The 60,948-nt window shown below is 38.7% G+C and overlaps 2 protein-coding genes across 3 annotated transcripts in view; both read right to left on the reverse strand.

The window, feature by feature from the left end:
* Positions 1 to 4,450, reverse strand: part of CCSER1 (coiled-coil serine rich protein 1) — a 735,828-nt gene extending 731,378 nt beyond the window's left edge. Inside the window, exon 1 of the mRNA XM_083833058.1 lies at positions 3,300 to 4,450. The gene's annotated coding sequence lies outside the window, so the exon portion shown is untranslated. The remainder of the gene's footprint in view (positions 1 to 3,299) is intronic.
* Positions 4,451 to 17,859: 13,409 nt separating this feature from the next.
* MMRN1 (multimerin 1) lies at positions 17,860 to 59,889 on the reverse strand. Of its 2 annotated transcripts, none has more exons than XM_083833057.1 (8): positions 59,185 to 59,889; positions 45,647 to 45,766; positions 43,124 to 43,230; positions 37,814 to 37,912; positions 34,901 to 35,074; positions 27,996 to 29,975; positions 20,630 to 20,780; positions 17,860 to 19,460 (listed from the first exon to the last, which is right to left on the reverse strand). In XM_083833057.1, the coding sequence occupies exons 1-8, from the start codon at positions 59,736 to 59,738 to the stop codon at positions 19,367 to 19,369; spliced, it is 3,279 nt and encodes a 1,092-aa protein (XP_083689183.1). In that variant the 5' UTR covers positions 59,739 to 59,889; the 3' UTR covers positions 17,860 to 19,366. The 2 variants fall into 2 exon arrangements, with proteins under 2 accessions (XP_083689183.1, XP_083689182.1); XM_083833056.1 differs by having other exon boundaries at positions 20,634 to 20,780; positions 59,185 to 59,888.
* Positions 59,890 to 60,948: the final 1,059 nt, after the last annotated feature.

A 60,948-nucleotide genomic window follows, 5' to 3' on the forward strand; every position in this document is an offset into this window, starting at 1 on the left:
TGAACGTCTAGAATGACACAAAATTAGGTGTTACAATAGCACATGCTAAGTGTTCAGATATTGCTCTACAGTTTTCATAAATGTGAAATTAACTACCTCAACTTTCACAAGGAAAGCTATAGCTATCATATAATCAAGTGGCAAAAGATTTTAGTATTAAGTAGCGAACAAATAGTAAAAGGCCACACACTTCAGTCCTTTTTTCCCCCCCCCCCCCAGCGTGTCATGCTCTGTGGCTTCTAATTGTAACAAAGTCCAATACACAATAAAGCTTTCCACTAATGATTTAAGATGCAACACAACTGGGGAACAGTTTGACTTTTGGCCTGGCTTCTTGTTTGCGTACAAAGTGATTCTACACCATACCATTGACCTAATACAGGGTGTCCAGCACAGTAAACATCAGCCTCCATTTACAGAAGTCCGTTCAAATGAGAACTTCAGAGGTTCATCCAGCAATCCATTACATCACTCAGTTTAAAATGTCTACCACCTGCAGCACCACAGTAGGCAGATATAAAACCTTGACCTGAACAGGTTTTCTCATTCTGACATTGAAGATCTGGAGCTTAAAAGCTAGCTTAGCAAGCTTTTTTAGTGCTATAATTTATTTTAGCTTTGTTACAAATTTGATTTCCATGATACTTCTCTTCTACTGTTCGAAATGCTGAGGAGTCTGTTCAGATTTACAGTTCACTGATCTGTGCTGAAAGTATCTATCATGATAAGCACAGGAATGAATGGAAGGGAAAATTGTCTATCAGCACTTTCAGAGGGGTGAAGTTCTCAAGAACATCAATCTTGAAAGTTATAAAACAGCTACATTTTGCAAGGGCAGGTCTGAGAACATTTCCCAATCAGCTCTCGTAAATTACACCATACTTGGGTGTATGTCACTATATTGTCATAGACAGAAACAAGGCATCTGCAGAATTTGAGAGTGAGAGAAATGAATGCCAGCGATAAGACAGCAATTCAATGGTAAATGCATTCACTTCCCTTTGGAAGCAACTACACAAAACAATCTGAACTGCAATTCAGAGATGTTGGGATCATCCAGAGGGCTTTAGCCTGAAGAAGCACCAAACAGTGCTACGGTTACTTAAATAGCAGTTCAAACAGAAAAGAGGTTATTTAAAGGCTTAAGGTAATTTAAGGATTTTCTTGATGCTTACACGGATATTGCCATGGCACCTGCTTTATTGTTCACTACTGCTTTTCACATCATTTTTATAAAGATGATTCAAAGCTCTAACCTTAACCTAAACAGAAAAAGGTAAAAACAAACAAAACAACAACAACAAAAAAGCATACTTTATATTAATTGATGCAAACTTTTGCACAAGCTTCAGTCCTATAGTTCTGTTTTGCATGTACTGGTATGGCTAATTGGGTAATTGATACGACCTGGAGTACTAAGACAAAAAGTCACCCTGTTGGCTAGCTTGTCTGTCTCCTTAAATGCATTCTCAGAGTTAGGACTCACAGGACATACTTTTTACAATTCCATTTTATTCTTGTAAGTTCTGCAGAGTTATCTTAGCAAGAGAAGCACAAGGGACTGTCCTGGCTCTGACACTGTGCCAAGCACTGTCTGCAGGATCTTCATCAAGCCCAGCTCTGTACTTCAGCTGCACCTTAGCACCTGGGATCACAATTACTGGCAACAACTGCTGATTTATTTCATTGTTATTATGCTTGGGCATGGTCTCCTCCCATGTCTGTCAGCACTTAACGCACTATAATGGTTAATTGTAATTAGTAAACATCACTATACCTGTGCCAAAAAAAAAAAAAAAGACTTCAGATTCCTGACTGAAACACTAGCAGCATGTACAATTTGGTTTTACTCAGGTGGGTGGGCAGCCGAGTTCCACCACGGCCGCTCTCTCACTCCCCCTCCTCAAAGAGGAGCAGGGAGAAAATACGATGAAAAGGGCTCAAGGGTTGAGATAAGGACAGGGAGATAGCTCAACAATTATCATGACGGGCAAAACAGACTCAGAGTAGGGAGACAGTAAGATGTATTGCCTATTACTAACAAGCTAGAGAAATGAGAAACAAAGGAAAGAAACCAAAAATGCCTTCCCCCCATCCACCCTCTTCCACCTCCTCCCCACAAGCAGCACAGGAAAATGGGGAAATAAGGGCTGTGGTCAGTCTATAGCACTTTTTCTCCACCGCTCCTTCACAGTCACTCTCTTTCCCTGCTCCACACTGGGTCCCTCCCCACAGGATGCCGTCCTTCCCAAACTAATCCTGCAGGGGCTGCCCACAGGCAGCAGCTCTTCAAGAACTGCTCCCACACGGCTCCGTACCACGGGGTCCATCCCCCAGGAGCAAACTGCTCCAGCACGGGTCCCCCACGGGCGGCAGCTCCCCCCAGACCCCTGCTCCTGCGTGGGCTCCTCTCCACGGGCTGCAGCTCCGGCCCGGGGCCTGCTCCTGCGGGGGCTCTCCATGGGCCGCAGCCTCCTCCAGGCCACCTCCACCTGCTCCACCGGGGGCTCCTCCACGGGCTGCAGCGTGGAGATCTGCTCCGTGTGGGACCCATGGGCTGCAGGGGGACAGCCTGCTCCACCAGGGGCCTCTCCACAGGCCGCAGGGGAACTTCTGCTCCAGCACCTGGAGCACCTCTCCCCAACCTTCTTCACTGACCTTGGTGTCTGCAAGGCTGTGTCTCACTCCTCTCACTCTCCCGGCTGCTGTGTGGCAGTGTTTTTTTCCCCCCCTTTCTTAAATCTGCTCTCACAGAAGTACAAACAACACCCCTTATTGGCTCAGCTCTGGTCAGCAGCAGGAACCTTACCTAACATGGGGCAGCTTCTAGATTCTTCGCACAGAAGCCACCCCTATGGCCCCCTGCTACCAAAACCTTGTCAAGTAAACCCACTGCAACATTGAAACATCTCAGGGAGTTAGCTGGGAGAGCTGACACGATGTAATTGTGCTGCCGAAAAGCAGGGCTAATTACCATGGAAAAAACAGGGTCATACTCCAACCACCACATATCTGCTGCTGAAGGCCAGGCAGCCTGTGGCTGACACAGTCAACAGTCAGTCAGTTTTGTGATCAAAACACTCATAAATTAAAGGAGTAGTTGCTATTGTGTAATTAAATTCCCTTATCTTTTTTCTGCTTAGGAAGTAGCTTGGGAAATAGGTGAGGTAAACAAGGACATTACCAGTATCAAGGAACAGCGCCGGGGGGGGGGGGGGGGATGGATGGGAGGGAGGAAGCAAGGTGGCAAGAGCAAAAATGTTGTTTACAACTTGAACATTGTAACTTTCAGTACTTACCATATTTACAGCTGAATCAGAGATGACTGTTCTTTCCCTGCATGATACCCTTGTCTCTAAGTTGGAGAAATGTGGATTTGATGGGTGAACCTCCTGGTGGAGAAGGTGTTGGCTGGATGGTTGCATTCAAAGAATTGTGATCAAAGTCCAGGTGGAGATCAGTAACGAGGGGTCAGTATTGGGACCAGCGCTATTTAACTTCTTTGTCAGTGACTTCGACAATGAAATTGAGTGCACCTGTAGCAAGTATGCTGATGACACCAAGCTGTGTAGTGTGGTCGCCCCACTGTAGGGAAGGGTTGCTATCCAGAGGGACCTGAACAGGCTTGAGAGGTGGGCCTGGGTTCAACCAGGCCAAGTGCAAGGTCCTGCACTGGGGACAGGGCAATCCCAAGTACAAATACAGACCAAATACATAGAGAAATCCAACCACATCCTGGGCTGGATCAACCAACACCTCCAGGTCCTTCCCATCAGGGCTGTTCTCAAACCATTCTCCACCCAGCCTGTATTTGTGTTTGGAATTGCCCTGAGCCAGGTGCAGGACCTTGCACTTGGCCTTGTTGAACTTGATGAGGATTTCACAGGCCCACCACCCAAGCCTGTCCAGGTCACAGTGGTGGAGAACAGCCTCCCCTTTCTGCTACTGCTTCTGGCAAGCTGCAACACTTCTCTATCTGGAGTTCCAGTAGCTACTGGAGGAACCTCTCACAGCCTTGAAAGCCAAGCACTATGTGATAATTGCCTTATGCCTGCTCAAATGTCTAGAGCCGATTGCCCAACATAGTGCCACTCCCCCTCTCTTTAGCCTTATTGATAGGGTAAAAAGAGTGAACCCCTATCTACCGCCTCCTTGTTAAGGCCCACAGTGTGGTGCCCTCAAATAACACCTTTTTTTGTGTAGGTCTAATTGGCCAATATATAGTAGCTTCTATTGGCTCCTTTTGAGTGCTTACACTGCACACTGGGTGTGCATGCATGTAATTTATCATGTCAAACTCATTTTCTTTTACACAGTGTTGCTGCTGCCTTTCTTCTTCCAGAGACTTATTATTCTGCGTGAATTTCCTTTGTAATTAAGTGACATGGTTGCAGTTCTGAGCTTTGTAAACTGACAAAAGGAAAACTGGAATCACTGCTGCCTCAAATTGTTTTGCATTCAGCAGGGTTGCCTACCATTTGCGTAGACCAGCAGATGTCAGCCTAAATTGAAAAATGGAAAAGAAATACTGTATCATAATGTTAGTGTCTCACATGCCAGATGGGAGTCTCACACAAGATGACAGGAGCATTTAGCCAGCAGTGGTTAAAATTCAGTGTTGGAACAAGTATGGTTACACTGCATGCACTGATAGCGTATTTTGATTATAGAACTTAATTGTATCATAGATCAATGATAGTTTAATTTATGAGGATTGATTTGGTTAATTCAAGCAGTTCAAAAGGTACTGTTAAAGCTTCAGTTCATTTAACTGTGTCAGACTTAAGCTTTGCTCGTGCTATCAGAAGATAAATGACTATATATAAATGAATACCTTAACGCTCCCCCCCCCCCCCCCAAACACACAGACACACTTGTATATTTATTTCAGGATCTGTCACTAATGTGAGTTACATTTAAATGCAAAGTGTTGGTGGGACTGGATACAGTGTTGGGCTTTGAATAAGTAAGATCCAGTAAGAAAAAGCATCGCATGATTATTTGCACATGCACACGTACTGATCCTTCTGTCATTTTATTAGTGCCACAGCCCTGAATTTTGTAATAGATAATTGTTGCAGTCTGATTGAACGATAACAGGATAGTCATGAATGTTGTATCAGAATAAAAAAAAGGATGGAGAAACCTATTGAAGACTGGTTTATATAAACCACAGCTTCGCAAGCTGCGGCTGTGGTATGCAAGCCTGACATTCAGTACAAACAAATGTAATCGTAAGTTTCCTTGACTCTCCCAGTACTCCTCTTTGAATGTCCAGATCATAAAGCCAGGGTTTACATGAGAACCTAAACGTTTACTCAAAATTGATACCTCCACCTTCAGCCCTCCTTTCTACCCCTTAATTTTCAGCTAATAGATCTCAGTGTTGGAAACGTAGGCAAATAAAATCCCTCCCCCCCCCCCCCAAAAAAAAAAAAGATTGCTTTTGTTCCTGGTTTTTATGACAGTACAGCGAATTTTTGAGCCCTGAGTATTCCTAGCCAAATATGAAAGCAGTTTCCAGAAACAAGTCAAATCACAAGGAAGGACTGCTTTGTCAGCTTTAATAGACTGTTTTCAAAGAAAAGCATACAAAGACTCACCTTAACTTCACATTGATTCTTGCTTCTTCCTGTTTCTTGCTTCATCTCATATAATCAGTCAACCTTCACTCCTCTCTCATGCTGCCTGTGGCAAGCCAAATCTACTTAGGACACTCCTTGTGGCAACCTCTGTGCTTCCGAATGTCTGAGTAGACTTTTGTCACCACAACCAAGCAACCAATGAGCACAAAATTTTGGATCTTTGTTTTAATTTTTAATCCCATGTTTGTCGTGTATCACTTGCAATACAGTTGGGCAAGAAAGTATTTATCTTATGAAAAAGGAAGAAAAAGAGATGCATTTTTTTTACAGAAACCCAGTGAATCAGGAAGACTTCACCATGTGACAAGCATGAATTCTGCAGAGATGGTGGAAAAGCAAATAAATCATCTTTCTGTCAACAGAGCGTCATATCAGATGAGAGTAGAAAATGGAAAGCTTTACTAATATCTATTCAGATTCAACAGTATTGGTCAAAAATTAAGAACAGTATCATTTCTATCACTATTAATTTTGTGTTGAAATATTAGGGTAAAGTTCCTCCTCTCCCCACCCTCCCACCATACCACATTCACCTGTTTGGAAATCAATTGAACAGTGCCAACTCAGACCATATCATGCTTTAGATGTTTTTTTGAGCTTTAGAAAGAACAGCAGAAAAAAAATTATATAGTTCACAAAAACCATTATATAGTTCACAGCATTGCCAAAAACACATTACAAAATTAAGAGCATGAGGACAGAAAGGCACACAAGGAAATAACCTGCAAATTGCAAGTTGCATTAAAAACAGCTATAACTAGTAAGAGCAAAAAAAACCAAGAATAATATTAATAAAAAAATAATCCAAACCTCAATCTTTGAGTTCATGTCTGTCCCCTATTTCTATAGCATATCTTTCATAATTAAAACTAATACATCTATAGGATACCAGCTTGTTCTGTTCTACCTCCCCCAGTATTCACCTTGTCTCTCCCTCTCCTGCTTTGTGCAGCACAAGCTATTATAGCATACCTCTGTGAGGAAACAAAAACAAAACAAAAACAAGTAGCGGCGAGTTGTACTAGGTTTACATAGCATGAGGACAAATTGATCTAGCTTGAAAAAATCAGGACTATAGGAAAGCATACTCTGCTCACCACTAAATAATAATAATAATAATAATAATAAATTAAACAGTTCTTCTTATTATAGCATTAATCTGGTAAATATGTTTCCTTCCTTCCTTCCTTCCTTCCTTCCTTCCTTCCTTCCTTCCTTCCTTCCTTCCTTCCTTCCTTCCTTCCTTCCTTCCTTCCTTCCTTCCTTCCTTCCTTCCTTCCTTCCTTCCTTCCTTCCTTCCTTCCTTCCTTCCTTCCTTCCTTCCTTCCTTCCTTCCTTCCTTCCTTCCCGAACTTTGTTTTTTCTTTCCCACTTCCACTTTCATTTCCTGGTGACATTCCTTGGCTCGGATCCTGCTGTACAGCCACCTGTTACAATGCAGAGGACAGGAGCCTCTGGGGAATGGGTCTGTCATAGTTATCTGTTTGGCACTAAGTTAGGGTGGTGGGCAGGTGGTGTGCAACTCATCAGTGCATGAACACAAATGTTTTAGACAGGTAGCAATGTTACAACCATTTAAGGGCTGCGGATCCCATAAGAGATGGAAATTGAAAAGCTGAAACAGAACAACATGGCTACCAGAGGAACATAAATGAACACTTGACAGTGTAATTGTACTCTGACAGTGTAATTATACTCAGCAGAGTGAGAGCAGAGCGGAGTGGAGCGGAGCGGAGCGAAGAGGAGCGAAGAGAACAGGAGCGAAGAGGAGCGAAGAGAAGAGGAGCGAAGAGAAGAGAAGAGGAGCGAAGAGAAGAGGAGCGAAGAGAAGAGAAGAGAAGAGAAGAGAAGAGAAGAGAAGAGAAGAGAAGAGAAGAGAAGAGAATTGCTATCCTTAAGAATCAGGCTGTTTGTTTCAATCTTAATTGGAAAAACTGTTTTAGTTAGTATAAAGGAATGAAACAAAGAACAAAGCAAGATGATTTCCTTTTGTTTTCATTGGGTTTTTCTATAAGTCTTGAATTGTTACCATTCTGTATTATTGCACAATGTAATAATTATCAAATTAGCAGTTATAAATCCCAAACTCATCCCATATGGTGGGATGAAAGGATCGTGAAGGCACATGCATGCTAAAGACATTTTATCTGGAGGATTTTAAATTTGCAAGAGTATCTGGCAATTCATGTAAAACTGGCAACCTATGAGTAAATGAGAGTGAGTTTCTAAAGTAGAAAATTCACTATTTTCTGAAAGATTATGACACTTCAACAATCTGCATATTTTCACATAGGAATTGTGTTCACAGCTCCTAGTAGAATACAAGAAAGCTTTGTGACTTCAAAATGTGCAGTTAAGATCTGCAAGCTGCAACACAAATTCAGGGTGGAAAATGAGGGGATGTTTTAAAAGGACTTCAACTGCTCCTATGAAAGCATTTTTTATCTGTGTATTTGAGCAAAGCCCCTTTGATTTGTAAAGTGTTTAGCTTCAAATGTTTTGGGGACTCCAGAGGAATATATAGTTTCAAGTGAACTTTTTGAAATGCTGTGGCAAATAGTTCCTCTCCAACAAGAAAAATACCAGACATCAAAGTGATCCCAGGAGGAGAGAAAAATGGAAGTATTCAGTGTATTTTAAATTGCTTTTCACAAACAAAATGTATTAAACTAGACATGATACCAGATTAGGAACTACTTCTCTACAGCTTCCAATGTGTAGCTCTACTGAAGTTAGTTTTTATCCTCAGAGACTTAGAAGTCTTTGCCTCTGGGTATTGGCAGCAGGATCCTGACAACATTTTCAGTTCCACGTGAAACCCATTGTATAGAAATTACTCTTATTCATACAGCTTCCAAGCCTGGTGTCTCTGGACAGGGTAGGCAAGCCCAGACTGGTCAGATGAAAATTAAGTACAAACACTATGTTACATAAAGAGGCACATCTGTGAAAGAAGTGGGGAAAGGAAAACTATTCAAGTGCAGCCTTGAAGGGAATTTACCTTGAAGAGATAGTTAATTGCTTAAGGCACGTGTGAATCAACTTACTGGGGCTGACTGAAGCAGCATTCTCAGAGACCACACCTTAAGCAGGTGCACAGGAACACAATGATGTTTTTAAATTTTGTAAACCATCGTGGTTCGGAGATCACACAACACATGCGTAAAAACAAATGCAGACTTATAGTGAGGTAGTACAAAAAGAAGCTATTCACAAGGTAATTCCTTTTATGCTTCCTAGATTATAGAAGTAATAGGATTTGAAGTCACACCCCTGGGCAGTTGATTAATAAACCAATGAATCATCAGCATAACAATGACAGTGAAAATTACATTGTAGACTGCTTGTTCTTGAAAGAAATACAGAAGCTCAGAGAAGCATGGATGTAAAAATTGAGTCCTCATGAGATTTCACAGTGTATATGGAGTGAAGCGGCAAGAAATAAAAGCAAGTTAAAAATACAAAATTGTATGGGATTCACTACAGAAAGGCTGAAATACTACAGAAGTATTGAACACTGCAGATGTGAACTCCTGTGATCAATTCTGTCAGGTTCAGGAGACAGGTCCAACAACATCAGCACTTGCAGCAAGCTGTTATCAGCATACATAAGCACATAACTGGCACTGTAACTTTGCAATGGATAGTCATCATGCTGGGCAAAGATCAAAACCCAAAAAAGAATTTCTCATTAAAGGTGTTATCTGGGAAGCAGCTTCATAACCAATTTGTCTTTGTCAGCATTTTTGAAAATCATGGTTGGAAGAAAAGTAGCAAATTGGATGTTGATGAAAGATTACTCCAAAACAGTCCTTTTACCACTAAACATCAGAGTTGAGAAGCAAGAGCTTTCCAATTTACAAAGACAGAAGCATAACTGGTTATAGGCAACACTCCGACATGAAGGCAGTGGTCAACACTAGCACTAGGTGGTTTTGGAGCAAGTTACCAGAATTCACTGGTTCTGGTCATGCTCTTCATAGACAGAAAACAGATATTGCTGTTTATAATGAACACACTGGTTGCAGACTGTGAGGCTCATGATCATATCTTACAGTAGCATGAAGGTGGAAAGGTACAAACAGATGATAAGCAAGAAAACTTTACTTGAGCAGGAGCCTGGCTTTCAATCTATCAGTACTATCAGGCACTTGCCCTACTTCTACTTCTCTAGTACTTCAGCATTTTCATGCCTGCTATAAATGTTATTTTTATTCTGTCAGACATATCACTCTTTTATACATCATTGCACTGGAGTACCTACTATGTACGTTACTCTACATAGCTCTAATCCATTAGACAAGAACAACTACACATATATAGTCCAGTATTTATTCATACATACCTGTCCTCACCCATTACTGTAACCATCTAAGCTCAAAATTTTAACTTTTTTCTCACACTAATACTGCCACTAATACTGCTCCATGTGCAGGAAGAATATCTTTCCTCCCTCCAACAAGTTCAATGTGGCTAGCAGAACTGAAGGCTACGAAACCAAGTCCCCCTTTTAACTTCCCTCAGTATGCAGGGATAAACTGTCCAACCTTTTTTGCTACAATTTTTAAAGCCTGTCTTGGGAGTTTAACTGCAAAACGTAATGTCATTACCTTCTTAAATAAATATTTATGCAATAGTTATTACTTGGCTTAAATTTGACTGAGCAGTCCTCATTTAGATAAGGATTCATTTTTTTTTTTCCCAAGGTAAGTTAGGTCAAAACTCTATTCAGAATCGTATGAACCAGGTAATTTGAAATGAGATAGACACTTCATTTAATGTGTTTATTTTTATCAGTGTTCATAAGCCAGGGGAAGCTCTGCATGTATGCAAGAGTGTACAAGGTGGAATTAGGCTTGTTACACACCTGTTGTAAGTTTTACTCTACTTTTGATCTAATACTTATAGATGGCACAATAAGAGCTGCTCCCAGTTTAATCATGTTATTCCCAGTAACAAAACAAAATCTGAAAGGATCTCCTTGAATTTTTATAACATACCCATTATTTTTCTCTGCCATTGAAGAGCCTTTCACATACACACATTATCTCACTATCAGTTACAGGGAAAATAACCACAGAGAGTATTATCTACAGACAGAGATATGAAACAAGCCAACAAATGAGTAGTCAAAATGTACATGTATCTGTAAAAGAGAAAAGAATGGCATGAAGTTTTGAACAGGAAACTACTAGACAGTTTCTCAAACATGCACTTTCTCCTCTAACAAAAGTGTACATCACCTGACTGAAAAGCAATTTTTTCCCCACCAGCTTTTTTTCTGTTACTACCTGAAAAAAAAATCCAGACACAAACAACAACAATGAAATATTGTGTCTGTGTATAAATAGGTTGAAAAAAAATACTCTACCCATTATTCTACACAAACTTCTGGGATTTTTGTAGTGTACTGGAGCAGAACTAAAATAACAGTAATACGGTTGACTATAGGAATTAGCAAATTTAAAAAAAAAAAAAAAGATTTGGGTTTATGGCTCAGAAGAAATCTGACACAAAGATAGTGCATCATAAAAAAATTCCAAATTCGCTGAAGTCCAGTTGTTCTCAAAACTAGCAGGGAAGTAGAAAGAAATGCATGGTAGAAGACAGGAACGCCTGAGAAAAGTCATGACTGATTCAGTTTAAAATCATAGCAAATGTACACTCATGCTGCAAGAAAATGAATAGCGTGGAACACACCAGGTCAAGCTACTCTAACAAAGTGTCCTTCAAAAGAAAAACCACATTCTCAAAAGAAGAAGTTTTTATTATGTGTGTTTTATTGGTATCTGGTATATGAGGAAAGTCTAAAAGACATATCTGGGAAATGTGTGTACTGAGTACACCTGGCATATGGCTTCAAAGGAGCAGTAGTTCAAGCCGTCCACCCTCTACGAAATTTTTAGTGAAGTTTTTTACTTGTGTAGTAACATTGTGCACTCAGCAAATAAGCTTTCTTTCATACCACAGAGGTGAAGTCCCACAAGAAAATCTGCTTCATACAGTGAAACATGGAAATGAGTTTCCTAGACAACAATCATGTGGAAAGATAGTTTTGAAATAATTCAGAATTAAGCCTTTCTACAGGTTAGGTGATGAGCACTCTCAACTATTGGTCAAGTATATTAAAATATATTAATTTCATCTTATTTTTCTCTTCATCATTATTTAGATAGGTTTATGTATTGTTGTTCATATATTTTCTTTAAAGCCATCATTTGTTTAATTTTCCAGATGTTTGCTAGATAAAAATCAACTTGTAGACTGTTTACTACCTGGTAGGTTGTACAGGATATCAAACAAGAAAAAGGGTAAAAGTTTATTTTATTCTTTACTTAGTACAAACAGGGCCTGTGTTATTTCCCTAAATTACAAATCTGTGTCTTTACTTCATGATTATTTAAGCATTTGAACTTTCTTTGGGGAAAATGGCCATACGTACAAGTCCAAACCTACGCAAACAAGACAAACCCATAGACATATTGAAGAATTTACCTAGTATCTTCTGCTCTAGAAGCTAACAGTTCCTCATTGCTACCTTCATATTTCTGTTTAGCTCACACAAATAATTCAACTTCTAAAGAGATAGCCATTAACAACTTTTGGTTAAGTCTGGTGGTTTCACCTTGCTATGCAGCTGTTCTCCACCATGAACTCTCTCTCACTCCCACTCCTCATAGAGAAAAGAAGAGAAAATATGATTGAAAGGACTCAAGGGTTGAGATTAGGACAGGGAGATAATTCAACAATTATCGTCACGGGTAAAACAGACTCAGCATAGGGAGATTAACACAATTTATTGCCTATTAGAATCATAGAATCATCGAATCATAAAGGTTGGAAAAGACCTCCAAGACCATCTGGTCCAGCCGTCCCCCTATCACCACTGTCACCCACTAAACCATGTCCCTAAGCACCACGTCCAACCTTTCCTTGAACACCCCCCGGGACGGTGACTCCACCACCTCCCTGGGAAACCCATTCCAATGCCTCAATACTTTTTCTGAGAAGAAATTTCTCCTAATTTCCAACCTAAACCTCCCAGACTAGAACAGTAAGACAACCTAAAAACACCCATCCACCCTCTCCTACCTCCTCTCCTACTTCCTCTCCCCCAAGTGGCACAGGAGAACAGAGAATGGGGGTTGTGGTCAGTCTATAGCACTTCGTCTCTGCCACTCCTTGTCGGTCACTCTCTTTCCCTGCTCCACACTGGGTCCCTCCCATGGGATGCCATCCTTCCCAAACTGAGCCTGCGGGGGCTGCCCACAGGCAGCAGCTCTTCAAGAACTGCTCCCACACGGCTCCGTACCACGGGGTCCATCCCCCAGGAGCAAATTGCTCCAGCACGGGTCCCCCACGGGCGGCAGCTCCCCCCAGACCCCTGCTCCTGCGTGGGCTCCTCTCCACGGGCTGCAGCTCCGGCCCGGGGCCTGCTCCTGCGGGGGCTCTCCATGGGCCGCAGCCTCCTCCAGGCCACATCCACCTGCTCCACCGGGGGCTCCTCCACGGGCTGCAGCGTGGAGATCTGCTCCGTGTGGGACCCGTGGGCTGCAGGGGGACAGCCTGCTCCACCAGGGGCCTCTCCACAGGCCGCAGGGGAACTTTTGCTCCGGTGCTTGGAGCACCTCCTGCCCTCCTTCTTCAATGACCTTGGTGTCTGCTGTTTCTTACTTCTCTCTCACACATCTGCTGTTGAACAGCACTTTTTTTCTTTTCTTAAATTTGCTCTCACAGAGAGCTTATTGGCTTGGCCCTGGACAGCAGCAGGTCACTTTGAAGCTGACTGAAACTGGCTCTTATCCAACATGGGGCAGCTTCTGGACTCCTCAGAGATGCCGCCCCTATAGGCCCCTGCTACCAAAATTTTGCCACATAAACCCAATACACCAATATTATCTGTATTTAATGCATTCCATGGTTTTCTTTGTTTCCCTTTAGCTTTTAGTGGGATCTCTCTCCATTTCATGTAAGCATAGTTCCTTTTTTATTTTTCCAGGATAAAATATATTATGGTAGCGTGTATCTGTTAACAACCTATAGCAATGCCCAGGTGTTGGGACCAAGTCAACAGGATGATGAGCTTAGGCACTAAAAATTATTGTGGAAAAACATACTTGAGGCCTACTATGTTCCTCTTGACTGTGTCTAAACACTGTCTGAAAATTGTGTCCTGCTTGTATATGTTGGTAATGGCACTTCCTTTGTCAGGAAGTGACCTTATTGTACTTCCTCCCATGTGTTTTTTCATTTCATAAGTGCATTTTTTCACTTCACAAAAACCTATAAGAAGCCTAAGGGAGCCTAAGTTTTTTTTCTTTTTTGTTCCCTTCCAAGGTAATTTCTGGAAGATTCGGAGTAGTCAAACACAGCTGAGGATAATTCTCTGTCTAAACAGATCCATCATTTTAGTCAGTTTTGTTTGCTTGTTTTTGTTTTTTTTTTTTTTAAATCACGATCATTCTTGACTATGCCACTAGATAAGATGGAAGTAGACATTTAGTTTCAAATGTATGATTTCATCTGAGACAACCAAGCCTTCATGATTCTAAATCTACATGGATGAGATATACTGGTTTTCAATAATGGCTTCACAGACCATTCAAAAGGTTTTTGGTATTTGTATAGAACTTCTGGGCACTTCATATCATTTGTATGGTATATCCCAACTCCTGCAGATCCACACAGCAAGCTTCCTGGAAGCATTTGTCCACTGTTTGTAAACAGCCACGATCTATTCTGTTTGCAAATTGCTTTCTGTAAAATAAGAATCTTCAACAGCAACCTCCACAATAAATATTTTCAGAAACACTTCAGTGTGTTTACGTGGAATATGTGAATGCAGAAGACTGTTTTCATTTAGCAGCCACCACCACAGATTTAAGCAGGGCAATGAAGTTCATTACAAGTCAGTGTGTTCACTGTTAACATGTCTATAGCAACTTCAGCTAGGAAGCAGCTTGATAATAAAGTTTTATTTCTAAGCTCCCTTGACTGGAATTCCATTTAAAGATTGTGTTTTATTATATCTAATTCTTGTCAACTCTCCTGCCATTCCTGCTCTCATACAAAAAGGAGAATGACAGCTTTGCAAATAACAAATGACTAGACCTAGACTTTTACTGAATATTTTAAATACAAAGTGGTAATAAATACTTGTATTTCTTACAGAACTCTGCTGAAAACATAATTACATTGGGAAGGCTTAGTCAATACAAAGACTTCCTCTACTGTAAATCAAGAAACCTTCTCCTTTTGATAACACTGTAGCATGGGGACAGTAGTATGGGGCTCTTGCTTTCTAGAAGTCAGCTGAGTGTACAAAGAAGAATTTGGCAAATTAAAACAGGATGAAAAAATGTAGACCTTGTTAACTCTGTGACACATCTGATGGCCTAAAAGGGTTAATGAAATCCATGAAGCTGCTAGGCTTCCTGCAGTCAGGTAGTAGCAGTCTGTTAATATTTTATTAACTGATCTTTGCAATGTGTGTGCAGAGTTTTGTGTCATATAAAATGTTGAGCCAGTCATTACCACTTGATAAGGAAAATGTGTAAATCTGTGGTCTTTCTGGGGACATTTTTGTATGCAGTTTCTTTGTAAATGCCACAAGTATATTTTTGTTTCTTTTTAATAGTTTTGAGCTTTTCTTCTCATGTGTCCAGATATAGCTGCTAGGAAGATTCACTTTCACAACTGTCTCAAAACACTTGCAATCCCACTGCAAAGGTACTTAACCATGAGGCACCCAATGATTTTGGTGGGGTTTAGCTGCATTGTTCCTTCTAATAGGTACATTCACATCAATGCATAAATTCAGAAATAACACCTCTCTTTACACTTCCTGTAAATGTAGTGTGTTTTTTTTCGCAGAAAAAAAAATAATAATTGAACAAAAATATCCCAGATGCATGGACAGAAGGCAATACTCATAAGTCAGCATCAGAGAGGCATATGTTAACAGAGGGATTTGGCATGAGCTGGAAGGAAGCAGAGTTGTGCTGCTTATTCAACTAGAAAAGGTATGTGAGGAAAATAAACTGCTAATCTCAACATGAATGCAAAGTATATGAAGGGCTGGGGAATGCATTTAGTGATAACTTGGTTGGTGTAGGTGAGGAAATGATAATGCAAACTTCAAAGTAAATTGGATGGGCTTGTCAAAGCCAAACCAGACCAAATGTTGCCATGGTTATTGAATCACCCAAATAAAGAGAACATCGCTCACTCTAAAGTACAAAGGCTCAGGATGTCTTTGTGGTCCCTCACAGAAGCTGTGGGTAGAGATGAACATTCAGATTTGCTGCCTGCTATTATTAGGGAATGCAAATCAGACAACGAAAATGAAAGTCTAGGGGTGACAAAGTACCTTAGGAATGACCTTTCCTGGTTGTTTCCAAAAAAGTTCTGGGAGTTCAGACTGATTTATTTATCATTGCCTATTCTGCATAATGGCTTCAGATTTTATTGATCTTCAGTTATTTTTCAATATTATGTGCTTCATTAGTCCAGGCAGCCAATGTACAGAGCCACAGGCCTATAAATAAGCCTCAAGTGCCAATGCAAACCTATATGCATGGTAAAGAATCTGTACTTTGTTTTTTAACAACAGACAAAGTCCAGTGTACTCAGTTTTAATACATCTGTGGGAAGATTTTGATGGATTATTGCACAGAATAAAATTGTATAGGGTACATTTATTATGTTTTTTAAAGTTTTTTCTTCCTTATTTTAAATAATATAATGAGAATAAGCTTCAGTGCTATTTTGAATTAAGGAAATGATTTTTCTGTGTGTTACATCTACAGACGTGGCTTTAATCAGAATCCTTACACTACTACTAATGAATCTGGAGTTGAGAGAGAGAGAAAAAAAAAAGGGGGGGGGGAGAGGGAGAGGGAGAGAGGGAGGAAGGGAGGGAGGATGGGAGGCAGAGAGGGAGAGAAGGAGAGAAGGAGAGAAGGAGAGAGGAAAGAAAACCAATACCATGACCTAGAAAGTTTCTGGCTCTTGGGGGAAAAATAGTGCCTATGAAGATGAGGAACCAGCTTGAATGATTTAGTGGCAAGAGAAGCAAGGGCAAAGAAAGTTACATTAAAACAGAGATGCAATCTCTGGTGGGTCATTTGAATTTCATCTGCAGAGTAATTTTCATGCCATTTAGCCATTGCCATAGCAGGAATAAAGAAGACTAAACACATTAAAATGACAAAATCATACAAGGGGGATTGCGGCACGTGGTCATTATGTTTGATAAAATTCAATGATATGGAAGGCTGAGTTAGTGCCATACCAAGGACTTTGAGTATTTACAGAAAAATATGGTATGCAACAGGAGAAAGGTCTGTAGCATACTCATTCAGGGTTCATGGTATATTGAGAATCTGTCGGGCATGAAAGTGAAAGGGTTTCTGGCCTCAGAAAAAAATCTAAAAGAAAAATACAAGCAACAGCAAAACATTCCAACCTGTTAATGAGATTTGCAGTTGACCTTTATTACAGTGGCTGTATTTATTTCAAATGCTTTAAGGAAACATAGGATATTTTGTATGATTAATTATGTGCTGCAGGATCCATTAACAATTAATTAGTGGATTTAAGGCTTCAGAAAATAGGATTTTATCTAAAGTTTCCATCTCACATGAAATTTTGATAAGTCTTTCAGAGCAGAAAATGAGCCTCTGACATGTAACCAACTAGCTAATGTAGGCAAAGAAATGATAAGAGGCTTTCTTTCAGATAACAGTGTTCAGAGAAAAAAGGAAAACTTGGCCTGCAGTAGGCTGTATCCGTTTCCCTAGGTCAAATAGACTTCATATTCCACAGCAGGATTAAACCAAGATTAGAGCAGACGGTAAAATCACTGTTTGCCCTCCCTTGGGTTTTCCAGCATTTAAGAACAGTGTTAAATTTGAGGTCACGTTATGCATGATACGCTGCTGGTGTTTGCTGTTACAGGACACTTTGAATAACTTCCCTTCCCAACAAGATAAGCAACTCCACAGCTCAGCGTAAGTTGAATCCTGGACACTGGCCTGGGCTCAAGCAGCCGGGCAGGAGGAGTCCTGGGCTAGGGCTGCTGGTCAAGGTGGCTGCTCTTAATATACCTTAAGAATGAAGAATTAGCCTACCATCTAGCAGTGAAAATATTTAATAAACTCAACTGGGAGGGAAGTGGGGGGGGGGGAACACAAAGAGAGAGCACTACAGTACGTGTTCTTTTGTTTGACTTTACTGTAAAATTTTACTAGGACATAATTCCCAATTCATATACATTAGTAGTAGCATTTTTCTAGAATAAGTATGTAAAATTCAGTCATTTTATTTTTATCCACATGTATGTTCAAGCTGTTACTTTATGAGGCAATGTGATCCACTATTGCATACAGGCAGTCATATGTGAAAATATGTTGTTTTTTTATTGTATTGAGTCTTGGAAATTTGGATTATGCAGACCAAAGTTCATTTTATCTTGCCTTAACAGTTAGTGAATATGATGTAGAAACAAATAAAATCATAGATTTATAGAGTTCAAACTTGGAAAGGACTATTATGATTATCTCATTTAATATTTTGTACCTTATAGGCCAAAGTTTGTACAGCAAAATGAGCGTGAAGCCCATATAATCATGCTTACTTAAAAGAATGTCACCTAAGGAAGATATCTCTGTGGTTTAAATGCTTCAAGCAATAGAAAGAGTCCACCAAATCCATTGTAATGTTTTTCCATAACTAATTATATTCACTGGCAAAAATGACCACCTTATTTCTGATTTGAGTATATAAATATGCAACTTCTAAGTATTCCCTGTTTTATTTTTGCTAGACAAAAAAAAAAATACAGTTTGTTATCATACTAATTACATACAGAATTTTGCAATTGGATTCTCAAGGTATGTGGTCAATAATGTCAGGCAAAATGAAAAAAAAAATATATTTTTTTCCAAACAATATATACATGACTATCACTTGATACAATGAGCTACACAGTAACCCAACATCTGAATCATCAAATCTATCCATCACTTAGGCGTGCACTCAGGTTGTAAAGTGATCATCAAAACCAGCTTTGATTTTCTTGAGAACTGATTCTCAGCTTCCTTGTGTAAGTATATTTATGCAATGTAAATGTAGAAAATAATTATATTTGTGTTTCCCATTCATAGAAGGAGGATGCTTACTTCTCCCCTGTCCCCAGCCTGTGGACTCTTTATAGATGTGTACATGCTACACACAAGCAACTTGGAGGATCAGACACTTCAAAAGCCAATGCCAATGCTTTGATTACTTTCAGAAACTTATCGATGTGAAAGAAATGAAGTTTTTAAATTCAAAAATAAATGTATATGCCAGTTGTTTCATTTGATGATTACTTTATACATTTATGAGTGGCTTAGGTACGATACAACAAATAACCACTAAAGGTAGTGACTGGTGGATACTTGGCTGGTATAGAGCCAGATGCCAGTCTGAGCCAGACTTCTTGACCATAATTTAATTCTAATAAAGCATTTCCAGTAATTACTCTGTCAGTGTACTTGTTGCTATTAATATTTTCAGCCTGAAAACTAAGTTTGTCTATTCCATCGATGACCAGATAGCCAGAGGCACGGGGACTAAATGATTCAATGGTATATTCAAAAACATACACCCCAAGATATGGAACATGGAACTTCCCACTTGCTGGGGCAAATGAAGCTCCGTAGTTGACATCCAGATTGTTAAATCTGATGGGTCCTGGAGTTGTCATCCCATATGTATGAGAGGCAAAAAAAGCTACCATAGGTGCATATCTGTATGATCCTTTTGAAAAATCTGGAAAGGAATAAAGAACAATTTCAAGCAATGTCCCTGGCATTTCCCTCTCATTCTTCCTGTTATATTGTAGACAGACAACTTGGATTAGTGAGAAGATCAGAAAAAGTTTTTCTGAAGTCACATAACTGAGTAATTTGAGCAACTAAAACACTATTTCTACATAAGCACGCAGTTTTTCTATATTGTATAGAAAAGCATTTTTCTTCACAATTAGTGCTACATATATCCACAAAAGAAGAAATTTAGAAAAAGCAAGGTAACTCTGTGATGGACTATACTAAGTTAACATGAAAAGAGGTGCTATTTTTCTTTTCTTTCTTCTTTTCCCCTCTCTTCCTCCAACTTATTCCCCACCCCAGGATATCTTTCATTGTTCATCTGTGTGTGCTGAAGCCAAGAATTTTCTCCACAAATCTTAGACAAATAGTGGAGAGGTTTAGTACTCCTGACATTAAATGAGGGAGTAAAAGTATATGTGTTTCTCTTCCAGCTGAGCATGCACACTGTGATTCCCTGCCACTGTAAAAATGATTTTATTCACTATTCATATGCTGTCATGAATGAGAATCAGCCAAATGGCTGCTGAAAGCTGCATTAAATTCTCATTCCATGCAGCCTGGATGTAAATTATTTATTTGTTTTCTGGGCTGAATAAGCACAGTTTGCACTTTTCTTCTTTGAAATATCTTTCAAGGGATGTATGGTTTGCTACTGAAAATCAGGGGTATGCCTAAAATGACTCCTCCAGGCTATAGTCCCATATATTATGGTAGCTAGTGGTATTTATAGGGTGTTTTGTGCAGTGTTGAAGCTAGTATTCCCAAGTGATGAGATTTCACCTCCCCCCTTGAATTCCATGATGTCATGTTCAACTACATCTATTGCATACCCTCCTTCAGCAGCCTTCTGCACAAGTCAGCAGGGAGCTTTCCAGCTATTATGGCTGGTCCCAGCCCAATTTAATCCTATTGTCTGGTCATATTAAAGAAAGAGATCAAGAGTCACCCACAGGAATTGATGTCTTCAGCACCAAAACACAGGACATTACTTCTTGAGTTGGTACTCATTAAAGTGAAATGTGAGACCTTTGACCAGCAAATGCTCTCTAACTAGACCTTGGGGCAAATGCCCGTGCTGCTAGCATATTGCACTACTAAATTCTTTACTTGCCAACACTCAGAGAATTGTCGTTCACCAGCTTCGTACTGCAGTTGACTCCTCCAAAGGGGTGGCGACAAGCACAAATAAAATTCTCTCTGTCATTGATACAGGTTCCTCCATTCTGGCATGGGGAGCTGACACAAGCTGAATACTGCCCTATAATAGAGAGGGAGGGAAACCAACAACCTTAAGTTTCAATGGCATGTACATACCCAAACAGTCGTTACAGTGATATTGCCCAAATTTTCAATATTTTGGATTTTGGATGGTCTCTTCATCAATTCATAAAGCTGGTGGCATTTCTACTGAGGTTCTGTGGGAAGGCTAGCTTCAGATCCTGTCCAGGTTGTTCAGCATCTCTGCTAATTCAGCCTGCCTCTTTGCCTGAACATAGCATATCCTGAGCTAGTCCCCAAATTATTCAGAAATATCTATAAAAGCTTAGTTCTGCTTGTCTCTGGGGGTCAGATACATGTAATAAGATGAAATATTACAAATCTACCTTCTTTGGAGCATCTTGCATGCCACACATGAGAAGCATTAAAAGACTGAGATATCTGAACAGCTGTGATTGTATAGTCCAAGAGAGTCCTGTCAAGAAATAGCAACCTTTCCTTGCTCATTTCTCCCCATTCCTTCCTCCTTAAATTTAATGACCTCCCTCCTTGTAATAAAAGTTTAAAGCCAGCAAAGTCTGGTTACAGCCGAGCATTAGGAAATGTTCCTTCTGCTGTTTCTGACACAAGTCTTTCTATAACAATTTAAGGCAGGGTGGACCTACAGATGGTCCTCGGGACAGGTTCAGTTTGGAAGATATTCATTTCCATAAGGAGGTGGAGGTGCTGAGAATCCACCCCTCCTGACACAGAGACTTGCAGTCTATCCAGCATCAACTGTCAGTTGACTTTCTCTGCTGACTATCACACAGCTGGTTCAGTCCTCATCCTCTCTTACTGTATTGTAGCTCTTAGACACTGCAGCAAAACAAGACACAGTGAAAATCAGGCGGTCTGTGATCGTGTGATTAAAGAAGTAGGCTGGGTAAGATTATTAATGGGAATGTGCTGAGAGGTTTGGAGCTGACTGCAGGAGCCCCTCAGAAACAAAGAGCAAAACTTGGAGAGGCAATGCTGACGTATCCAATTTTATTTCCTTCTTTTGGTAAGACAAAGGAAATGAATATTTTTTTCTGTTGCTTCAAGCAAATCTGTGTCTTGATTTGGTTTCACTAGTGCAAGCACAGAAGGTTGTTCTCAAAGGGCAGATTCAATTCATCGTTGGGCATAGCAAAACACAGATTTTGTACTTCTGGTAGTGAGGATAGGCTGTCCTGTCTATGACATTATTCATCCAAATGTGTCACAACCACTGGGGGTGAGCCAGCTACTGGAGATGAAAGATCTTAAAAGTTATCTAAACCACTTCCAGTACTGGTTCTTTGTCCATAAATAAACTCAGTTCCAGAATATCCACCAAAATTGCTGTAAAAAATGTATATTGCAAGCAATAAAAATTATACCAACCAGGTGATTTTGCAGAGCATCTTCACTGGGGATGTCCTTACCTCTCTTTCTATGTATGTGCTGGCCAAATCATGCGCAACTGATATGGAGAAATCTGTAATTCCAGTGCTTCTGAGCTCTGAGGCAGTAATTACTGTGTGCAATTATATAATGTTTTGTCATAGCAGTTTGGAGGAACAATATTCAGGCTATGTTAAAAATTAAACATCACTATGAAAAATTTGGAACACAAAGTATTCCCAAACCATACATTTTTCTTTTCCTTTGCTTTGGTCAAATAAAAGTCAGATGTTTTAGAAAATGAAACTTTTCTTTGCCAGCAACTACCAGTAGAGCTGTGGAAAGAGAACTCCATATAGTCATGTGATAAATCTAGATTGTTAGGTGGGAACTGAAAAATCCTTTCATGAAAGGGTTTACTTATTGCCAAGGAAGTATTAAACTGGATCTTCACATAGGTATCCCAGTAATGTCCACAGTTAGCTAATATTCCTAACGAACTGTTTCACAGAATGCTGCATTAAGGCAACTAAATTCCATGGGAAATTTTAGTTCAGAGCGTAGAATGCTAAAGCACACTGTACTGTGCCACTTGAACTTGCACTAATGAACCATATAGGCCTAAAAACACAACAGTAATTTTTTTTTCACAGAAAATGATGTTCACCCTATAATGCCTAAAATAAAGTAATTCAGGTCTGTCATGATGGAGGTCACAGCACAGGCAACTGGACATGAGGAAAATATGTTTTTCTTCCTAGATTATAGTTTTGCTGCAAATTTAATTAAAGTTATTTTTCATTCATATTTGCCAAGTGTCCACAATGGTTTAGAAGTTGTGTGAAAGGAAAGCAGGAAAGGAAGGAAAACAGCTGATTGTGTCGACTGTATCGTATTCCCAAAATACCATAGAATGCTTTGTGTAGGAACACAGCAGATTCTCTGCTAATTGTCCTCTGCTTATCATAAACAAGTATATCCAGGAAACAGGAAAAAGATCACACAAAAGGAAATGATAATGAGATTGAGACCAATGTTTTAACAGTCTGCAGAGGGATGATTTTGCCTGAATTTAACCTTGGAGTTAAACCAAATTCAGACATAGCTTTACTTTTGTAAATTAACCCTCATGGAGCAGCATTGCTGGGGCTTATGCTTTACTTTCTGCAAGCTAGGAGAATCTGTGAAGACTCGAGTCAAATAAGGAGTTTTAGAGTAAGAGGCCAATGCCCTAGACCACCAAGGAATAAGCAATCTATATGTAACATCTGTGTGTTTTATAACAGCATATTTTTGCTGTCACTTCCGGCTGATGCTGCTCATCTCCCCTGCATTTTGTTTTTGTTCCTTGCTGAAGGGCACCCTGGAACACTGTGTCCATGTGACATATATTCTACTTGGGGTAAAGATGCCAAAAGTTTCAGATTAGGAAAAGATTTCTTACTATTGTACACATCCTACTTTTAATTAATCTTTCACAACTTAGTGGTGTAGATGAGGAAGAAGAAATACTTTAGAAATTAAATGAAAAACTTTAATTGCAGCTATGAATAGTGGAGAACAAATGAAATGCAGTTGTTATTTACACTTAGAACAGTATGAGTGGAGATAGCCTATTAATGCCAAGTTTTTCTGCTCTTTGGGAGGGCAAGCAGCCAGAAACTCTTTTGGGAAATAGGCTGCCAATGCTGTACAAACAACTCTTCAAACAAATAATGAAGATTTGTCAGTATCTACTGCAGCATTGTTTAGAAGTAAATCAAATATTTAGCAATCTAATAGTCTCCCTATGGAAAGAAGTGACTCCAGTGGTTTAGTTTGGAAGTGTCTGAACAAGAAGTGACTTTCCAGTGTTTTCTCAATATTTAGTTATCTGTATCTGTCTCTGTGGAAGCCTTAAGAGACTGGAAATCTGAGAGTGATAAAAGCAGTGAATATCCTCAGTAGCCTGGATGCAAGGAGTGACACGGGGCTGCAGTTGAGGGGCTGCCCACCAGGGCAGGCAGGCACGAGCAGAGGGTGACAGCAGAGCTAGAGCGTTACCTGGAGAGTTGACGAGCAGAGTGAGGCAGGTCGATCACATCAACCAGGATCAGCCACAGCTCAGCATGACTCACAAAAGGTCAGATCATGAATCCTGGCCTGAGCTGGAATGGGGCTCCCAGGCACATGGACAGGGGGTGCAGTGTGAGGGATAGGTCAGACTGCCTGGGGCAATCAAGGCTATTGGTGCCCTCGGGGCCTTGGTAGGGAATTCGGTTGCAAGTGCTCTATGAAGTGTCCATGTTACAAAAAGGCACACTCACCACACAATGATCTTGGACAAAAAGTGAGGATGACAGGAGGCCTTTTCTTCACTGCAGCTGTTCTCCCCAGCTTTAGGTGGAGGCAGTTTGTCAAACTTGACCTGAACTACTTAGACTCTGGCAACTCTGTTGAGGTGCTTCTTTGTTAAACAGAGATATCTAAGACTTCAACCATTATGTTTTTCAGGTTTACTAAATTAAAAACAACAAAGCAGTTTCATCCACCTGTTAGTCTGAAGTGTAGTTATGCAAAATGGAGGTGTGTGTCATCAAACTGAGCTAGAATAATCATCAAACTAGTGGAATTAAAACACAGGATCAGAATATTTAAATTGTTTAAATTCACGGCAGGATTTAATGAGAGAGTGGCAATGGAGGCTTGCATTTATGTCAGGAGTCAGAAATCGTGAGAAACTAAAATCTGACAGAAAAAAAAAATCCAAAATGATTTCCACATATACAACTGCAAACACTCTGACTTAGCCCTCAGTTTCAGTGTGTAGTCCCTGCTGAAACAAATGGGAGCTTGGATTAAAACTAAAAGGTAGAATGTAACCTATTGAAGTTAGGAGCACTGACCACAGCTTCAGTACAGTGAGTTGTCTTGCTTTGGTGAGTTTTTGACAGAAGCACGAAGATAGGAGATAAAACATAACTATTATTGAAATCTTAAATACACTTTAACGCCTTTGGTACTTCATTCTCCAGTGTACTGAGAATACTGATTTTGGTCATTCCCGTGTGAGTATACTAAGATATGTAAAATGAGTGTACTAAGATGAGTGTATTAAGGTGTACTAAGAGTGTACTAAGATCAGGAACAAGATAAAAAGAAGATGAATGAAAAGAAATGACCTTTATCTTACAATGATGCACTGTTTTAAATACATAAATATAACACAGTTGCACTCTCAGTTATTCATGTTGATGGGAGGGCAGAATAATCTGAATAAGGCATAACCACAACTAACACAAGACATGCCACAAGAGTGCATTCAACTTTGAAAACTGTGACAGCCTCTAGGTTCTCTAGAGAACAAAACCAACTAAATGGCAATGGGCAAATTGGAATTTAGCTAAGCCCTTGCTCTGCATCGTGCATTTTTGCAGTAGAACAGTGTACTGGAGGGTAGGACCAGACACAATCCGTAACCAAGGCTAATGAAGAGTTTACTACTTTTTTTTTCTTTAAAGGATGTCTTTTCCCCTATGTTAGATACTTGAAGGTGTCTTAAGATCCTAATTGCTTTTTTATCCATTCCATATAGCTATTAAGTTATTATCAGGTGAGAGAGATATTCTGTATTCCTCACACGTATTCTACCCTCTACCTGACAAAAAGCTTTTCTTTTGTTCAATCCACAACTTGAGAAGTCCTCAAACTTGCATGTACCTGCATACATAGTGGAAACTCACATTGTTTCTCCTTGACGTCAAATGGTTGTTGTGGAAAGAGTTACCTCAGGGCCAAATCCTGAACACATTAAAGCCAATGAAAAATTTCAGTCTGTTAGAGTAGAATAGAATATTGAACATATTAGAATCAATGAGAATTGACATTCACCTTTGTACTGTTTATAGAATATGATTCTAATCTTTGTGGATTAAAATGATGGTCTAAGAGCTAATGCATTTTATAATTAGCTGATTGTACCTTAGGATATCTTCTAGAAACTTTAGTAGGGTGAGCACATATCTCTGGATGGTCTCCTGGAACTTAGAGAGAAAAACCTTTCCTGGAGAAGTAAAATCTACTGATGTAGAAGATGGATATTTTTTAATTAAGACAATGGTCTTACTTCTTTAACTTATGGAAATGTAATGTATGACTTTGCTAGGCAACAAACTCCACTGAGTGCAAAAGTTCATTACTGCTGGAAAACTGCATAAACACTGCTATGTAAAGACCTTGCTTAAAAATACGGCTTTGCTATGTCTGCAAAGATCTGCACTTTTTGTAAGTGCGAGCACATAGTTAATGTTATCAAGTAAGCTATTTGATAAATTTGGCATGAGATAAATAATAAATAGGAAAGACATTAATTCACTAATGCAGGTGGCAGCTTCCTGTGCTCCAGGCAGGTGGCACTGGTGGCAGTTTCCAAAACAGTAGAAGACTCAGGAGGGATCAAAGACATCAGATCCCATTTTCCCCTAGTTTTAATTGTGATCAAAGGTTTTGAATTTCCATCCTGTGCAGTGGTAAGAACAGGCAGAAAACAAAAATGACCGAGAAAGAATTGCTATTTCAATATGTTAAAATAATCAAATTACTTTCTTGGTAGCAAGTGCATTTTTAAGTGTGACTGCCTGTTGGAATAGCTGTGTGTTCCCTCTAATTGAAGTGTGTTAAGTCCTTCAGTGGGGATGGATTTCATCATAAGTCAGATACTTGTGGGATTAGGGCTTTAATGAGCATCCTTTCCATTGATTACTGAAAAGTGCTGTATATAGGACAGGAGGAAAAAAGGAGGGATGGAGGGCAAGACTGTACCATAACAAGAGCCGTAGCGCTTTCTACCACTACATCTTCTTACAATAGGGATGAAATATGCTTTCAGAAATGTTCATACATTTAAGAATGCTGTATAGAAAAGATTTAAGTCTGGACGTTCAAAAGTATCTGGACATTCACTTGTTATTTAGGAGTCTGTCTCACTTGTTTTAATGTGAATTAGTCTCCTCTAGGATTTCTAGTCATTTAGTCACTTTTTTTTTTTTCCAGAAACTATATTTCCATAAAACATCAGCTTGTGCTATGGATTTTCACTCAGATATGATGCCAAAAGGCATAACTTTTGTATTTCTATGAATTCATCCATATAAATTAATTTCATGTGATGATGTTTGAATTTAAGTAAGGAAGCCAATCACACTCAAAATGTCCTTTTTAAGAATGGCAGCTTCTACTCAGCTGAGCCATTCTCTAGATGAATTCAAGAGTCAAACACACTTTATTAGCTGGACTACTGATTCTGCAAGAACAGTTATTATTGTAACTAATCTCAGTGAATTCATGTAGGAGCTGGCAAAAGCTTCTTTGCAATCATTTGGTGTATTCACTTGCTTAGGTTTTTAATACCTTTCATCCCCACTGATGCTGCAAAGCACTGATGCAACTCCAGATATCTCTCCCAAGTTGCACATTTCTACTGAAATTGCTAATTGAGATGCAAGCACAAAATTATTGTAGTTTAGATTTTCTCTAAATTGACGGTTAGGTTTGAAAGGTCAGGTCCTCAGCTGAGTGTGTGCATACACATGTATCTTAAACCGATTAGATGTGAATTTATTAAGGAAAATTACATGGAGCTTCTGGGATGCCTTAATGCAAAGTCTCCTCACAAGAAAAATAAACCTTCTTGGAACAGTAACCTGAAGTTCCTCCAAAACACTGTGGCATTCTTTGAGTTTTTATTCTCCTTCTCCTTAAGTTCTTATGCCACCTGTTAAGACTACTCTCTGACTCAGTTCATCACACTGATTATATAACACCCTTTATTACAAAAGAGCCTAATTTTTCTTAGGCTAAAACACGTTACCTGAATCTATAGTATTATCTGCGTTTCTCTGACTTCGGCTTGCCAGGCTCATGGTGATGTTTGTTGTCCCTTTTTTCACTGGAGCTGGTTTCTTTATAGTTGGTTTCACTTGCTTCTGAAGTTTGGTGATGTTGTTCATTGCACTTGCCACCAATACGTCAACATGCTCAGTTAAATTTGTCAGGATAGTCCCTGCTTTTATTTCAAGCACAGATTCAATGAGCTCTTTGAGGCCTCTTTGCAGTAGGGGAATATCTGGCTGAGCAAGTTTAATCAGCACAGGTATACTTGCATTCACTTTTTGGATGCTGCTGTTGGCATCCTGACACAGCCCCCAGACTTCATGAGCAGTCCTGTTCAGAAGTGGAATGCTGTTTGAGAAGCGGATTGACTTGGCTTCCAGGGCCTTAATCCTGGAATTCAGTGCCTGGAGCTGAAGTGAGATCATTTGTTCTTTCTCTGTTGAGGCAGCCTTGTTTTTCTTCAGTGAGACACAGTTATTTGCCAAAAACTTAGAAATTTTTGACTCCACACCCAGGAGGCGAACCTCATGGTCCCTAGATTCCTCCACAGAGTCATATAGTTTTTCTTCCAGTCGGGTGATATCTTTTTGTTGACTGTTCACTTTTGATGATGTTTCATTTAAAATATAGTAAATTCTTCTGAAATTGTGGAGCATAATTTTGTCAGACTCTACATACGGAAGATCAGAAATGGATGTAACTACTTGTGAAGTGAATTCCTGTTTCTTGCCAGTAAGCAGTGTCCAGAGGGTTTCATTCAACTGTTGCAACTGGGAAATGAAAGCCAGCAGGCTGTCCAGCTTCTCTGCTCTGCCACAGCAGACTTCAGTCTCATTTTTCAGGGCATGTAGCATATGTTTCGGCACATAGTTATCTTGAATAGAATCAATAGCACTGTTTATTACTGTCATGGTCTTGTTTAATCCATCCTCTATTTCCATAGAGCATTCATTAATACGACTCTCAAAGAGTTCCTGATAAGCCTGAGATTCATTTTTAAGTCCTTCCTGAGTTTTAGAAAGTCCCTTAATTGTAGAACTCATTCTGTTAATGGAAGTTGTGAGGTTTTCAAGCTTTTCATTGATTGCTTCAGCTTGAATTTGGTGTTCATACTCTGAAGTCAGACTAAAAGGTGCCCCTTGTTCAATCAAGGGTTGCAGGATCTCCATGTCATAGCACAAATCATTAATTTGCTCATTCATTTTATCAATCTTACTGTCCAATGGAAGGACCATGTCAGAGAGACTTCTGTTTAGGATAAGCACATTCTCTTGGGTTGCTGCCAGCTGCATTTGGAAATCCTTTCTGCTCTCTGACAACATGCCATCACAGACTCTCAGAATAGAATCTCTCTGAATTTCCAGTTCAACACTGAGATTGCTGATTTTGCTGTCCTGGATTCTTAAGTCATCGTAAATCTGCAGCACCATCAGGCCCTGTTTCTTTACTTTCTCATTCAGTGTGAACACGTACTCTGTAATGTTGTACTCTGTGACTTGATCCGTTGAAGGGATGTTTTGATTTGAAGACTGTTCAACTGATAACAGTTGTTCATGAGCATCTTTCATTTCAGTAAGGGTCCTATTTAAAGATTCATAATAAATGACACTTCTTGACTGTTGATGTTCCAAGTTGTCTTCCAAGGATTTCTGTTTTTTCTGTAAAGCTTTCACAGGTTTGTCACAAATTAGGGTCATTTCCTCTTTCATCTGCACCATATGACTTTTTAGCTCCAGAATGTCAAGCTTTGTTGGCCCGCTGTCTTTCTCTTGAGCAATTTTTTGTTGGGTTTCATTCAGATGTTTGACTAATTCTTTTGTATTTTCAAGATCTTCTGATAAACTAGACACAGTCTTGAAAATTTGAGCAATGCTCTCTTGCATTTCTCTTCGAAATCCTTCTAACTGTTCTCTGACAATGTCTTTGACTAACATATTAATACTCTTGGATTTGAGACCTTTGAGAGAAAGGATAAATATGGAAACAATCAAAACAATAGTCAGCAATATCTTTTTTTTTTTTTTCCCCACAATGTGAGCACAGTGCTATAAGGAAGTAAAATGCCCACTTTGGTTACCCACCCACAGAGGAAAATGTGCAGCTGAGGACCACAGAAGATGGCTACTTGTATGAAGTCTCATCCCTGCTTCTAGTGAAATCAGAGAGAATTTTGCTATTATTTTGAAAATGCAAACTCATCTGCTGCATATATAGTTTCAGTTTTGATTGCCTAGATAAACTGTCTCTGAGCACTGAAATTAGGAGAGTTATGTGTGCTTTTGTGGCTTGCTCAAAAGAAAACAAGGTGTCCTTTTTCCATTTGGAATGTAAGAAAAAAAAACGGCTTTAACAACATTATGGTCAAGAAGAAGTAATAGCAGAGATTATTATTACTTTCCTATTCTATCATGTATGATAAGTGATCATATGACACACTATAGTGAGGAAGAAGAAAATAAAAATAATAGCCTTATTACATATCTAAAATTAAGGTATGATAAAAATGCTGCAAAAGACAGACTTTTAAGGTACACATTTTAAGTTAGTCTTGCATACTATAACTTTTTAAATAGCTCCTACGAATACTGATCCTGAAAAGCAATGGTTAAAGGTAATTATGTGGGAATTCTGCTCCTGTGTAAAACATCAAAATATGACTCCTGTATAGTCTTAAGTGGGTAAAAGCAGTCATAAAATACTATCCATCAAGACTGCTGCATAAAAATATTGAATTAGAGCAATAATTCTGCTCCATTATGAGATTAGAAGGACTTTTTTTTCTTTCTTTTTTTTTTTTTTTTCTCCAAAGGTAGCCCCTGTGTCCAGTTAAAGCACTGAAACATTCTTTGCACAAACACCATGGACCCTTGTAGGCAGCTTGCCATATAATGATTATACTCTTCAAGCTCTACAATACTTTGATGACTATCAGTTCTCAGATTAAATATTATTGATAAAGATAGAAACTCTTCCTTCGCCTTTTTCTGTTTTCCTCTAAATTACTTCTATAGCCTGGAATGTATTGCTTCATCTCTAAAACAGCAAGGCAAACTCTGAAACCTTATTTGAAAATACATTCTCTGCAAGAGCAATATAAGTGGCAGGAAATCAGACCCATAAAACCTAAGGACAATAAATGCCAATACAGCTCTGGGCCCCAAGGGTGCAAAAGAAAGTCCCAATAAAAATGGTTTTGTTCAGAAAGCTAGAAACATAGTACTTTTTCTGTTCAGGAAATCCATGTGAATTACGTGTGTCCTTCCAGCTGTAAACAGGCTAATGTAACTGATAATAGCTGCTTTCTATGAACTATAAATGAGTCTTAGTCTTCATTATGTCTGGTAAAATGGACAGTAAACATCTCTGATGCTTAGGGGAGAAATCTGTCACTTGTTCAAGTGTTTTTTTCAAGGAAGGATATAATAGGCAGGTACAGTAAATTTGATAGCATAGAAAAAAGCTACTTCAGAAATACAAAATGAAGTTTCCCAAGCAATACATTCAGTTACTGTCAACTGTGGTCACAGATGTTACAGTATTTTTTTTACATACAATATGCAGAACAACAAAGTGATAATATTGAGATTGCCTCTATTTTTTTTCAGGGTACAATGTGCACTCACATATGCAGAGTTTTGTCAATGAACTTCAGTAAAAGAAAAACAGCAAGATATTCGAAAATGAGGATATACTGGCAGCTGAGGGGAGGATCCAAGATATAAATGAAGAGTAAAATAATTGACATGTAGAGGAAACCATTATCACTGATCATTTGGTCAGGATACTTGAAGATGCGAGAAAATAGTTTGTGGTTTTAAGAGTCACAAGGAGCTGTGAAGAGAAGTTTAATGGCTGTGGAAAAAAACCAAGTTACTCTATGCCTTCTATGAGGAATTCATCAAATTTCTTCATGTCAGCAACATATTTGGATGAAAATCCATCATGCTGCAAGAATGCTTCTGTGGGATCTACACTGGCCTTTTGTTCCTGTGACAGTCAAGAAACTGCCAGCCCCTCCTCTCCCATTCCTACTCTATTTAGCTGGATCGTCGGTGTTTGGTGGAGCTCAGCTCTGGTTTTCAGGTGTTCTTGTTATTATCAAGATGATGAAACCTGACAAAACAGACAACTTGGGGTTTCTCTCCCTTGTTTCCTGGCTAGGACAACTAGGTACTTGGTAAGCAAGTACTGTTATGAATTTATTGCTCCCTGGGGCTGTGGGAGCACACTTCTTCACAGGAAAACCTGAACCAAACTCCTGCTGTAGGTGACAATCTTAAGCTTGAGCTAAGAATACATGTGAGTACATTCATGGATGCAACTCGATCTTTCTGTTGCTCATTTTGAAATGGAAAGGTCCAAACTACCTGTGATCACTAAAGATCTCTTGAACTTTTTATGAGATTATGAATTTTAATTTTAACTCCCTGGCTGAAATCCACAGTGTGTAATTACTCTGTGTCAACATATACTCCCTCTGCAGTTTCAATTACTATTTGAAGAATAGTGTGCAAAATAAATGTATGTACACAGGAGACTGAGCTGAGGTTATACATCCAGCTGTAAATGACATTTCTGACTTGGAAGTGATTAACTCTCCATTGCTGAGTTCATTTTTAAAGGAGTGTGCATTTTAATAATGAAGAGGAAAGGAGTATATAAAAGGGCTTGATGTGGATGAAAGAAGGAAATGAAAGGGAGAACGCCAAATTATTTTCTCAAAACAAGTAAAAAATAGGAAGAGTCTCCTGAGCATTGAAAGCAGTCTTTTTAAATGCATGGAAGACTTCAATAATCAAATTAGAGGAGCATATCAGTTACTACAGTGTCACCTTGTATCAACAGATGACAGATTTGTGGGACCAAAGTCTATTTATAGATGAAAACAAGAAATAAAGACTTTTTAAACTGTATTGAATTGTTTGTTCAAAGAAAAAGACTTCACTCCAAACAAACCTTGATACAAATCTGGGCAGCCATTAGAATTTCTGTGATATGAACAAAGGTGAATAATGTATGTGAGAAAGGAGGTGGGCATCATGCGAAGAAAATGGAAAGGCAGGAGGAAGAAGGAAGAAATCTGAATAACATGAAGGAAGTACAGTCTTAGCTATTCTTTGAAAGCATATTTCTTCAGCAAGCAGTGATAGTGGGGAAAGTTGTTAAGTGTTTTGCTTCAGGTGAGATTCTAACAGCAATTTTTAGCAACTCTGATGTTTGTATGCTCTGCGTCTGTACTGAACTAGAGGACAGCATGGAACTCTTGACAGTTTCAGTTTCTTTAGAATATTCTTTGCCCACTTGGGATATGACAGAGTGATACTCCCTGGGCAGAAACTGCAGTTGCCCTTTAACGTTATTACATGAGCCAACAGAAACACAAAGCTTGTCCTCTCTCCCCTGTTCCATTCATTCCTGCTGTTTACCTATGTACAAGCCAAGAATAACCATTATTGGAGTGCCCATAATGAGAGTTAAGGAAAGTAGCTGATGGCAGCATTTTCATTAGAGCTACCTGATTAGGAGGTAGATCAAGAACATAAATCAAAAAAAGGCCAGCAAGAGGGGATTTCATTGAAGCAGGTATAAAATAGAGCATGATAGATAAAAACAATAAAGACTTGAAACACTTTTACAGACAAGTAGGAAATAATGTTTTTTTTTCTTTGTTTGTTTTTACTGTGCGTTTTAATTAGGACTTAGGCCCCTAAATATAGATAGGGAATGGAGAAGCAAGAGCACAGAAAATGACCTCTTGGAATAGCATCAAAATGACAGCTAGAATGAGTGGAATATAAAAAAGAGTGAAGAGAAAGCAGAAGGGAAATGGGAAATATTCAAAGACAAATTAAATGTATGCCCAAGGGTCAAGAATGCCGTCTAGCAATATGTGGAGAGGTGAAAGCAGGTCACAAAGTGAGAGATGGGATAAATGTGATCCAGGGTACAAGAGAGCCATCTAGCATTTGGCATGAGCAACTTGGGAAACAGAAGAGAACTGAAAATACATGAAATGGGATAACACCAGGTAATTGTAAGGGAAATAAGAAAGCACTTATTGCTTCTTTTAGTTTTATCTCTGTGCAAAATTTCCAATTCCCCCATGTTATTTTTAACCAATAGAAAGTTCTCTGGATTCTGAAACATATTATACAATCAGTTTGGGAAAAAATCCTGAAAAATTAGGAAAATATTGCATATCAAGGAAATGAAAGCTGCTGTCCCAGTCTGTTTCTTAAGCACTGTTTCTAGATAAGTATCAAACAGATCTTGCTGTGGGATTTACAATTCTGCTGATAAAAATCTGCCCAACCTTCTGATCCCTGTCCATGTCTTCCTCATTCACCCAATAGAAGAAGGATAATTGCTTACTTGATTTTTAACTCATGAGCACAGATCTTTATCAAAGTTAGCCTAATGTTATCCCAGAGGCAAATTATTCAGGGGGATGTTTGACATGTTATAAATGCAACTACAGAAATCCTTATATGTTTCCTCTGCATATGTGAATTATGTGTTAAAGAATATTGCTTGAACTTAGTATAAAAGCAAATACTACCTCCTTTAGCAGCTGTCAGGTAAATTAAAAACAGAGATAAGAAAATTTGCAGAAGCTCTAAGTAAATGAAAATGCTTTGATAGTAGCTTAAGTTACCATATAGATGATGTAGTACATAAGAATGTAAGTTCTTTTTGTTACTGTAAAAGACACCATAACAAATGCTTAAATAAAAAAAATCCTTCTGTTATGAAACAAGAGTTCTCCCTCCAAATGTTAAACAATAGAATAAGACAGCCTATAAATGTTTTTAGATTTTCTTTCTTTCTTTCTTTCTGGCACCTTTAACTGGGTGAGTGATTACATTAATTTATTTTTCTTACCTTTTAGAAAAGACTGGAAGTCTCTGCCCTTATCTTCATTGATTTTGCCTTCTAGAGAAGAAAGAGTCTTGCTTGCATCATTCATGGCAGCAGTAATGTTGTCAACCTTCTTCTGTAGAAAAGTCAGTTTCATCTCCTGGCTGCTAATCTTCTCGTTCATTTTTTGCGTAAGTGCTTGTTCACAAAACAAAATGAGAAAAAAAAAAAGAAAAAAAAAAGTAGCATTGCAAAATTGTGAGGGAAAAATAAAATGTAATTGACTTGAGAGACATTAGCTGAGAGTGCAGTGAAAAGTTTCTGAATTATTAGCCTGGAGTGAATCATCTTGATTTTTGTCATGTATCATGTATTAGTGACATTCAGCAGCACAGCAGTAAATAATTACTGAAGCATCTGTATTCATTATAAAGCATTTGTAATTCTAGAAGAGTACTTTGAATGGTTAGCATATTTTAATCAGCATAATGCCATTCTCCACCTAGCACCCTAAGGGTATTCAGTTAACTCTCATTTAGTCTACCTCCTTTAACGCAATCACAAAAGCATTGATTTTTACTTTCCATTTATAACATAACTTCATGAATTTGCAAGGCTTGTGTCTGAAGAAACACATCATATTTTCAGTGTTGGGGTCAAAATAAAGACTTGTTCAACAGAGCAGCAAGGGAAAAAAACTATCAGAAAAACAGCTAATAGATAAATGACTTCAGAATAATTAGTCTGTCACTAAGAAAAGATGTCCAACCTGTTCAGTCAATTTTTTTCCAAACCTGCCCAAAAACCTGGCATTTGTAGTCTCTTCAGGTGCAAAAAGGCCTATCTGGATGCTTTTAAGATAGTGGTAAAGAAGGCCTTGATCTTGCAAACTGAGACTTCATGGAACATCAGCTATCCACTGGCGTTTCACAGCTGACAGGAATGAGACTTAGTCTGAGATTTTCAGAAGATGTTGAGAAAATTAAATGATTTAATTCCTGTAAGCAAAGCTATAAAATCTCTTCAGGTCCTTTGACAGTCAAGTTTAAATGGCCTATACACATACATTATACACATAATATACTACACCACATTATCCAGACCATACCATGACTTAACAAATTGCCATGCAGAAGATTCTTAAGCAATACAGATAAATATTTATTAGCACAAATTTACAGTATTGCTATTGATCTTTAGTCACTTTTCATTATGGGATCAGTATCTTTTCTCATGGCAGTACACTTATAATCAGAAATCATATAGGCACAGGCCTAGTGTAAAATACAGGCTGTAGGCACAGGGTCCTAAAGACTACAACAAGAAAAAGCAAGTTAAAAAAACGAATGTTCTGACTAGAATTTGATTCTTCAATATTCTAATATGTAAAAAATAAATGTATCATATCTAACTCAATAGCATGTGGGAAAATACAGAGAATTCACCAAATGCATCAAGTCAGTGCAGATGAATTGTGCCAAAACCCACAAGAATACTTTCCTGTAGAGATGCATTGTCTGTAAAACTCTTAATAGGTATAGCTTGATGAATAAACCTGTTTTAGGTTAGAGTGTTAGCATCTTCAGCTGTTTTCTTTCCCACTTGGTGTCCATTTAGACAGAAAACTGTGATTATATCTCAACTAAGTAGTTTAGAGTCTGGCAATTCTCCTCAGCTTTCCTCAGCATCATCGTGGAGACAAGCCATTGGTGGTTCTTTTTTGAATGCTCCTTGGCATAATACTACACTCTGACAAAGACAGACAGACAAGTCTGGATACTTCTGCTCTTTGAAGAAGTATCTCTCTTACTTGAATTGCCACTGTAATAAACTGAGTTGATTTCAGTACTGGCTCATGTATAGTCATCAGATCTATTAACTGAATGATAATTAATTTGCAGAGTGCAACACTTTCTTCACCTACATTTCTGTCAGTCCTACTAAAGGGAGTAGACAAGCTTCAAAAATTAACTTGAAACTGTGGTTTATAAATGCTATGGCAGATGGAAATAGAAGCTGGCTTGTAGAGTTCTGACAGCAGCTGATGGAGTGGCAGACCGGGGCAGTCAAATACTCCTGGCCTTAGGCTGTGTTTGCAGAGTTGGCAACCAGAACAGGTATCTCTTTATACTCTAAACTGATCTTATCAATTAACATGGAGCGCTGAGATTTCAGTTTTAGAGTTATTTTTTATGCCAGAATTGCTACTAAGAGAAGTGGCTCTATTTAACGCTATTGATCAGGCTCACTTTTTCATACGGGCCCTCTCTGTACATACCCACAGAAGAAAACACTGATCAATATGTTCCAAAACGTTATGGCTTAATGTGAACAAATGTGGGCAAAATGTGAACATAGTGAGCAAATGAGTAGTGCAATAAGACATGGTCTCAAACATCTGTGGTATACAGTGGTATATTGTCCCTGTGTTGCTTAGTTATTTGATCATCATAGATGGAGTAGTTTAAATAACATGTAAGCTGCCCTTGCCAAAGTTTGAAGAGTCACTGTACTGATTTTGAATAGAGCAACAATTTTTATAAGCAAGTACATAACAGAATTGTGTATTCAGGTAATACAATGAACATCACTACATTTTCTTTCAAAGTGCAATGCTAGTCTACGCTACTAGATTTTTTTTTTTATTCTTCTGATAATTCATCTAACTAACTCAGTAATGCAGTAGTTTAAATATTTTTTATTCAATATTTTTTCTGGTTTTAGCTTTGTCATGGACATTCTATAGTGCTGTCCTGATTTCAGCTGGGATAGAGTTAATTTTCTTCCTAGAAGGTGGTATGGTGCTGTGTTTTGGACTTAAGATGAGAATAACGTTAATAACACACTGATGTTTTAGTTGTTGCAGTGCTTACACTAAGTCAAAGACTTTTCAGCTTCTCACACTGCCCCACCATGAAATTAGTTATAAGAACTGACCTGGACCACTGGGGTCCTGTGAAACTCCTGGTGTCCTCTCAATGAGAGTTCTGCTGCTTTCAGCCTGATTGCTGTGTAGAAACAATTGTTGTTCTTGAGCTAAAAGACAGACAAAAAGGAAAGGATGCAAGTGAAATACTGAATGTGACTAAATAAGGATTCTGAATCAATTGCTTTCAAAAAAAAAAAAAAAACCGCTGCAATTTACTCTTCTGCAGAACCACATATTTATTAACATAGTGAACAGCTTTATAAATGGCTTCCTAACATCGGTGAGGGTTGCTGTTAATACTATAAGGTCAGAACTTGTCCTAGAATGAACAGAACATGGAAATATACAGGGCTAAAAATTCTAGGTGAGGATTTTAGATCAATATAAAACAGCAATACAAAGACAATACAAAGACTGCCAGCTATAAAATTATTTACTTGCCACCTATAAAATTATTTTTCCTAGCTGAAATGGATAAAAGTAAAGTTTGTTGAAATTATTTTTTTTAATTATTTTTTATTTTTGGCAGATTACATAAATCTTCAAATTATAAAAAGCTTCTCATTAATGTGATGGTTGCAGCACCTAAAAAAATGAAAACAATTACAAAATGTAATCAGATTCCAAAAAATATTATCTGAGATTTTCAACTGGTACCTACATTAATAATGAAATTTGGTAAGTTTGTAAATACTTTCTCTAGTCATGGCAGATGAGGTTTTTCTGTGCTTGTTTTACCTCTCAATCCAAAGATACAAAAGCACTTTGTAAAAAGCTGGACTAACATTATTATTTCAGTACTACAGTTGGGGAAACAGATGTCCAGAAAAGTAGACCTTCACCCACAAAACATAGGAAACAGCTGATAATTTTGAGAAATGAAATGAGATTTCTACCTTCAGGACTTAATTCTCTTTCCATTCACTTTCATTTCATTGCAGTGGGGAAAAAATGAAATATGTACAAAGTAGGTTGTAAACTTGTTAGTGTAAATTCAGACCAATTTTTACATGTTTGTTAAGTTCATGAAGCATTTTGTATTGGCTGTTGTTCCATCTTGAGCACATCTGAGGAATGACACTTTAGCTGATGTGATTTCCAGCCTTTTAGTACAGTACAAGAAGAACTTGGATACACCAACATTATTCCCCAGTTCAAATATTAAAACAGAGTCCGACCATAACGTGAGTTTCCAGGGAAACAGAACAAAATGCTGAATCAAGAAATTCTCTATTATCCATCAGCCTTTTTGCAGTGTATATGAGGATCAATAGATTTCATTTAAGTATAAAGTGTTTGAGGTTGTAAATTAATGGGCGAAGTAACAATTAGAATGTGAAAACATCAAAGGAAATTATTAAATGGACTGAATTTTTCATAGAATCTGCTGAAATGATCTGATAAAAATACAAAATCCTTAGTAACAATTTCAGTAGCTTCTGTTATTTTTCTGTGGCATGATTATTGACAGGAGTTAAATACTTGCATTCATCCCAATTCATTACACAGCATTTATCAGTTGCTGATGTGATAATATAATCTATGACAAGGGAGTCACTTACTTGCCCGTGATAAAGACCAGCTGATCGATGTCCTTTTATTCTTTCATTTACTGATCCTTCTGTTGCTCTAAATGTATTCAGAACCACTGTTACTGCTACAGATATAAGATTTTTTATACTATCCATCTTTCATTCTCCCTGTTAAATCAAGTGCCTTACATTGAAGCATACCCAAATGCTTACAGTCAGTTTTATTTGCTTTTACAGTTTCAAGGACATATATTTATCGCTGCCTGATTGTTTTACTAATGCTTTGAGCTGTTCAGACAGCTTAATCCCTGTAAAACCCAGGACATAGATATCACCCTGTTGTAGTAAACCAGTAATGGAGCAAACCACTAATGCATTGTACTGCTTCTAACAGCAGCAAGGACTGTAGCCAGCAATTCACACACATACACACACAGAAAACCTACCCAGCTACCAATCGGGAAAAAAAAAAAAAAAAAAAAAAGAGAGAGAGAGAGAGAGAGAGAAAGAATTCCCTGTATTTCCCTGTGTTGTACATTTATGGAATTTCATCACTGTATAGGAAAGGCACTTCTCATGCAGCCCTAGAAATTCAGGAATTTTATTGGTGAAACAAATTCAGAAGAGTCAGTGGCAATATAACTTCTCCTACATGATTCCTCTGGTCTAGCTCAGCCCTTTTCCAAAGGAACCACTCTGACAGATCACACAGTAATTAGGTCTTAGGTGTTGATTGGTCTGACAGCTGAGATCCCCATCCTAGATGCCAAACAGCAGCAGATGGGACAGGAGCACCAAACTGAAATACCAACACACATTCTGTAGGTTAGAAATAGCCATCAAATGACTTGAAATGGGATACGCTATGCTCAGTTTAAGCTAAAAGAGAAAATGTAAATTCAAAATTAGACTTCCAGTCCACCCTATAGATGCCATTTACAATAAGAAGCTCAAGGAGCTTGAAGGTTCCTAGCACTTCCAAATATCAGGTAACGCACATAGAAATCCAACACTAGGTTCCTGTTGAATATATTGGCCTAGATGTATAATTTTTAAATACATGGGACAAAATTATGTGCAAAATGATTTCAGGGAATATTAAAAATATGAAAATTGTATCTTTTTCTCTCAATATACTTTTGATGGGGCAGGAGTGTTTCAAGGGAAATCCCTGTGGGGAATTAGGTAGTTTCCTCCCACTCCTTCTCAGGGCACTCCTGTGTTTAAAGGTGAATTGCCACCTTTTGTGTCTGAATCTCACCCCACCGTGAGGACAGAGCTCACTCCTGTGCAGAACATTTTACAGCCATCTGCTGGAGAAATGACATCGCTACCAGGCAAGAGAATTCAGTGCTAACAATGGCTACTGCAATTTCAGCAATTTCGAGAACAAGCCCTTTGCTCTAAACCACAGTCATGGTAGATGGAAACAAATTACCACACATTAAGTTACCCCACTCCAAAGCAAAGCTGAATGCAGCATGACCTATATTTGAAGATGCATTTTCCAGTTCTTGAAATTATTTGTGACACATCATGTAGTATCCACTAACCATATGTCCAAGAATGAAATGAGATTTCCCTCCCGCCCCAAAACATTACCACAGACAAGTTGTTTTCTCGAACTTAAGGATAAATAGTTAAAATAAAGCTGTGCTTAGTAATAATGATATGTCACAATCTGTGTAACTCAGAACTGACAAGCTCTTTAATTTCGGCAGTTTTGCCCACAGTTAAACATTTGGTATCTCTGAATTAAAATACTGATATTTTGTTTGTTGAATTGTCCATATTCTGCTGTTCCATTAGATTTATAATAAAGAATTCATGTCTATATTTTTTCTTTATTAAACAACAACAAAAACCTTTCTTGTAAAGTTGTGCTGTCTATGCTGCACTAGGATACATGTATTACCCAATTTAGGAATGTGTAGCCACATGGGAAGTAGAGCTGGAAATAGTGATATGAACACCAGTTTCTTTCCAGAGGCTCTTCTGTGTCACTCAATACTGTTACCTGCAGAAGTATCTGTAGCCAGTTATAATGAGGATACCAAGTACAGTTTACAGATGTCTAGAAATAGCTATCAGATGGAAACAAGTTTTTCTGCTTCCTAGAATGTTGTACTGAAATCATTATGTATGGTTTAATTTAGTTTGAGAGGGAAGCTAAAGCAGGAATTTTGAATTAGTGTTCGCTACAACCAATCCACATCACACTAATGGTGCCTTCCCAAGATCTAAAACAAATCATCAGAATACCCCGATTCCCTTGGCACAGAAATCCTTCAATAAATGGTTCTGTTGTTAAGCAGATCAAGTGCAGACAGGCTGCGTGGAGGCCTCAGGGACTCTGGAGAGCCACTGTCAGAGCTTACAACATCTCTCTCCCTACCATTGTAGAGATAGTGCCTGAAGACAGGGCTCTTGGACTCCCAGTTGTTCAAGTTCATTAGCTGATGTCCCTTCATGGGAATTGAATAATACAGGCAGGGCTTGTGCTGGTGGTCTACCCCTCATGGGAGGGAGGATTCCAGTAGCAGGGAAGAGGAGCATTTCTGACATAACACCTTTCATCCCAGTTTCTTTAAACACTTCTACAAGTATTAATTAATTAAATATCACAGTGCCCCTGTGAGGTAAGTGTCATCTCAATTTTCTAGATGGGTAAACTTGGGTATGCAGATTATAAGTGGCTTCCCCAAGTTATTCAGCAAGTCAGAAGAGGCTTGAAAACTGTACCCGGGAGATATAATTTCAAACCCAGTCCTGTAACACTTGACAATGCATTCCTTTATTCTTGTTTTTACATAGATACCACTACAAATTGAATTAATAGCTTTTTTTTCCTGGTCAGTGCTTCCATGTTGTTTTGATGTCTTTTCCATTTTATCAACTGTATTCTGACCCCTTTATAAGCATTTTTAAAATTTATTCTTGCTAATGTTCGAGGTTTTTAAATGCAAATCTTTAAAACATCTGATTCATGCTCATTGGACAGCCTTGCTGACTGATTGTGTCCCCTGTTAATATCTGACTCCATGCTCAGCTACACAGAAGAGAGTTTTTTGCCTGCTGAGGTTCTGGCTCTTCAGCATTAAAATTTCCCTCCTGGATGTGAATAACAGTGATTTCTCTTCATTCCTGTACATTAATTTTTAATCACAGACCCTACTTTACCACTACTGATTGAATTCCCTACCACATCTAATGGCCTTTCTTGTAATATTCATTCATTTAAAATATGTATGCTGATGCCAGATCTTATTTTTCAAGGGCAGCTTGTTTAAGGCCAGCAGCAAAGAAATAGCTATTACACAGATGTTAAACTACAGTATATTGCCATATGTTTGATCACCGGGGCAGAGGTAAAATGTTCTATTTTGTTGAAAAAGGGCACAGTTATACATGGATCACACGTAATACTGAGTAAAATTCAGTCACCATTGAACAGAACAAAATTCCTGCTCGATTCAGGGAGAAACAAAGTTGGTACATTATTTTATCATATGTGTGAAACATATTCTTAGATACTGAAACTGAAAGCCAAAGGGTCACAGTGCTGCAGATGAATTTTACAGTAAGCATTCAATACAGGACCTGGGTTTAATATCCTAGCACTGTAATACTCAATAATTGAAAGGTTGAAAGCAGAGAAGCACTGAATGCAAACTCCGTATTTCAGCAAAATGGAATCAGGCTGAAGATTTTGTGAGTTTTAGAGGGGAAGAAAGGAAGCGATGTTCTGCTTAAGCTGATCTGGAAATTAGTACAGCTCTCACCTACCCGTGGATTGGCAGTTTTGCCCACTGTACCCAGGACAGCACTTCCACTCCAGCGATGTTACTATTTTATGCTTGATTCTGTAGGCCACGTGTGTTGTTGTCTGGGACCTGCAAAACAAAAAACTTTTTAAACCTGTTTTAGGTGACCAAGCAGGAGTTGTAGGATACCTGTACATCAACAATATGTTTTCTTATGTATTATTTCATTAACCCATTGAAACTGAAAGTGAATCCTAACTAGGATTTGGTGTTTCAATAGCAATCAGTGTTAGAATTGCACCCTTCAGATCATCTGCATAGGTTTTAAAGGAAACTGATGTCTAATTGGGGCTGTCAGGTTTCTTCCCTGAATATCTTATTCAGGAGTCAAATATTAATAACTGTTATGTTATTATAATTAATACATACTACACTGGACAGAGTGGGTCAAAAATAAAATTGTGAAATCCTGTTTACTTTGAAATCAGTGACAAAAAGCACTTATGATGAATCTATGCCATGCCAGTTCATATTAAGTACATACCAGAAGCCTTCCATTCTGATTATTTTTTGTAGGTTTATAGACGCATTATTCTGATAAAATATGAAAATTTCCACTCTGTAAGTTGATGAAAGGAGGGTATAGCTATGTAGTTGTGATGCCTCTGTTTTTACTGTAGGTAACTGCAGAGTCAGTAGCAATTTTGTTTCTGTGTTCCACCACATTCTGTAAGTCCTGGCTACACCATCACTTCTTTTAGCTTTCTGAAGTTCAGAGAAGTTAGTTTAGAAGGAGCATACTGCAACAAAAAGAAACTACAGCAACTCCACTTGTCTATTTTAAATACAAAGTTTGAGTAAAAAGAGTACCAAATGGTTCTGCTAGTTGCTAAACACTACCATGAAGAATACTTCAAATCTCAGAAAATACAAAAATATAATGTCTACAGAACTCTTGGACATACAATCCCTGTCTAAATCATGCCGGAAAGGGGGCATATTTGAAGACTGTCAGACCAAAAAATGCCTTCCCATTGAATTAAAAAAACATACCATCTTGTTTTATACAGTAGTTAATCTTGTCAACCTTTCACAAGGAATGCAATATTGTATATTAAAACTTGTATCAACTGTCAGGAGCTTTGCATGTGTCCCCAAACACCTTTGCCTCTTAGAAAAGGCTTTTCAGCTGCAAGAACTCAATAAAGATTAAGGTGAACTGAAATCAAGGGATTTCTTCTCAATTCTTTCACCATATGGATGCTCTTATTTTATGGTAAGACTGCTTTATTCTGCATTAGCATAACTGATTCCTGAAAGCAACCTTAAAAACAAATGTCCCTAAAAGAAGTTAATCGGGAATAGATACTGCAAAAATAACTTTCCATGTAGACAAGACCCAGAAGTGTATATAGCAGAGACATTTACAGGAACAGCCCAATGAGCTCATTTTCCTTAAAATAATAATAATAATAATAATCAGAGTTATTGTGAATCTTCCAGATTGAATTAGAAAAAAGCTGGCAACATTGCAACCACAGGGCTTGTCCCAGAGTTTTGTGATGCAATTCATTATATTTCAGAGTTCACAAATCCTAAGGACACTTCTGTTCCAGGTTTCACCTCAAAGCTTTAAGCATGTTCAATCATACCACCTAGAGGGCAATTCTCAGAACAAGATGGTTTGTAAGAAGCTTCTGAAGTTTTTCAAGGGAAAAAATATATTACAACCTCACTTTTGCTGGTGCTATTTCAGGATGCCATTTTCCAGTCTCATGCACTAAAATCAAACTTCATTTACTATTGAAAGCTAATGCGTGAGAATCCAATGAGGCATTCAAATCACAAAGGACAATCTGAATATGTTTAGCAGTTGTTATTTACACATTGCATCCAGGCCAGTTACTTTTCTAGGTTCACTGCCTGAGCAACAAAGCTGTGCCACAAATAAGCACCCAGCAAAGATAGTAACAAAAATATTTATGCCATTCAGAGAAAGCCTTTTGCTCCAACAACGCACAAGCCTAGAAAACTGCACAGAAAAGATTTTCTTTCCCACACATGCTTTAAAGCCTCGTACCTTCTCTTGTAGTACTTCAGAAGAGAGAAGAAGGCAGTGGGCTTACTTGAAGGCTTTGAACAGATCAGAGGATTCCAGAGTGAGGGTGTACCAAGCCCATATGGCAGAGCTCAAGGATACTTCCAGTCGTGAGCTTTTTTACTTGCTATGTTGTTTACTTGCTATGTTTACTTGCTTTACTAGCAACACGTTAAGATGAAAACTCAGAACACACTATCTGCTCCTGCCTGTGTTTGGTGTTTGTTTTTTTTTTTTTGGTTTTTCGTTTGGTTGGTTGGTTGTTTTTTGTTGTTGTTTTTTTTTATTTATTTTTTTGGTGTGTGTTTTGTGAGTGCATGGGTGTTTCTTTATTGCTGTTGTTGTGTTGTTTTGTTTTGTTTTTAAATTTCTGAAGTTGTGGTTGTATTCATTAGGCATATGTGTCACTCTCAATCTCAAGTACTCTTTCTTCCGTTGTCTACAAACCTCTGAGCACAGGATCCAATAAGCCAAGTGCAAGGCTTCGCTCTGCCTGATGAGAAGGTTTCCAGGTTGTCCACTACCACTGTAGGTAATAGTCTGGTATGGACATAAGCGCACCAGTTTCTGTAGGAGAGAAAATGTAAATATAATTAAAGTACAAATAACATTTCACACAATATGATGAGATATGATACTTAAAGGGGAAGTCAAACTCATAATTTAGGGATAGGATTAAGTTATGAAAATAAAATTTGTTTTCCCTCAGACTGACAGTGTAGTCTTAGGCAAATTACTTAGTTTTTGTGCTTCAGCTACTCATTAGCAAAGAAAGCAATCATTTTTACACCTCTACATCTATTTATATGGTATAACAGATATTTTCTTTGTAAATCTTTTTGGAACACCAAGGCAAATAAGCCTTTCTGGACTGCAATAATAACAGATCTTATAACACACCTACATTTCCGACCATAGAAACTGTCTCTCCAGTAGTCAGAGGATTGTTTAACAAGGTTCCTAATCACCTATAGGTTCCATTTTGTGGATAGATATTTCAACTCTTCCTCCCTTTCCCTGGAAATATTGTCAGTACAATTATACTGTGTTTTTGAGTGCACTTTGAGGTCAAAGACACACACAACTATATTGTGCCATAGCTCTGCCTTTGCTTGTGCCTTTTTTTCCACACCCTTTCCTAGAGGGAAATAACATATGAAACAACCAAACTGCTAACTGCAGTACAGAATTATGGGAGCTGAAAAGTGTAAGGCCACTTTCTTTTAAAAGTAATTTCAGGTAATATCAGTAATTTCTCTGCCAGACTTCAGGAAGCATTTGGAGAACACTCTCAGACATATGGTTTGATTTTTGGGTGGTTCTGTGTTGACCACAAACAGGTTGGATATGATGATCCTTGTAGTTCACTCAGGATGTTCTATGATTCTGTACAGGTATGAAACCTCCTCCATTTCATAGCTGTGGTAAGGGTTCTGCATATTCATACCTGAGATTAAAAAACATAATTTTCTCTGAATTGCAGCACTGAGATTTAAATTAAAAAAAAACAAACAAGCAAACAACACAGAAATCTATCAACACATGAATGTCATAGTAGACAATTCTTAACAGATGGATAAAGTGATGCTGGTCCAGACTGCCAGTGTTCTATTCAGGGGGACCTCTGACTAAAGGTGGTGATTTGCTTACGATTTGCTTATGATTTAAATTCAATATACAAAATATAAACATCTAAGTTTCTGAATAACTTTCAGCAATTAACTGATAGCATAGAAAGTCTGATCAGAAGACATCTGAAGTGATAAATACACCTCAGTTCAGTACCACACCTCTTTTACTGTAGCAAGTTATCTGTCTAGAAAGTGAGGGACTAAGAGTAAACAGCAGGAAGGTGTCTTACCACGTCTGCAAATCAAGACTCAAAAATAGGAATCAGGTTTTAAAATCTGGGCAGAAGAGGATCATCTCAACCTACAGTGAGCCAGTGTTATGGTTAGGACTTGAGCTCCTGGCTCCCTCACCTGTGCTTTACCCTCACATGCAGACCTGACAGCTCACCAGAGCTGGACTAATAAGAGGAAATACAGCAATGTTGTCAGTGTTGGTCTTTTATACAGTGTATGTGGAGGTACAGGTTTTAGCAACTGGATTCCTTTTCACATCAAAGTAAATGTGGTCAATGAAAAGATAAAACAATAAAAACAGGCATAAAAAGCAGCTGCAAAATATATGAAAGTCCTGGAATACAGAGAGGTCAGTTTAAAACAAAATCTACTTTTTAAAATTCATAATGTAAATCCAACAATTATCATTACTATTGAAAGCAGCCAACTTCAAGGTAACAGCTACTGGAACATGCCCATTTGGAGATGCCCTCAAGGAAAGATCAGTACAATACATTTCAAACTTAACTGTTAAGGATTGCTGTTTGTTTTTAAAAATAGCCTAAACTCAGTCTCTGATTTCCACCAAAAATTTAACTCAACTTGAACAGATTGTTTCTGTTTAAAATATTTAACTCATTCTTAAGCTCTGTGAGTACAATGTGTGTAGCTGTTCTCACATGACCCAGCAATCTTTGATCAGGCTAAATTGCAGGAAATATCCACAGAGCCCCTGGTGTGACTTATAATTAGGTTTATGCTACCAATGAAATAAGCTCATTAAGAGATGTTAAGAACACAAATATAATTTTGAAGTTAAACTGTCTGAAAAAATGTAGATTTGAAAATAGAAGATGAAGCATGGCGGAAGAACTATGACAAGCTGTGTTAATGCAAAGGCAGAATAGAAAACAACTCTTTTGCATAACAGGAACTTAAACCTGAAAATCTTTACCCTCCATGGAATAATATATTTCAGATCATCAACACAAGCTTCTGACATGTAGATTTTATTGAAAGCTGCAGGAGCCTTTTGTTTGTTTTGTGTTCGGTCTAATTTCAATCAGAAAAACTGTACTTAAAGCCAAAACAACATCTTCACGGTGTACAACAGAAATCCAACCTGGAGAACTTAGTGCAAGTCTTGACTGGCATAAAGACAATCTGACAGATTTCATCCTTTTCTGCCATATGCTGACCAGCAAAACTCGCTCATAGCAAGGTGTCAAAGAATACCTTTCAGTCCTCAGACTTTTGAAATAGCCTCTTTGTTTGTGATATTTGCAGCAGTATTTCCAGCCCAAATATAAATATTGCTACACCAAATCTACATCAAGTGCTGTTTGACCCTATCTGAGAAGTTGGGCATAATATGAAGAGCAACATTTTTTTCTTGTGCAAGCAATAAGCATGCAAGCTCTACAACTCCAGCTGGCCTGAATCTTGGGGATTTTATGGACATTGCAAATTCAAGGTCTGTGTAGCTTACAACCTCTGGAGCCTGCACATATGGCTGGAATAAAATACCTACAACTGACAGTGCTAATGTGACCTAGATGGTGCCTATAAGCCTCTCTTTGCCTTTAGGGATCTTGCATGTCCTGTAAGGCTCATTTGGATCTTGTATTAATACCCTATTGGACAAGTTCTCTTCTCTTTTGCTTACACCAGTCCTATTTCTTTTTCAACAGAGAAAACATTCCTGTGAGGCATTCCTTCCTTTCCACAACTGGTCAGAAAATAGGATGTAGGTTGGAGATAACTGTGAAATAGAAGATTTTTCAGAGCAATCGTAAGGAGGGGCTGCCCACACTGTGGTTCCTCCACGTCAAGAAGCCCCATGTCCAGTCTACATGAGTATGTATTAGTACATATCTTTCTGTCAGCTGGGAAAAAAAAAAAAAAAAAAAAAAAAGGAATTTCTGAAATACAGGACAAATTACTGGAGTGTTTCCCTGTGTTTAGCTGACTCATCCTTGGTGATTTACATCAGTCTCCTGTTATGAAGATATACAGCCTGAAATACTGGACAACATTTTGCAACTTAATGGGACTTGATTCTCAGCAAAGAGCAGACTTCCTTGTCTGTGTAATAAAACTGTGGAGCCTGTGGAGGTCTGCCCTTTGGTGCACAGCTAAGAGACAAATTATAAGTAATGTCTCACTAGTTAATTTACTTATTTTTGTTTAAGTTTTCATAACTGGCAAATACTGTTTCTTAATTTACTACACAGATTTCCAAAGCTTGACTTGATGGTATATGAAGAAAAATACCCCAGCTGGTCTGAAGCAACTGTATAGCCATGTTCTCTTACATGTACTTCTGGGCCCTGAATCAGGGGACTGGTAGTCACGCCTGACTGCAAACAAGGGCCCCTAAACTCATTACTGCTTCGCTGGCGTATTGCCAGCGCTCTTAAAACCCTCTCAAATTTAAATGTTTAATTAGCAAAGCCTATACTCCGCTTCGACAGCAGCAGGGGAGCCCTGCCCGAGCGGCCCGCTCCCGCCAGGAGGAGCTGCGTGAGGCGAGGCGAGGCGAGGCGAGGCGAGGCGGGCAGCGCTGCCGGGCGGGGCCGGCAGGTGGCGGCCGTTGCCCGCAGAGGCGGGGAAGTTGTGACCGTTAACGCCTCCGTGCGAGCCCCCGAGGCTGACGAGGGAGAGCAGAGAGCCTGCTGACAGGAAAGTGGCCAAAGAAGGAAATAAATTTATGTTCGCTTCCAAATCCTGAAGAATGAGAGTGCTATGACTTTTATCCCTTTCTCTTTTTTTGTCCCTGAGGATGTGCTCTTCATTCACTTTTTAGTTGAAAATAAATTCTCTGGTTTTGAGAAATTAGATGATGAGGATATGCTAGCTTGCTGGTAGAGTTATCCAGTCTATAAAGGGATTGTTGTTAATACATTTGCAGTCAGTGGAAATATTTCCACAGCAGCAGGCTTGATGTTGGTAAAAGGGGAAGTACAACTTACACTATCATCGAAAAATGATAATTTCCTGAAGGTGACAGGGTGAATGGAAGTTATGAGACTTCAGTGACCCCTTCCACCACACACTGATGGTTTAAGCTGTTCTTTAGGTAATCGAAAAACAACAAACTGCTGGCTAGAGATCATCAAGTGTAGCTGTACACAGTTTCTTCCCTTTGGTTCTAAGCACAGATCATACTTTCAAACAATCCTTGTAAATGGTCCTAAAGCCATATAGAAGGAACACCAGTGGTAGTCGGGACACGAAGGGTAGAGATTTCATTCTGTACCTTTCATATTATATCTGAAAATGAGTTATTTTTATCCATAAATAAATTAGATTACCTGACTTTTAATAGAAATGCTATTGAATCAGCACAGCTGAACGTCACTGAATCATGAAAATGAGATTATTATGTTGCTGAATGAAGACAGCAGGATGCAGAGCTGTAGACATCGTTAAAGCCAGAGCATGTCTTGGTGGCCATGCCTCGTTCAGATTATATGCAGCTGATGGGTATTTCATAGAACAGTTAATGAAATACAAATCCCAATTCTACACCTGTTTTCATTTACTGTCTTCCTTTACACCTAGGCAAGGAGAATGTAGAAAGATGCTATGAACATCTGGAGGCGGTGCCTTGGAAAGAAAGGCTGAGGAACTGTGGCATGTTCAGTTGGAGGAAGGAAGGCCTTCAGGGGCACCCAACAGCAGCTCTGCCCCAACTCCACCCCAAGGACCTCAGGGACCTTATTGAGAGGTTGGACCTAGAGGAATGTGTGGCAGGAAAACGAGAGGCAACTTGCACAAATTCAAACAAGAGACGGTCAGATTGAGTATAAGAAGCTTGCTCCCCACAAGGACAACCAGGCATTGGAGCAGGGCCTAAAGGCTGTGCAGTCACCAACCTTGAACAGGTGAGCCTTGGAACAGAAGACCTGACTCGATCAGGGTCTGAGTAACCTGGTCTAATCTCATACCTCACCCATGTGTGAGCAGGAGGTTGGACTAGAGACCTCCCAAGGTCCTTTCCATCCTGACTGATCCTATGATTCTGTGAACCTATGCTCTTTGCTTATATACAAATATAGTTTAGGTGGTATGATTGTTCTTCTGAATATAGTACTGTACAAACATTCATATGGAAGAACACGTACTGACATTGTGTGGAAGAAGCCAGTCTTTTTCTAGTTTTTCTTAAGATAGGACATTTACCACTATGAAAGAGTGTTACACAGAGGCCCTGGATTTAGGTTGTATAAAAGTACATTGCTGTCATATATTTTCAGCTTCCTTTAACTATCCTGCCAAGTTTTGGTGAGGAGAGATAATGTTAATTGAGAAAATGTAAACACTTGGATTAAAAGGATAGAAAGCACCCTTGCAGGCTTTGTGTTTATTTGTTTGGTTTGTTGCTATTGCATGGGAGACCAGATTTTGGCTTCAGCAACTTCTTTTGAACTCTATTAGGTGACAAAGGAGACCTCTCACCTTTCAGATACTAGCCAATCATACCCTTTTGGCTACATCAAAAGAAGTGCAGCTAACAAGTTGAAGGAGGTGATTCAGCCTAGGGCTTATGCTGTGAGCCTAGGGCTCACAGCATAAGTGAGACATGGACCTGTTGGAGCGAGTCCAGAGGAGGGCCACAAAGATGTTCAGAGGGCTGGAGTATCTCTCCTACCTATGAAGAGAGGCTGAGACAGTTGGGCTTGTTTAGCTTAGAGAAGAGAAGGCTGTGGGAGACCTTATAGTGGACTTCCAGTCCATACAAGGGGCTTACAGGAAAGATGGGGACAGACTCCACCACGGAGTGTACAGACAGGACAAGGAGTAATGGTTTTAAAATGAAAGAGGATAGATATAGACTAGGTATTAGGAAAAAATTATTTACTGTGAGGCTGGTGAGGCACTGGAACCGGTTGCCCAGATAAGCTGTGGATGCCCCAACAAGTGTTCAAGGCCAGGTTGGATGAGGCCCTGAGCAACCTGATCTAGTGGGAGGTGTCCCTGCCCACTGCAGGGGCTGGAATTAGATGATCCCTTCCAACCCAAGCCATTCTGTGATTCTGATTCTATAGCAAATTCTGTATCTTTAAATGAATGTCAGATGTCTTTCTGAAATACAAGCTCTACTTCCAACAGAAGTTATAAACCTGAGTCAAAATTGGTTAATTTTCTCTGTTTTCTGCTCAGCTTCCTTAGTTTTGAAATGTATGAGTTTACTAATTTCAGCTGAAATGAAAATTCATTACTCACTAGGAACTGAGCATAAACAAAAATCAGGTTGGGAAATCTGTTTTATGTCCTGATTGGAATGACAAGCCTGGATGGCCTCTGAAAAGTGCATATTTGATAGACAATACAGTATAGTAAGTGATGGTAAAATATTTTATAGAATATGGTTTTTGGCCCTGAGAAACAGTTGACTTGTTGACACTGAAGTATCAGCTGGGGTGTTGTACCATTTATTCCATGTTTTTTGCAGGATTTGGGGTCTTGACATTTTGTCCTGCCTGTTACAAAATACAAATTCTACTGTCATCATTCATTTCCTTTTTTTGTATGTACTGTGCTGAAACCTTGGACTGTGAATAGCCTCTTTGTCTCACTCAAATTTTATTTACTGTTGTGACCAATTGCATTTTTTGTCTTGTGCTGCAAAAAATTAATTCACAATTTCCACTTAGCTAGCATTTTACCCATTAGTTTTAGCATTAAAAAGATGTCTTGCTGCATACCACGTTAGGTCTTTTAGAACTTATTTCACTGTGTTTGAAGCCCCTCAAAATAATCAAACTTTTCTAAAGACGGAATTTAAAATTTTAAGAAGATATCCATTAGTCTAGATTGAGAATCATCTAGTAAAACACATTTGAAAATCCAGTCAAATAATTTTATTTTGTTTTTGTTTGTTCATTTAAGTATCTTAATTCCTTTTCTTTTTTTTCCTTTTTTTTTTTTTTTTCTTCCCCCCTCTGGATTTATTTTCCATCATCTACCTGGCCCAGACTACAGAATTCATTAAGCTAATTCTGGTCTAATTCACTGACACTGCTTCTCAGATGACCTTCAGTGGTACTGTTTTTTTCTGTTTTGTTAGTCCTTTTCTAACCTACAGAAAAGGAGATTGCAGTAAGTCAGTAATGACTTCACTCTGAGAAATGCTGACAAATAAAAAGTGACACAAAATGAAAATGTTAAAATCGAAGATCCCATCCCAGTTCCCGGGACAAATGTTGTTCTTCTTTAATCTGTTTAGAGTGTTTGGGCAGCTTTTCTTTTCTTATTTACCTTCATTAAATGGTTAAATTGCCTCACTAGTTGCTTTGTACCTGATTTGCCACTTTCTCACGCAGAACTGTCTTTACTCACTAATTTATGCGGAGCTCTTGAACAAAAAGAATCCGAGCACAAGTCCATGAAATTTAAGGTGATTTTTTTCCTGTGTTTTTCCTCATGACCTATGGTATTACTTACTAGGAGTATAATAGAGCATAGATGTTTTGAGATTTGGCACGAAAATTATCTTCTGAATCACTTACATTCTCTAACTAGCAACACAAATAATGCCTTTGGAAAACATACAGGGACACCTTGCCACTGTTCTTTTCCTTGCCACATCTACTCCAGGAATTAGAGTGGCAGTTTCCTAAAATCTTAATAATATTTGGGTTTGTGATAATGCAAATTTTGTGTGGAAATTTGAGCAGATGTTTCTGGTATACCTTAGATGAAATTATGTTTTTAAAAATAAATAAATAAATAAAGTTTGCAGTGACTGGGAGCTAAATCCTAACACCCTGTCCAGCTTGTTAAAGTAATTCTGATCTATTCAATGAGATGGAGAGATATAAATAGGGATGGAAAGCGTTCTCTTCTTATTCCTCACTGTTTCCATGGCAGATGAAGCAAAGAGCAACAGCAAGGATAAGCATGAGCATTGATGCAGTAGTTAGTGTAAAGAGATTAATGGAAACCTTTATTAACTTCATTAAAGTATTTCAGAAGTCATATGCATAGTAGTGCTTTATCTAATTCTGATCATAGAAAAACTAAGTAACCAAACTCTGAGGAAGCTAAGGGGTAAGGGACTAAAGGGCTGGGACTCTCCCTGTCTTATAAGTACCACGTGAGTATCTCAAAAGCAGTGTGGGTGGAGATGTGTTTTTTCTTTTCCAGCTCTATATTTCCTGTGCTACTAAGTCTGTCATGATTCTGCAAAGCCATCATTGCTGAAAGACTGTCTGAGAAAACCAAAACTATGGATTTTGTTACTTCAGAATTTTTGTCTAGTCTTTAGAAATGACAATTTTGTCACATATAGTCCAGAATTGCATGGGCATATATTTACCATTTCTTCTCTCCCTGAAAGACAAAATATCCTATAGGGTCACTCTGGGAGGCAGTACAAGCTGGGTCTCCCTCGATGATTCCTTTCAGGTGCTGGAACTACTTGAAATGTGAGCATTGCAAAGTTTCACATTTAAACAAACTCTTTAATTCTTTCTGTGCATGGGACATCAGCAGTGGGAAAGATTTCCTCAGCGCATGGGATATTTGATATAAACTGATATAAAGAAAATGTCTGTGAATTGCATGAACCCTCTGCACCTGTTGCCCTATACCAGTGTTGCTGTACAGCTTGCAGTAGTGTGTGATCTGCATGATGTGGTAAGGCACTTGGCTACTTCACACCAGCACCCTCAGTCACTTGTTAATCACCGATCTCTAAATACTCGTGTTAAAATTCTCTTTGGAGTTACATTTTCTTGGTGCCATGCCTCATGCATCATTATGGAAGTGCATAATTATGTATTTTGCTCCTCTGTACTGAATACCAGTGCCTGGATTACTGATTTCATTTATTACTATTACTATTACTATTACTATTACTATTACTATTTTTCCAGGAGTGCAATGGGAGTAATGCTGTGTTCAGCATATGAAGGGAAATTAGATTGTGGACTCATAGCCATACTTAAGAAGTACGTTCAAGATGCTGCTGGAGAAGAAGGTATCATTGTAAATGTCTTCTGCATGACTGGAGTACAACATTGTGAGGGCAAAGCGCTGTCAAACATTTTCTGACATTTAGCCACCAAGGCAGCCTAAGTAGTAGTGTAAGGGGTTCTTTCTTCCAGGTCCTAGTGAATACACCTAGTGAGGCAGAAACTTAAGTCATACGAGAGTTCAATTTATTGTAAATGCACAGTGATGCAAAATCCTAAGAAATCCATTTAAGAATTGTTCTCTCTGCTCCATTAAAAAATGACATGATCAAAAGAGACGGTGGACCTTACATTAGCCAGACAGTTAAATCAGTTTCTATGTTTCTTCTGTATTTGAAATATCTGCTGAACTTAACCATTCATTTCAATTCACCAGTACACTAGAAATTCTACCAAGCCAGTAAAAGCAAAAGCAATTTCTGGGGAGAAATCCAGAGCTCTGGTCTTGAGAATGAAATATTTCAGCACTCCTATCACATGTGACAGCTAAGTAAATCTGTCCCTGGTGCTGACTTTATTAAATCCTTCTGTGCTTAGTAATAAAATACTGTCACCTCACCACTACCCATAGTAATGGCAGGGGAAGTCAGTGAAGACCCTCAGTGGATTCATGATAGCTGGAAAATGTGAAATATACACATACTAAGAGAAATGAGTAATACAGAGCCATCAAACAGTGTGGAGGTAGTATGGTTAATTTACAGCCTGAATGAATGTCTCGTATTCAGGAGCTGCCTTGAATAATAATTAATAAAATTGGCTTCAGAATGGAAGGAGACTGTGCTCGTCCCAAGACTCAGCCTCAAACTCACTCCAGAGTCCCACAGTTACTTCGTCTGTTTCATACAGTGAAATACTTCAATAAAGTCCTTTCTGCAGGCTGAAAAAGATGTATCTCACATGAAGTCAGTTGAAAACAATGTATCATCAATTCTCTTCTTTGACACCAAATTGGTACTCACATTTAATTTCACTCAACTCTGGCAAAAAAAAAAAAAAAAAAAAAAAAAAACAACTCTCTGCTGCTGAAGCACAGCTTTAGTTTTCCAGCATTACTCATCCTAGAGGGGTGCCCAAGTAGTAAACAATTGGAATAGGGAAGTTTTTAGGAGCTAGCATATTTAGATTCCTCTGAGATACTTTTTTGTTTATTTGTTTCCTCTGTAAATTCTGCAATAATAAGTCACCATCACCAGGCCTGATCCGGACTCACTGACTTGCCTTCCTGGCTTGATGTCTGCCTTGCAGCATCACCACAGCAGCACTTTGTGATTTAGCCTCTGGGTTGATGCTAGTTGCCATATCTGGGTCTGCCCTGCCTGCATTTGTTTGTCAGTTGTCAGAAATATTGTTCAGGTGCAGACTTTGAAAATCCATATAATATTTCCAAATCATACTATTTTGACATTTTCATGGGAATTTTGCCAAAATAGAATGAACCAGAAGAACTTTTATTTTTAAGTCTAGTTCTAGCATGTGCATGATATATGTACATAGTCTTATCCTCAGATAATTTAGGGCAGAGACAACTGAGGGAATTCTGTTTATAATTAAGCCAATAGAGTACACAACCTCCTTCAGAAAGAGGGTATTTTGGTAATTAATCTTGTACAATGAGCCCATACTATATCTTTTGGGTAACCTGACAGCCCTGGAGACTCTCCAATAAAGTATATTAGTTTCTTTTTTTTTTTTTAATTATAAATATATTTTTATAAAATGGCTTTCCTTTATTTTTCTTACTCTTGTCTCTCCCTGACCTCTTTGTTTTGTTCCTTCTATATGGAATCTTTTAACATCAGCATTTCTGCACATATGTTAGCACAATGGGTTGCCATAAAGGCAATCATGCAGTTTCTACAAAGTCACCTCAAAATTCAGACTGGAATAGGGACTATCACTACACAGTTGCTTCAATTCAAAATAAAACCAAAAAGCAAATTGTGCTTCCAAATATCCTCTGAGGTAGTATGCTTTACAATTGTGAAATCTGCTACTGACTCATTCAAGATGCACTCAGGAATTAGATAAGTAAACCTCAAAGGAAGCTGCATGTATTTATTGGAAGTTTTACTGCATCTCTTTCAGTTTATTTGCAATAAAGATGCAAAAGGAAAAAAAAAAAAAAAAGGAAACGTGCTAGAAATTAATGTAATGTGTAGTCAATAACACCTGCACATAATAAATATAAATAGTTGTTTTCCTATGCATAGTTTCTCAGCAGTAGTTTTCCAGATGCTTCACAGCAGTGATTGGTAACATTGAGCACACCAGACATTTTTTTCATGACTTTACTGAAAAAAGTCGAATTGCAACAGACTTTCTTATTTATCCAGGTCTAATTCAGAGGGAAAGGGAGAAAGAACAGTGAAGTGACTCAAGTCACAGTCTAGGTCAGTGACAAAACTGCAAGATAAGCTCAAATCACCCTATCTGGCTGCAAAAGCACTTGTATGCAGTAGGAGGACTAGACTTGTAAGGCAAGAATCTTAACGTTAGAAGGATCAAACAACTCCTAGAACAGGTTAAAAAAGAGAGTGGGGATTTAACATTCAGTTTTATGCTGGGGTTTCACACTATCACTCAACCCTGTAACATCATATGTAAACCTTGCTTTGTGTCTAACTTGCTTAATGCACTCAAACAAAATAGGACCTTTATGCATGTTGCACAGCAGGTTGCTCCTCAACCACTCATGAAATAAAGTGGTAGCCCACACAAAATTGCTTTTTTTCCTCTCTGCAGATGCAACCACATCCCATTGTGATAAGTAAAATATATCTTCTGCACCAGAGACTGATTTTTCACTTTCTGCTTTTATATCTTATGTAAAGGGTAGAAACAATACTTGCCAATTCACAGAGTTTTTCTGAAGATTAATTTCACTGGAATATTATTCTCGAGAGAAGCTGAGAAAGTTAAAGTCTCTAGCTTAGTATATTCTAAGGCTTATTTAAATGGCGTTGAAGGTATAGGTTCTAAAAAATAAAGAGAGCCCACGTAAGCCAGGTTATCTCAGATACTGCCAAAAACTGTGATAAGGTGTTGTAACAGATGACATTCACTTCTAAAGGAGTACGCTAGGAAAGCAGCCTGGGAAGCATTGCTTCTTACTGGGTATCTCTTCTGCGCTATGGTGAAGAACTCCTTTGCTTTGCATCTTTCTGGCATCACTTCATTTATGCATGATCCAAAAGACATTCAGGACAATGGGAATCTTTTCTTTGTCTTGGAGGAATATTAGCTCACAGCCTCACATTGCAACATAATTGTAGGAGTGTTTCTAAGGAGTGCTTTTTTCCCTTTTTGTGAATTTAAGAGAAAGAGTTTCTCCACATTTTGGATATTAGCATTTGTCAACTACTATCAAAAGAAGGAATCTATATTCTGAAAGCCCTCTATCCTTAAATATGACAGAAAACCACCAGTCTTTTATGTCTTCCATTTACATCAGTATCTGAATATATATCAGCAATTAAGTGAAGCTTGCAATAACTCCAAAGTCAGTATTAACATCCCCATTTGAGATGAAGATATTGGAGCTCAAAGAAAATAACTGAGTGTTTAGAGCTATAAAGCTAGCCAGTACAAGTTGATATACTCCATTAAGCATAGCTATTATGTGTTAAGCTATACAATTCTGAATGCACGTTCACCTGCAGCACTATTTGCTATAAGTTTTTATCACAGAATAAAATGTTGCAATTGTCATACACTGTTGTATCTTTAATTGTTTGTAATTTCAGATTAGTGGGGAAGTTTAGAAACACAATCATTTTTAATAGAATGAAATCTTGCATTTAAAATTTCTTTTACCCACAACAAAGAAAACAACAAAAGTTTAGTATGCACAAAACAGGGAGGCATCTATTGTAGTCCTTTCTTATCCATATGTGTTAATGACTTTCCTGCTGGTTTTGAGATAAGCACCATGAGGAAATAAATATTTCAGTCTTTACTCTGTCACAATGGTTTTGACTGAGTAAATACTGTAGGTTTGGTCCCTTCCTTGTTTTTTCATGATCTTCCTAAAGCTCAGAAAACAGTTTTACTTGAAATTACTAGGACATTTGCCAATTATTTCACTGGAAATTAACGAATAACATTGCTATACAGTACATAAAAGAAGAAAATAAAAAAAAAGTTTAGTTTTCCTTACTTTCCCCTGGTAGTTTGAAAGCCAGATGCTTTAGAGTTGGTATCCCTTTGGGTGTTGGTGATATCAGTGCTGTAGGATGACTGCTTGAGAGCTCTGTTCCCTGCTGCTCTATCCTGGCTTGGAGTGACCTCTTGCTGGAGAGGGGCCTTTCTTGCATTGCTCTGTAGAGATGTCATTTCGCTGCTAGACGAGCTTCTCGTCTCATCTTTGTCAGAGTCCCCATCACTGTGTCCATTTGACTGGCTTGCAGGGATGGAGATTGTAGAATTGGAAGTTTTCTTCACTGCTTTCATTCCCAGAGTCTTGCCTGAAGATGCAGAAGTGGGTGCCTGTGATGCACTCTCCTTGGCAACTTGTATCTCAGAATAGGGTGACCCTGCAGTTGTCACTGCATTCACAGAGCCATGCACTGCAGTTGGAGATGGGGTCATGTCCGAGTAAGTTGTTGGGCTTTCACCACCCTCCTCTGTGGTCCAAAGCTTTTCTGGAGTATTAAATCCAAGGTTGCCACTCTGGAAGTGCAAAAGGAACAGCAAGAAGATAACCTCCTTCATTCTGCTAGTTTGTAAATGGTACAGGATGTCTCACATTTATTTCCCAAGCAAGAACCCTGTAGCTTTTGTCTCCTCCTGAGCTGCTACTCATACAGCAAAGAGCCTACTCAGAGAACGTCCTGCTGGGGTTTATTTTTTGTAGAAAGGAAGCAGGTTTTGGTGTTTCAAAACTGACAGAGGAAGCCTGGTTTCCTGTTTCTGTGGATTCCTCTGCAACCTGTGACCCCTTAGAGAGCAGGAGCCTGGCAGCCTGTGTAGAAGGAAAAAAAAGAAGTTTTTGCAGAAGGCACAGGATAAAGATTAATGGCACAATAGAAATGTGGAAAAATATGTACTGTGATGTTATCCTGAGGGATAAAAACTGAAATTGGTAGGTAATTTTCCTTTCACATGTATATGTGCAGAGAGCAGAAGTGACTTGTCACATGCACTTTGAATGATTTGTACTTGTGACCTTGTTATTGAAAAAAGACTTGGAAAAACTGGTGTGCTACATAAAGCTCAAAGTTTGCTGTGTCCTCTCTTTTGCTTTGAATAATTAAGCACACTGCTGCCAAACATTGGGAAGTGTTGAAAAATAGGATCATGCTGTACTCGTTGTAGTACAAGCTTTTGTATGTAATCACTTACCTGTAGGTCATTGGCTATATATGCCACATCCTGGTCCTATAGCATTGCTCCCACCACTGAAAACAACCTGACAATCTCCCCTAAGGTATTTATACATATTGATGTGATCCCCCTGAGCCATCTTTTCTCTTGCCTGAAGAGTCCCAGCTCTCTCAGCTTTTCCTCACAGGAGAGATGTTTCAGTCCCTCTATTATTTTTGTGGACCTTCACTGGGCTCCCACCAGTAGCTTCGTAGCTCTCTTGTACTGGGGAGCCTAGAACTAGTGCCAGCACTCCTGGTGTGGCCTCACCAGTGCTGAACAGAGGGGAAAGATCACCTCATTCAACCTGCTGGTAACTCACCTCCTAAGACAGCCCAAGATATCGTTAGCTTACTTTGCATCAAGGGCACATTGCTGACTTACGGTCAACTTGGCATTCACCAGAACTCCCAGGTACTTCTGTGCAAAGCTGCTTTCCAGCCAGCCAGCCCCAGCATGTACTGGTTCCTCCCCAGATGCTGGACTTTGCTGTTCCCCTTATGGAACTTCACATGCCCTTGTGGACGTTCCTATCATCTCATTTCTCCAGCCTGTTGAG

The sequence above is a fragment of the Anser anser genome (genome assembly GCF_964211835.1).
Source record: "Anser anser genome assembly, chromosome: 4".
NCBI lineage: Eukaryota > Metazoa > Chordata > Aves > Anseriformes > Anatidae > Anser > Anser anser.

Excerpts from the sequence above, each read along its gene's own strand:
- MMRN1 (XM_083833056.1), bottom strand. The coding sequence starts at position 59,738 with ATGAAGGAGGTTATCTTCTTGCTGTTCCTTTTGCACTTCCAGAGTGGC. Across the intron at positions 43,231-45,646 it reads ATTGGATCCTGTGCTCAGAG|GTCCCAGACAACAACACACG; the intron begins GTTTGTAGACAA and ends TTTGTTTTGCAG. Across the intron at positions 19,461-20,633 it reads CGACAATTCTCTGAGTGTTG|ATTTTTCAAAAGGATCATAC; the intron begins GCAAGTAAAGAA and ends ATTCCTTTCCAG.